The sequence below is a fragment of the Vidua chalybeata genome, chromosome 4 (assembly GCF_026979565.1).
Source record: "Vidua chalybeata isolate OUT-0048 chromosome 4, bVidCha1 merged haplotype, whole genome shotgun sequence".
Classification (NCBI taxonomy): Eukaryota; Metazoa; Chordata; class Aves; order Passeriformes; family Viduidae; genus Vidua; species Vidua chalybeata.
In genome coordinates, this window is record NC_071533.1 from 54,059,538 (window position 1) to 54,131,626 (window position 72,089).

Consider the following 72,089-nt stretch of genomic DNA (forward strand, 5'->3'; position numbering starts at 1 on the left):
CTTTCTTACGGAAAAACCTTCTGCTTTCTGTGTTCTTGTTTGAGCTCAAAGTACATTTTATGATCTGAAATAAAAAGTCTGCATTAAAAACATTGCAACATTTAAAATATTATACATTAGTTTACTGACCCCTATCATCAACAGTAAGATGTCTGCCATATTTCCAGTGATAGTGTTAAATCTGCGATATATTATTTGATATCTTATTATAAAAATATTATATATAATTCTATCTTATCGTACCTTTATATCTATAGAACTGACAGTGTTAGACCCCCAGCACCTAGAACCCTGCATCCCCTTCTGCATAGCAGGACAGCTTCAATAAAGATTCCATGCATGTTTCAGTTTCAAGATCTATTGTTTCAGTGATAGACTACCAGTGACTGCAGCTGTAATACACACCAAGCTGAATTAGGGCTAACGTTCTGAGAGGTAAAACTGGTACAATAACAAAAAAAGATTATTTTCTCTTTGCTGATACAACCTTCCATTCCTGGGGAGAGAGAGAAGGAAAAGGTTGCTTTCCTGATCAGGCATCCCAGAAGCAATATATTCTCTGTTACTAGAGGTTAAGATTAACTTGAAAATTAACAGCAGGAAGCTCCAAGCTTTCAGTCACAAAAGAGACATGGAATTATCCTCTGGGAATAAATCCTTCCTCACAGAAAAAAAAAAAAAAAAAAAAAAAAAAGCCATCCTGCATCTATCAATTGACTTAGAAAACTGATGAGCATTCCTTACTCCTGGTAGATACGACTTGAAGATACTGCACTTGGTTGTACATTCATTAATTAGCTTGAGTTACAGGGTCTAATGTGATCAGTGGTTTTCAGCTTATCGTTCCCAAAAAAGAACAGCTTCACCTACTAACTGGTCATGTCAGAGAGGCTGGGGAGGACGCTTAGGAGATAAAGTATTCTGCTTAGGTGACTTCAGACTCTCAGTTCTTGACATGGAATCCACTGCCATTTCACAAAATCAATCTTTCTCAACTAGTGGAGCAACACCAGAAAAATATTTAAAGCACAATTATATTGATGTTAGTGGACACCACCTACTCAGCTAACCAGTGTTGAAATATAGGTTATATGCGTCCCATTGCCACCATAGGATTTTTTAACTAAGCAGAATCCAGCTCACCCTGTCAGATGTGGACATGAAATAAGTTTTTATCCTGGGCAAACAAGAGCAAAACGGAAGGTCTGTGATAAGGAATAAGCAGACAGAAATTGAAGCCATGTGCACATGGTCTGCACTGATTTTTTTTTCCAAAGGCTCCAACACACATCATAATGCCTGAGGCACTACGGTGTGTGCAGGCCCACCAGAGGCAAAGTCAGGACACAGGTATAAATAAATGCTATGGCATCACTGCCAGAAAAAACAATTGGTTAGGTAATTTGGCTTACCAATTAGTGTAGGCAACCCACAGATGTACAGTTTATAATAAGTTATTTAAGCCGTCTGCATATAAAAATGACTTAATAGAAACACATGGAATCTGAATAATTTTTAAGCAGGTGAAGTAAGCTATTTTCCATGTTGCACAAACATAATAAGGTCATTTAAGAAACAATTATAAGGCACCACAGGGTGAATAAAATATAAAACTAGAATGACTGATGGCCAATATAACCTATCTTAGTTTCCATAATTGCCTATGTGTTCTACAAAGTTAAGTAAAGGGACGCATACAATTTAGTTGCTACTGTATGATTAGCTATTATCAAGGAAATAGGATGATTCCAGAGCAGGCACTTAGCTCAAGGAATGCAGAATTAAGCAATGCTTTCTTCATACTGCTGGTAGGGCATTTTTTAAATTGTATAACTTTTTTTATAGCTTGAGAAACGTTCTCGCTCACTGTTAAATGTCCATCAGCCTTCCAGAATTCATCACTGAGTACCAACAGTAGCTGTCAGTCAGACAATTGTCTACCAGATAATTCAACCTACCCTGCTATCTTCTCCAAGGGAGTGAAATAGCCACATAACAGGAGCTTAAATGGTGGTTTTATCCAGAAGACTGTTCTGTTTGTGAAGCAGCTGATTTTGAAAGGTTAGAAGTCCTTTACATGCTTTACATTCTCTCAACAAAACAATGTACTGATAAAAGTTAAAGCGGTCTCTCTAATTATAATCAAATAGCACATCATATATTGTATAGAACCTTCAAAGTCTGCTGACATATCTATAATTTTCTGGCTCTTAGGTACTTATGACTACATAGATTTGCTTCTTATAAAAAATAGATTATGCCTTATCAGCTGTTTGAAAAAAATCTTGATTTTACAGTCTATCAAAGCTTGACATTAGAAAGACAAAACATTTTTATATATCACTATGGACTGTAATATTGATCCTATTTTAAGTTAGTTAATATAACTTTTAATTAGGGCTTTTACTTAGAGAATTATAGCCATTTCTCTAGTCGGTTACATTTTTCAGATTTGATGCAATCAAACCACAAACCTTTGTGATGTAGAAAAGAACAGTGCACATAATGTAAATGGACTCCTAAATAGAAGTAGTATGACCTTGGGATTTAAATACATATACCTAAATAAAAATCATGACTCCATGCAAAAATCCAACAGCAAAGTTGGAATGTAGCTGTGTTTTGATACATTAAACCTGGATGATTTATTTTAAATTAATCAGAAATGTAGAACTCAGCAAGAGAATGCTTATTAAAATCCCCTTACATAGGTATTCCTCATTACCTTTGAAAAGATGCTATAGCAAACACTTCTCTAAGCTTAGCACCTTCCTGCAAAAAAAAAAACTGAACATATCTTTTCTGTTCTACTGGATGGACTGTGGTAAATAGCAATTCTAACCAAAGTCTTAATTTACTGTACAACTAACTGTACAGTCCTTCTCAGCGCTGCCTTATAATCACAGAATCAGAGAACACACTGAGTTGGAAGGGACCCATCAGGGTCATCAAGTCCAAATCCTGGCCCTGTGTAGCACACCCAAAGAGTCACATTGTGCGCCTGAGGGCGATGTCTGAACAATTAATACCATTGATTTTACAATATCCCTATAAGTAACTATATTTTTTTCCACTGAAGAAATGAGGCAATGGGAAATAAATCTTTTATCAGGAATCTCACTATAAATCAAAGGCAAGATATCCATGCAAAGTATCTGTGTCCTAGTCAAGCTAAAATTACTAATCCAAAATATTTGGCATAGTACAAGAAGAAAGTTGACAGCTCATGCTTTTCCACATTCTGGTTAAAGGCACTGTTGTGGTTAATTCTAGAATCCTATTAACCCAAAAGAAAAGGCTTTTTTCTGTCAGAAACTGCCTGCAGGCCCAGAAGCAATGTTCTTCTGTCTCTACTGATGGAAAATGAGATATTTTAGCCAGTTTGGAAGTTTGGGTCACGGTCCGAAGGCCAAGCAAGAAGGACTCATGAAGCAATCAATTTTATTTCTTGCAACATCAATCCTAAAAAATTCTTGAAAGGCAAATTAGAACCTAAATAGATAGTATTGATTTTGGGTGAACTTTCCTTGAGAATTTTGAAATCTAGTGGACACAGCTCTAGAAATCTCTTCTCAAATATGTTTATCCCCCAGTACAATCCAGACAATCAGTCTGCCAGTCTGAGAAGCATCTATGCCCCACAGCAACCTCAGGATAATTCATCTGCCACTACTTGAGCTTAGTTTCCACACCTGAAGTCATCTATTCTTCTAGAAAGGAAATTTGTCTCTTAATATTAAAACTTTCTTAAAAGACTTCAGATGAAATAAGAATGGAATTTTCCCTTTGTGTCCAATTTTACTATTTAAGTTTTTAATAATTTAAAGTTTTATTGTCCTGGATAAGTGAAATCATCTGCTGCCTCTGATCTAAACTGCTCTTTGGGGCAGGAATTGTCTAAGAATTATCTTCAAAATCAGACACTCAGCCTAAATGCAAAGCAAACTTGTAAACACAGCCTGCTCATGCCTTCCAAATCATGGAAGTATGCCAGGTAAGTCTGTATGCTGCTAGGCACACTGCTTGCACTCAAGTCTGCATTTCAGATTTGTGGATGGCAGTGAAGCAGGATGCAGAGCACATTGCATTCAAGAGCTCTTCAGGGGCAACTGGGTCTCATCCCACATAAAGCTAAGCCACTATGGAAATATAAAATGATTGAGAGGTGATAAAACATTTTTAGGTAAAAATTCTATTCAGTCCCACATCATATACTTGTGCTTCACACCAACTTTATAATGACGGCTGAGCTGTGCTGTTCAAGGGAAAGAATACTAAATATAATAATAAATCATAGTGCTTTAATAAATGGTATTAACTTAATGTTTAGTGGCTAAACATGTTGGTCAAAACTGTATCCCTCTTGTATTTTGTAGGACAGATGTAGATTAATACATTTTTAAACAAAATAATAGTTTTTGAGATTCTTTAAGTATATAAAGGACTTTGACTCTACTCTTGCAGTCCTTAAGCAGCAGGAAGAAAAAACTTCTGTTACATTAACTACTTACTGTGAACACACTCAACACAACATTTTCCTGCCTCTTAGGAAGTGTTTTCTAGCTCAGGAGTAAAAGTCCTTCAGAAATAAAATGTCTTTATTCACTACTGTTCTTGTAAAGCCTAGTACAGTCGCACTGAGACCTCTGGCTGTAACTACTGCAGACATAATGTAGATGAGAAACGTCTGCAAATTATTTCTGACTCTAAAGAATGCAGTCTGTGGTGTGCAAGAATCCAGCCTTTAATTACATAATCTTAAAAATTATTTCTTTACATGATGCAAAGTGTTCTGAGGGATCTTATCTCTTATTGAGCATTGACAGTGACAGCCTTGGAGTATTTCTCTCTTATTCAGCATACTGATGTTTAGGCAGTACAACTGTCTGGAAAATGTAAGATTATCTTTGAATAATAAGACACTGTTAAGAAGTAAAACTCAACGTATAGGACTAGGATTGTTCACTGAAGCAAACAAATCAAGTAATAATCTGAAGATCGGTAGTCTCAAGGTTCCACGCATATTCTGTGGTTTGTAAACCACCTCTCTATTTCTGACAGAAAAGCCACATGGTTCATCTTCAAGAAGTCTCTTTTCACTGCATCAGAGTTACCAATTCTAGCACCAGAATGAGAGGAGGAGGTAATTGATGACCTTACTTTCTGCCCTGGGACCTTGTCAGTCCAAAGACAAAAGAAAGATGAAATAAAATATATTTTGGAAAAAAAGAAAAATATATTCATAAAATCTGCATGGAACTAATTCTGAACAAGGAAGAACTCCCATTAAGGCCTCATAGTAGACAAGGCCATTTGAGTTCTGACAAAAAGCATACACCAGCATATTTATATAGCTCTCTCTAGGAAGAGAAGAGAAATTGTTACATTCAGTAACTAACTTCCAGTAATGCACAGGTGCCCATCATCACTCTATGATCACTAGTCTGTCTGACAATTAGCCAATACACTGATTTTTATCACTTGCACAATAGGGTCGTATTTTCTTTTCCTGCAGAAGCTCTCTTTAAATAGCACCTTTTAGAGACAGCTGAAGTTCATCAGTTGATGACAGGAACTAGACAGTGCCATCTGCCTTAGCAGCAGTACAGGTAATAGCAAAGAAAAGCTAATTGCCAAACATGAAATGTGCAGGAGTGGATTTTTTTTTAAGCTTCCCATCAGAATTGGATCTACATGGCACTATGTGATACTCTGAAGAAGCACTTTGAGTCAGCTCTCAAAGAGCTTTGCTACCAGTGTAAGTGTCCTGTGTTGAATATTATGTTATCGCAGTTTTGCTGCTTTTGGTATCAGAAACAGTTGGAGATCTTTGCCTAACAACCCACAGCACTTAAATGTGATCTGCATACCAGCGTAATAGCTGTACTTAAGGGGTATGTACATTTTTCCTCCTTTCCTGGGCTAACAAAGGTTATTTCCAGGATACTATTAAGGGAGAAGCATTACTGAAGTCACTAAGGGTGTTGCACATGCAGGTCTCATCTATCCCACATTGCATTGAAGGTGCTCAAATCAGAGCAGCAGAAAAAGTGGCTCTGCAAAGCAGTTGCATAGAGAAACTCAGTAGCAGACATTAGAGATGACTGCCGACTCTGGGGCCAAAAAGGCACCAACTCAGAGGTGGGCACATAGCAACAGGAAGATCTCATGAGGGAAGGAAGCTTCAGATGGCCTCACAGATATGGGGCAAAACACTCCCTCCACAGGGCAAGGCTGATAGCCCAGGACTGCATTTCCCCTTCTGAGGTCATTTTGAAAGTACATGGAAGGGAGAGGAAGAAACACACAGTAATATTGCTTCCGTTTTTCATTTAGTTTAAAAGGGATAAACATATCTGCAGTCAGGGACAATATCTCAAGTCTACCTCATCCCAGATGGATTGTCTCAGTTCTAGGCAACAGATTCAAGCTCTTCTCTCCCAGTGTTTCCTATAACAGAGATACCAATTTATTTTCACATAGTAGCTTGGGTTCAGCAGGCAAAGTTCCTTAGCATCAAGTAGTTTGCAGCAAAAATGCGAAGTACAGGGTTTGTTTTCCAACAGGGAAGTGATCCATGGACCTAGACCCACTCCCCAAGTGATCATCTACTCCATCACACAAGCCAGTATATCAAGAAGAGAGCAGCACTGTTTCAAAGGGGCTAAAAAACAAGCTCTTGGCACTCTGGGCAGCTGCTCTAAGAAGCAGTTGGAGCCTCTGGAGCTGCAGCCATCTTGCCAACCTTGCAGCTGTGGCCACCATGCCCCCGGAGAGTGCTCCAAATGCACAAATGTTCCTGCCCTTAGAAGAATTTTAGCTCTCAGTATGTAGCATCATGGAAAAATAGGAGCCTGGGTGTCTGCTGCAGGCCTGTGAATACTATCCAGGCAGCTGACTGCTTAACTCTAAGGAAGAAGACAGGTAAAAACAGAAACTTCCGTAAGAAGATTACCTCCAAGCGAAGGCAGGTTGTTGGAACTACTGCCTGTTTCTTAGAGGGTATCAGTACTATAGTAAAAATTTAGCATACACCTCTCTAAAATATCTTCTAATCAAGCTCCTGTAGGTATACATACTACCTACTATTCCAGTAGGTACTTATACTACTATTCTACAAGTGAAATTATGTCATATTTAGAAGATTATTTTGCTGGCATGTACACAAAATTTCTTGGACTCTTGCACTGATTAGAACATAATTTCTATATTGGGGATCATTAGAAAAATTAAAACAATGTCTCCTGTAAAATTAAACACCAGCTGTATGGGGAATCCATACAGCCCTATTCTCACTTTAGGATTTGTCAATAACACCCAGTCCTTTGGGCCAGTATCTGTGTAATCTAGATGTATTATCATTATTTCTGAAGTGTCTATGATAGTGGTATCAACACACTGAAGTTTGCCAAGAATCTGAACTCCCAAAGCAACGTCTTTCAATAACTATTCAAAAAATTACCTTTTCTACTATTTTCTAATCGCTAGCATACACTTATAAAGGTCACATTCTGAAAGTTTGCATGGAACAGACTGCACACACTTCATCTTATTACTGCCTGTCCAGACACATTCAAACTAATAAACAACTTGAGAATTTTTTAAGAACAATCATGTCTTGCTCTGCTTCTGAGTCACCAGGGATGAGAACATCCAGTTTTATGCCCACTAGTTTTAAGTTTAGCATAATGAAAATGTTCACTCCATCACAAAAATAAAAATCTGTCCTTTTCCACAATACAGCATGCCTGTCTTTTAATTGAACTTCTTAATCTCTTGAAAATTCTCCTTTTTTTTTTTTTTTTTCCAGACTATCTGCAGACTGTCTTTGACAGGATTACAGGAACCATGTCTAAATTATGCTTCTCTATGAAGCAGTCTTGGACTGCCACAGTCTCTCTGATCCAAATTCCCATGAGCCAGAATTGTTGGATTTGGCAAGTCTGCAGTTACACATGGCCTCCAGCTGTTCTATGATAGGTTAGGAAATAAACTGGCCTTCATCCAGCTCAAGGGATTCATGTCAAAAACTGTGTCATAAGAATTATATGTGTGCAATAGTAAATATTAACATTTTATTCCCATTTTTAACAGTCCACAGATAATTATTATATTACTAATAAAACAGGAAAAATGGTTTTCTTCTTGAAAAAGAAAAGGATATATTTAATTCAAGCTGAGAACTATATGAAGTTTTCAGTATTAAACACATCCTTCTAACAAGCATACATAAAAATTATAGCTATTCCACTGTTTAAGCAACGTATGCATAGTTGTCATACAGAAACAGTGGTTCAGAAAAGATTCAACATGCATTAACAAAGGTATAAGTACCTATATTTTTGTTCCTAATAGTAGTAGTAGATTAATAGCATCTCTCAATTTTGTTATAAGAAATTAAAATGAGTTCAGTTACACTTCAGTGACAGGATGTATGGTCAATCATAAAAAAAAAAAGAAAAAAAAAAAAAACAAAACCAAACAACTAAGCCTTTTAAACCCTTTAAAATTAAATAGAAGTTCATAACCAGCAGAGAAATAAAAATCCATCCATTATCCACCAATCCTTGCCACCAAAAGGCACTATAAATAACACCTAATAAAAGGCCAAGAACAGTGTCCTCTGTATTGGGTTTCTGAAGCACCAATTTAGTTAGATGCAGAAATCATCTGAACAGGACTCACAAGACTAAATGCAGACCAATCTGACACTTAAACAGTATGTATGGCACCAGTTCTTACGTGAAATTATAATGTAGAGTAATAATGAGTATCAGAGAGATGACTAATCAGACTAAACAGTCTAAAAAAGGCAAGTTAGCAATTGCACTAGCACTTTTTGCTAATTTTGCAAATCACTAAAAGAATCTAAGCAGGTTTTGCCATTATTTTGCTAGAATCATGACTGAAATTTCTTAGCTACTCAGTAGGCACCAAGAGAATGATATTCAATGAAAGAATTGCACTTCACAAACTTTTGACAAATAACAATGTTCTGAGGCTAGTATGTGCTTTCAGTATAACTGCCTACATTTCAGTAAGATTAAATTTTTATTAAAAGAATTTTTCCTTTTCTTCTCTTACTGTGAAAATTTGTATACTCTACTGCTGTGAAACAGTTATTTTTATCAGAAAAAAAAATAAAAAGGATTAAGAAAAAATGACCCAAATGATGATAATAATTTATATTTCCAATAACAAAAGATGCATTTTGAAAAGTATTTGTATCACAACTGTCTCTACACAGGCCAGCTGAGATTATGCTAAGCTTTATATTGGCAAATGGTGAGATATAAACCTGATCCTAAGAGTTTACAGAATAAGTGACAGGTATCAGGGACTACAGTAAGTCTGTAAGTGGCAGCTACTAAGTTTCTTCTAGAGATATTACTACTGCTGCTGACTTCATGTAGAGAGTATTACAGGGGAGTCACATTATATGATGCTGACTAGAACAGTCTTAAAATGGATTCCAAGATCCTCAGATAGATAGGATGAGATAGTTAATAGATATAGAGAATACAAAACAAAAGACACTAAATAGAGGAGGCACATTTACCCAGCTGGGAGATGTGGATATGCACCACGAGCCCTCTATTCTCACTCTCACATATTTGGCTACCCTGGGTACATCTGCCATTGCCCGCTGCCTGCAAGTCAGGGGAGCCAGGAGATCAGGAGGTTGCCCAGTGCCACATTACACACCCACAGCTCAGTTTCAACATAGCCTAAGGGACCTGCTCAACATCAGAAAAAAAATTAGGGATCATTATGGAGGAGAAACAAGGATTCCTAGCTCCTGGCCAAAAGACTGTACAGATTTATATTGTGAAAGCTGACTGAGAAAATGAATATGCAGTTTCGGAGCAACACAGAAGTATGTGGAAGAAAAGGATCCCCTACAACAATCAGTGTTACCAAATGCCCAAGCAGGCTCTGGCTGTACTTCCCAAGGAATCTTACACTATTCCCCACCTGCCCCAGTAGATTTACCTTCTCATCAATAATAAAGAATTTGCTTTCCCCAAAAGCCCAGGCAGACTAGAAGTAAAACATCTTTGTGTGTACTCAAAGATAAAGCAAGCACTTGTAGCTTTTGCTGATTAGCAATTACAAGATTAGCCCTGGGAGGAAAAATTCTCTAAGATTTATAACTGGAAAGCACTTTTATAGGCCTTTGTGGACCATCTGGTAGAATTTAACAGAAAACTCTGCTTACCTCATAGAATTCTTTGCTGGCATTTTCCATTATATCTAGGGCTTTTTCTGTCAGGAATCTCTCCATACATTTTGCTGACTCTAAGATTCTCTGGATGAAAGAATGAGCTCTGCACTCATTATAATGGACAACTTCTCTCCAGTCTTTCATTCTATCATTGTAAATGAAGTGACACTAAAAAAGGACATTTTGGGCTGTTTCCTGGCAGGACATTATGCAATTCTGTTCCTTCCTTAACCTATAGGGCAATATGCACCACACATCAAATATGCCCTATAAAAAAAGTAAATGCATGGTTCTGCCATTACTTGTGTCCATAAAATAGCAGGCTATTGTAAGATAGCCTGTATTTGCAGTACTTGAAACTCTGCTTTTTCCTCTCATTCAGTCTTTCCTTTCTTTTCCCTGCATGTGACCAGTTTCTCACAGGAGACCTAGTCTGGCACAGCAGCATCATGAAAAAGGCATCAGGATAGATTCTCCATGATGTAAAATTAGAGTGTTCCAGTCCAATCACATCCCCATCAAGGTCCTCAAATGAAACCTCCCACTGAGATGCAAGCGACTGGGTTTCCATCTGTGTGTCTCTTGCTGTCAGTGGCTATTGTTTAAGTAAACACTGGTTTGTATTACTCTCTCATTTTTTTTAATTTTATTCAATACATGTTGAGGCCTGGTTAAAAGGAAACAAAAATTGCTGTATTAAAAGACTAGTATTTTCAGCATCTTGTGATGTAAATTGCTAATTTAAAACCCAAAATATTGTTAAAGTGTCTTTATTTAATAGCAGACGATTGCAAGCTGTAATTTGCAAGCTGTAGTTGCAGATGGCAATGTTTTTCTCTCTTTTCAGCAGTACAGTAAAGTATTTACTGCAGTGATCTGCAGACAATGACATACCAACTGAAAAGAAATGCTCTGGGGTAATACAAACTATCAGGATTCCCATGAGGTCCAGCATGCAAGGTACCTGCAACTAAAGCATGAAATTTAAATACCAATTATAATACTAAAATCTCTTACATGTTCTCAAACAACAACTCTTTGCAAAAGACAATTTTATGATGTTCAATTGCCAAGTATGTTTCTAACACAAAACAACAACTCTTGTTTTCTTTCCTGATCTTTAATCCCTTTAGATTGAACACACTTATTTTCCAATTCAGACCTGGAGGCCCAAGTCTGAATTTGAAACTGACAGCGACCATCTGGACCACATGAGCAGAAAGGGTGATATGTGATCTGGCACATGTCTAGCATACTGTTCCACTTTTTGTACATCAGGACATGCCAAAATACCACAAATGTATTGAACGAAAGCTTTGCCTTTTATTTCATTTTGTTAAACAACTCACTACACTCACAGATGTTTATTTTTCAAGAGAAAAATTATTTAACATCATCTATTTAATAGCATTGTATGAAACATTTAAATACTGCATTCTGTAGTGCCATCTAGGGGATTTAAAACCTGGAATAAAGTGCTTATCATATAAAAAAAACAATAAACACTAAAAAATCAGCTATGACTGCCAAGGCAATTTCTAAAGTATATCTAGTGGCTTGGATTACTTTTTCCTGCAACAATAGGAATATTTGAATAAGGTCCATGTACAGTGTCACATCTGTAGAATCCATAAATAGGATAAGAGGTATTGCTTCATATTTCTCCTTTATGGACAAATAATTTACAAATGCAATCTTAAAAAAATATCTAAAATAAAATCAATGTCATTCTCTGAAATGGGATTTAGAAAAAAATTCTAGCTTTATTTCAGTTACCAGGAAATATATGGGATTTTTTTTTTTGCACTACAGATATCTATAAAAATATCAGACATGTTATTGTATAAAATTACAGGAAACTGAAATAAAACAAGAGAGCTACTGGCATTTTCTTCAGTCCTCATCTTCATTCAGATTATTATTTTTCTAAGGTTTTCTGAAAAAAATTGCATTACAAACAGCATTTCATAGTAATTTCCAATGCATCACTGAAGAAATTGTTAGCAATTATTAATTTTATATCCTATTCATAGCTAGAATGATCTATAGGCTCTTCAAACACATTTAGTTTTTTTCTTCTTACAGAGACCAACTATAACAAGTTCACACATTCTAGAAGTGATCACTTGAAAAGGAAATGCAGAGCAAAAATCAGACTATGTAAACCAGAGAACTACAAGCCTCCCTTCACTCAGACGACAGACATGGTCCATTAGTTCATGCCAACACATAAAAAAAAGATATCTCTAGATCATCAACAGTCATCAGCTGCCAAAACATCATTGAAATCTGTGAATAATTTACACAGGCAGAGAACCTACCTACACACTTACATGATCATGCATTTTTTCATGGTCCCTGTAACAGATCAGTTTCCAGACATCAGGATAAGAGACAGGAGCATGTACTTTACTTTTGAATTTCCAAACCTCACATTTTTACATTCTTCCTGGAAAACACGTACATTGAACGTTTGCAGTTATGTGCTGAAAACTATTTGCTCATAAAGGGTAAGATTTGAAAAGCACCTAATAAATGTCTTAAAAACACATATAACACAGCTTTTGACACAGCTTTTATTTGGAGCTATTTTAGGCAGTAGTCAGCCTTTGATCCTGAAAGAAGCTTCCATATTCAGCTGGCTGCCCCCAGTTCCCTGCTCCTCTCACTGCAAACTGCCACTTAGATGCATTATCCTTTACACCCTCCAGTCCCACACTCTACATCATAAAGTAATATATTCCTCCCTTCTCACCCACCCAGGCCACGTTCCTGTATCTTCTTCCCCACTTTTTTTATCACATTGCACCAACCCAGTGCTGCGCTCTGTGCCTGCCAAGGCCTCTACCCTGTGCTCCCACTTGGAAGGACAGAGCACAGCACTGGCTCAGGCATTTGAGAGTGAGTAGAGGAGCAGGCAGAAGACACAGCCTGTTAGCACATATATTTTGATCAGTAGTAATTGCAGTTCACTGGGCTCTTGCCCGGTGCAGACCAACAGGTATATCACAATTTAATAAAAGGAGAGGCAGAAACTCTGAATGTGTATTCCTATGGGAGGTCATGCAACTATCTCTAATTAGCCCACAACGGTTTAAAAGGGCTTTATAAGGGATGATGCAGTATCTGAAAATATGATTCTACTAAGTGATGTTAGATTTGCTGCCACCTTCTCCAGCAGCTCCAGCCCAGGTCCCTCTTGCCCAACTGCTGAAGCCCAGCCCAGTGCCTGGGGATCCCTGAGGGACCTGAGGGACATGGTTGCTGCTTTCCTGACTGCAGCTTCTACTAGTAACAAAGCTGCACGTGTCCCAGAGACACAGACATGGACACAGAGGACACTGACACAGCTGGTCACACAAGCTGCCTGCCACAGACAAGGTGCTGCCTGAAGGCAGCACCTACACACAGAACTCATAAAACACAAGCCAGGCAGCCAACTGCCCTCCTTGCCTTCAGTTGGTAGAGACAGGAGGTCACTAGTGCAGGCAGACACATGGCAATCTCTAGATCCACAACCATACACATATCCTCTGTTCCCTTGGGTATCCATGCAGCAACCAGGTCCCCTACTTGCTAGCTACTCCAGCTTGTTGCTCACTAGCAAGCACATGGGCTCACACATTCATCCCTCGTGCACTTCACATTTTCAAGTCTCCCTGGATGTACCAGCACAGACCTTCTGCGCACCTAATGCCGCAGCCCAGACTCAAGGTCCCCTCCTCACTGTCTGGACCACCTTGATGTTTGCTAACAAAACCCCTACCCCTCACACAAACCTGGTTGAAGAAGATCAAGCAGCAGCTGGCACCTGGCATACAGGCTGTGATCCCAGCCTGTTTGTGATCCTGTATGTGATCCCAGGCACTTCAGCCACCAGTGCAGAATCCCTCATGTCCTCTCTCACACCACTTCTTCCTTCTCCCAGTGGCTGGGAACACACAGTGTTCCTGTCCAAGTGGTGGAAGTTAAAGACCCACACTGTTCCAGCAGATGGCACAGAGGCCTCACTGGCTCCAGTAGCTGGCAGCACAGGCACCCTCACCCCTGGCCTGACTCCAGTAGCTAGCACAGAACCCACTGACACACATACAGCTTTCACCAGTGACTGGCACTTACTCCTTGCAACACACACAGACACAGAGTGAGCTAAGAAAAGATTTAATAAGACATAAGAAGATAGGACATACTACAGAGATCAGGCACAGTGCTTGGTCAGGCAATGTACAGACCTGGACCATTTTACAAGTGACCAATCTCCTTCTCCTGCAGGTTCCCCATGGGTTTGTACTTATCTGTTCATCCTTGGCAATCTCCTGATCCAGAGTTCCTCTGGTTTACAATTTTATCTGCTACAAAGTCCAGGTTGATCTTCCTGGAAGTGGCATCTGTGGTTCCTTGATAGCCCACAATTAGTGTGAGTGTTGTCACTGTCTCCATGTTTGCTTTATGAGGTCTGTGACTCGGTTTGGTTTCTGGCTTCCTCCTTTTTCCCTTGAATTCCCAACAGACAAGGTCACTGATCAGATCCCTACATTACCTCCCTGGAATAAAGATTCTGACACTTTCACAGGTCCCCATCAATTAGTGTGATTGATCAGCTTTGGTTCCCATCACTGCCTCACTCATCCTTTGTTCGTCAGCTTTGTGTCCTTCTGTGTTCTTGTTTATGGCTTCCTCCTTTTCCAATTATCCCTTGGCATTGGAAAGGTCCTTGACCAGAAACCCTTAAAGCATCACACCCTCTCCTAAACACAGCCTTGTACACACCCTTCCGTCCTGTGAAAAGGCATACCAGAGATTCTGCTTCACCAGGTTGGTTGATGCTGCTGACCCACTTGCTTTTTTCTTCCCACTTTCTTTGTGGGAGAAATTATTGTTTTCTTTATACCAGTGGTGACCACAAATGGAACAGTGCTAATGGAAAAAGTATCATCTTTTCTTTTTTTTTTTTTCAGTGAGCACAGAACTACAAAGAATGTAGCACAAAAACAGAAAAACAGTCAATATATTTGACATTTTCCAGGCTACAGGACTTAACTGGCTTGAAAAATTTGAATGAAATAAAGTTTGAAGCAGTGTTGATATAGAAAAGGATGCAAAATACAGGCTTTACAACAGCAATTATTTTTGAGGATAACAATCTGTTCACATAAAACACCATCTATATTTAAAATAAGAAGTCACAGGAGATCAGGGGAATTACAAAGCAATGAGACTTACTGTGGTTTCAGAGAAAGTAATTAAGAGCCTAATTAAGGACAAAACCATATAAAAACAAAAGTAAAGCTTGACGGGGGAAAAATCCGCAGAGCTTCCGCAAGAGGAAAGCACTTTTTCCAGCCCTGATATATTTCCTTGAGGCAATGAACACTCAAACAAGATTTTGTGGGCCAAACTCAGAGAGGAACTTGAAAAAGGCAACTAATCCATGGAAAGGACAAATTTTACTTCACAGTAGTATAAGGTAATGTACCCAAGCAATAAGCTGACAGCCTGGAAAATTAAATCTTACTTCACCATAACCAGATTGTGCGCCCAGTATCTGATAACCATAATAATAAAGTAGAAGCTTAAGGCAATTCTAATTGACTTGCTATACTTTGCAGGACAAAACCGAAATTTAAGGTATCTGCAGCAGTATGTAACTGCTAGAATATCCCTGTATGGACAGTTATGAATTATACATTGGTTTTATTATTGCTATATGGAAAATACAGGGGTAGAGGGCAGAAGAACAACTGGATGCATGCCTGAGTCACCAGTAAGGCTTTGTTTTCTTTCTTCAAAGTGTGCTAGGAGACAGACATGGTGACCTATCAAGGAGAGCTTTGAACTAGGGGCCCACATCCAGAGGCAAGCTAGAAAGCATTATATCCAGAGGAAGTCTGCCTGGGAAAGGGCTGCAAATGCACGATCCTGCTCCATGTGCTTCTATACTAATGCTCACAGCTTGGACAGGAAACAAAACACAGAGCCAAAGTTATCTTGGTAGAGATGCTATACAAGCACAAGAACAGTAACACAAGATGCAGCCAAAAATAACAGAAGCTGCAGCTTGGGAGGTCCAGGCTGGATTTCTACAGTACTCTTCACTGGGAGAGGAGTGCAGCACTCAGGAGTCAGTAGATTCACTGAGCTGCACATTGGACTAGAGGACTTCCAGGCATTCCCTCTAAGCAGTTCTTCTGGGATTCTCTGACATATTTAATGTGTTCCATCTGCTAATTTGGTCTATGGGACAGGACTAGTGCTCTTCTGAAGACAAAGACCCCAAAATCAAAAATGTGAATGTCAGCTTCTCAGCATCATTTTGCTCTACAAATCTGCTCCTACTGTGTTGCACTACTTACTAAAATAGACATAGCCAAAGAAGGCAATTTTAATACCTGTAGGAATTAAAGGCTACTGATAGAAACCCAGTATGATTTTCAAGAATTTCAATACCCATTTATATTTCCTCTAATACAAAGCTGAATGCTTCTGAAAAATCCCCTTTGGCATCTATCTGAATCTTCAGGCACCTTTTAAAATTTAGACCTAAATTTTCTAAGCTCCTTTGGAAAATCCCAGACTTTATCCTTTTAGGAATGAAAAGAATGAACTGCACAATTTGAAGTTAAGGAAAAGTAATAGCTCATGCACGTAGTATCAGCAAATTAACTACAAATATGTGCTTAACATTCTCAACAAAAAAGCGCTGCAAAAGATAGGACACATCAGAAAGCTTATAAAGCAAGATAACCATTATTTTCAATATAATTCTTCTAACCTGATTCTGAAGTCTTCATTTTAAATTATTTAATGGTTTTGATCAGGCCATAGTGTTTTTTTCATCATTCTTTTCGCTGACTAACATAAGAAATATAATTATCCGTCAATTTTATAAAGTTTGCATTTCATCACAGTTTTACTGTTATAGAATTAATCATGCAGGAAATTCAAGTGCAGAGACTAGAATGGATCAAATTAAATAAAATATAAAAGTAGGGAAGAAAACTCCAAAGGTATTTTTTTAAACAAAACAGCAAGCTAGCAAGACTACTTGTTAATAGGGTTTAACCCCAGCCTGCAACAAATTACCACATAGCCACTCACTTCAGTGCAACAGGGGAGAGAATCAGAAGACTAGAAGTGACAAAAATCCGTGGATTGAGACAGTTTACCTGCTCACGCAAGCAAAGGAAAACAAGGAATTAATTCACTCCTTCCCATGGGCAGGCAGGTGTTCAGCCATCTCCAGGAAATCAGGAAAACTTACCTCAGGTAATGGTGACTTGAGAAGACAAATGTCATCACTCCAAAGATTCCCCCTTCTTTTTTCTTCCTCTCAGCAGCATATGCTGTGCATGATGCCACTGGGTATAGAATAGCCCTTGGGTCAGTTTGGATCAGCTGTCCCAGTTGTGTCCCCTCCCAACTTCTTGTGTACTCTGAGTCACCCCACTGATGGGGTGGAGTGAGAAGCAGAAAAGGCCTTGACCCTGTGCAAACATGGCTCAGCAGTGGCTAAAGCAACATTCTGATATCAATAATGTTTTCAGCAGAAATCCCAAACATAGCCCCACACTAGCTACTATGAATAAAATTAACTCTACCCCAACTAAAATGAGCACACTCGTAAAAGCTATTGCTAGCTGTGAATGATTTCTTATTCCTACCAAACAGAACTAATAAATTTTTTTTCTACAATATTCATAAGGCTGTGAGCAAAACCACAATAACACTTTAGAGTTGTATTGCATCTTTTGTCAAGGATCTATGAAAATCTTCCCAACCACTCAACTGCACTAGCAGAGTAACTCCTCCATGAGGCATTTGTCAAACAGAACTGGGTAAACTGAGGCAAAAATAATTTTCATGGCAGGGGCTGAAATAGATAATAAGTATCCTGCTACCCACTGCTGTGCTTTTATTTCAAATAATTCTTTTGTTAACTCATTTAGAAGAAGTTAATCCCCACTTTATCTATTTATTTGAGCAGCACCCAGAGTCTGACAATATTCTTTGGGGAGAAAAAACATTGATTTTACATGACTTTGGATCATCTAGTCTCAGATTTTTCTAGGTCAAGAAGGACCATGACAGATTTGTGTAGCACACTACACTACTTCATAAACTAACAGCAGAAGCAGAGAGCTGACACGTGTAAGGAGCAAGAAGCATTTGTAATTATGCTGTCAGGGTACAAAAAAGCAAGTTCCCTGCTCAACTTATGCTATAGATAACCTTCCTCATGCAATATTCACAGCAGACTTCTATCACATTATTAGCAATCTCTTAGCATCAGAAATAATACTGGTGACACTTGTCATCTAATCCTTTCATTACAAGTTAGAGTAGGATCAGCAGTTGATCAGCACTAGGAAGAGCTGTATTTCTCTGAAGTTATCTCCATAGAAATGGCTGATTTAATCCTAACCCTCAGTTTATCTGTTCATAACTTTGTCCTTTGCAAAAAGAAGCTACTTGTAGAGAATGATACATGATAGTCTCTATTAATATTTTCATCTTTTGACACATTGCATATCCCCTCTGGAATGAAACAATTAGAAGCACAATAGCAAAATTGCTGCAGCAGCCAAAAATCTCTGAATGCTGAATTCGGAGTCCTGTATTGAGCAGCTAGCTGGGGACTTCTGAGTCTTGGCTTTTCCCCCCATGGAGCAAGTCAGCCACTTGGATAGGTGAAGCAGTGATTATTACAGCAGGTCAAGAGAGTACAGAAACCATCAGTGAATTAAAGATCTGGAAGCATGGAAAATGATATGTAGAACACCTATTTGCTGAGTTCAGCAGCACTTAAATTAAACATTGCTTATGTGACTTTTCTTTCACAGGAAGCATAGTATTTCAATGTGTCTCTCATTGCCTGGCAGTCCACATATTTAACTCTTTACACTACCCTGTGTGCCAGTTCTCTGCAGCATCCCATCTCTGTCTGGTCTTTAAAACACCCCCAGCTTCTCTGTTTCATGCTGCATCATCACAATACCCAGAACTGTCATCATTGAACTGGTGTGACACTGGGGACAACAGCCCTCAAACATGCCCTCTCACATCACAGTCACTGCTGACATGAAGGAGAAGAAGGAAGAGTGACCCTGTGGTTGGGACCAGCTGCTGGCCAGTTATACTGAACCTTACTAGAGCTAAGATCTTTGATATACAGCTGCATAGCAATGTCAAGTGACTGGTTATTTCAGAGGTGTTTAGCTTCCCTTTCAGGCCTCCCTAGATGTGGTAAATCCAGGATCCATGGCAGTTGTCATCTCTCACAGTTGTTCATTACCTCCATTTTGACAGGATCTGCTCACTTAGGAGTCATTACAAAGGGAAGAGGAAACAATAAACAAAATCGGCCAAATCATCCAAGAATCATACAGAAGGCAATAACACATTTCAGAGAATACCAGCCAGGCAAGGAAAAGAAAAACAAAAAAACTTCCCTTGTTCACTTTGTCAAGCTCTTTTCCCTTCCATCTATTTCCTACTAGTTCAATAGTTTCCTTTTGCTGTTGAATTTTGAACTCAGAAGCAGTAACTGCATTCCTGAAGTAATTTTCCTTTAATTCTCAGTTGTCATCTCCATTTCTTCTGTCTCACTTTTTGCCAAATATTTTTTTCCACTCCTTCCTCCTAATTTTAGTAATTTGTTTGATTCTTCAATATCCCTCTCAATATTGTGTCTCCTTTTCACCTTCAAAGAATCAAAAATCTATCTTACCTCCTTTGCTCTAAAAACTTAAGACACTAAAGAGAGTGTATAAAACCATAATTGTGTAGATATGCATGCAATCCTTCTATTTAATTTCCTTCCTAGTCAAATGAGATGCTGTGACTTCATTTCATGTGTTGGCTAAAAAAGCAAGCTCTTACTATAAAAAAAGAAGCAATGGCAAATAAAAAGGAGAAAATGGCACCAAAAAAATCTACTAAACATGCTGATTCTGTCCTTGATACTTGAAGTTAAGATATAGTGCCTCAAAATAATAAGATGAGTGATCATATTCCTACAGTCCAGTCATTTTTCTCAGTCAGGTGTCTGCAAGTTAATAAATCTGTTAGCTGACCCTAGCTATGGATTACCTAACTAATGCTCTGTTTATGAAGGATAAAACTCAGGAAGCATTTTGTAGCACTAAGAAGCCATTAATTCAGTCCTCTAGGAAGGCAAGAAAAGGAGATATTCTAAAATATAATGTATGCTCCATGCCAAGAGTTAGTGAGCCACTAATTGTACTTACAACAAGTTTAATAAAAGAAACTATAACTAACAGCTATCAAGATGCTTAAAAATTCACCAGGGAGTATTATCAAGCTGCTGAGCAAAATCAGCAGACAGGAGGACATACATGTGTTTCACAAATAGCTGAAAGGTCCCGTGAACCTCACAAAAATATCTGCACAGGTGTCAAGAGTGCACCGAGATATTCAATCAAGCTGTTTAGGACCAGTCACTTGCATGTTGGGGTTTTTTTGAATGTCCTAGTTATTTTTTAGATACTGATTAATTAGAATTATTTAATTGCACTGTATTGGCTTCATTTATAATATAGCTAAAACGGAGCAAACAGATAAAAACTAGATCCAGAAGGGCTGAGGTCATAGCTGGATGTTAAAGTGAGACTTGAATCCCCTCTCCCACACTAACAGGTTCTCATTCCCACATCTCTTTTCTTCTTCACTGGGCTATGGATCTGTAGAGCTATACTTGAAGCAGAAGGGGAAGGTTTAAATACACAGATTTTGGCCTGCCTGCAAGTGGGTCAGTGTCCCACTTGGGTTCATTAAGCAGCTGCAAAAACAGAAGTACCAACACAACCATGAGAGCTGTGTAATAATTTCCTAATGGTCATGGAACTGTCTTAGAGGAGAGGCAAAATGCATTTGTATCCCAAGCCTGGAGGGGGAATACTAGCTATTAGGTTGTAACCCAGATTCCTCCAACTGTGGTTTTGTAACTAGATACACCTTTTATTGGATCTATTAGGATATGGATTTACTTGGTGAGTCCTGTGTAAGTTTAGGTGGAAAAATGTTTGCTAAACCCTAAAGTACGTATCATAAACTCAAATACAATCTGGTCTTCGTACAAAAGTGCCCTCCATGTAACAAGAGAAGGCACGGAGCTGAAAGCAAAGGAGTCAACACAAGAACAGATGGGAATGTGAATGGTATCTTGAAATGTGAAGGAAAGAGAGAGTGACAAAAGGGTGGAAAGGAGAGTGGCACCTATCACCCGAATAATGCTTTTCATTTTTAGACACTGAGACTTTCCTTCAGAAGTCTTTCTCTGTGCTTTGCTATTCTGCTTTCACCTCTTACACTCTAATAAACCTGTTGTCTCTCCCTTTATTCCCACCACTACAAAACAGGGAAATCACTACAGGCATTGCCAAGTCGAAGACCAGCATGATCACCCCTTCAGAAAAATATTTAGAAAAATCAGAAAAATAGAGATGTTTCTTTTAGAAACTTGTTCTAGGAGTTTTACATTCAATTTTACCTGGAGTAAAATTATTATCTGATATGGAATGTGTTCTCTAGTCCTAAAATCAAATTGAAATATTCTTTATTATTGAGATTGAAGGAAATTGCACCATGTCTACTACCTGGAGGACATAATATTAATATTCCTACCCAGCCAAAATCTAGCAAAGAGAACCTAACAATCAAAGTCAGTAAATGTGGCTTTTTGGCAAATTCTTTTATCATGTTTCTAATAATTTTAATTACATTTTTTCTTTATCAATCAAGGAAATCCAATTTCATTCTATCTGCAGTGTGTAATTGGTCATCTATTTCACTTTTTTTTAAATTTGTTTCTCATGTTCTCTGGCTGATTCAATAAATAGTGAACAACAGATATTTTTCTTCATGCATAAATGCTCTTATTCTAGTCCAAATCTGAGAATCCCCAGGTGTTTTCACAATCAAAATCCATTAGCACTGAGTTAGATCAATATCTATGAAAGAGTAATAGGGACATGGTCAAGACAAACAGCTGATAGCAGGTCATTCAGTTAAAATCATGAATATACTGTTGGAGGCATTTCAGCGCTCCTGACAAGATGTATGTCAGGCCAGATCCAATAATCCAGAAACCAAACAAGATATGTACCCTGCACCATTGAAGTTGATGGTTGCATTAGCACGATAGTCTAAATTTTCCAAAATAACTCAAAGACACCAACATGAAGGCAAGAGTACTTTAGGATAAAGGCTTGACTAGATAGATTGCTAGACCAAATTTCAGTGATGATGTCAAGGACAGAAAAATAGTTTTCTTGTGAAGAAAATAATAATAAGCTCTTATGAGTATTTAGCTGCTGCCCTACAGCAAGTATTTTTGCTGGTCTACAGAAAGGCCAAAATAGAAACTCCTAACACTTTATTCATAAAGCCATAGTGACTGAGAAAGCATTTAACTGCTGGCCTCATGAGAATATTCAGCACAATGCACATCCTTTAAATTTAATATGCTGGGCACAAATAAACAAAACTTTTTTCTTTTTTTATTGCAGTATAAATGGCTTTTCAGAATGCACTTATTTCTCACATTCTGCAATATGCAATTATTTCTTCCCTGGAAACCCCTCACCTAAGTTACACAGCTTGCCCAATATTTTGTCATTGGCCATTTATTCTCATGTGAACTATCAGCCTTGTCCTTGGCTGTGTCAATCCAAGTACTCCTGGCAACAGCTTTACAAGCCAGAAAATCATTAGCAGAACTAAATTTGGCAACCTTATCTAACTGCATCACCTCAGCCAACCTTTCAGCACCCTCAGGTGAATCTAATATGGTCCAAGGTTTTGAATACATTCAGTTTCTCTAAGCTGTTCCTAACCTGTTGCTCCTCTATCCTGTTGTCCTCCCCACCCCCAGTTTTTCTGGTACTCAAAATTTTGCTTGTGAAGACAGAGGCCAAAAAAGACATGGAGTCATTCAGCCTTTTCTGAACCATCTGTTTCTCCTACACTCATTGATGGACCCACATTTTCCCTGAGCATCCCACTGATGCTAGAATATTCTCCCGTTACCCCTTATGTGCCTCAGTACTTTTATCTGCAGCTGTGCTTTGGTCTTTCTGATTTTGCTCCAAATGCTCAAGCAATTGTCTTTGTATTCCTCCTTTGTTGCCTAGTTTTCACTTCTTGTGTGTTCTTGTTTCCTTTTATCCAGAAGCACCCTGCCAGCCAAATGACTCTTCTGCCAAAATTTCTCATCTTCCTGTGCAAATGGAAGAGAGTTAATTTTTGAACTCTCAGTAAGTTTTCTTTGAAAAACAATTTTGCTTATGCACTGTCTTTCCTTCATGGCAGCTTCCAGTGGGAATTCTGCCTAACATTTTGAAACTTGGGCAAAGAAATTGCCAGAACAGATTGAAATCTAGTTCCTGAAGGTGAGTCCCAACTCTGCTCTGCATCTTTCCAGCTTTCCTTCAGACTCTGACCTCGGACACGTGTGAACAGCAGGTCCTATACACCATTATACTGTCTGACCCCTCCAGTATTTGCACTGGGAAGCAGCCAATATGCAGCTGTTGCATCCTGGGATTGGGTTTTAGGGGTTCTTATTTGTGTTAGCTAGCCGAGTCCTGTGTACCCTCACGCACCCCCCGTGTAGTTTCCCCCCCGTAGTTTCTGGCCCCAAGCTGCCTGCCGTTGGATTTTCCCCCTCTGCCGCTCCTGTAACCACCCCCCCATCCAGCCCCGGGAACCCCCGTGTCCGCTGCCCCATCCCCACGATCCCGCTCAGCCCGAGGCTCGGTGCCCGCCCCTGCGGGGTTCTCTGGTTGGTCGCTGTTGCTGGCGTCACCGCCACGGCAGCCGCCCCTATTGGACAGGAGGCCGTGGATCCTCTCGCCCCGCCCCTCCATAAAATCCTACCCCGCCGGCACCCAGGCGCCATTTTCTCCCATGCGAGTGCTGGCAGTGGTTGCGTCTTTCCATCGAACCACACCATGTGACCAATAAACCGTTCCTGCCAAGCACGGAGTAAATGGACAAATTCCTTACCTCTTTACCGGATCCCTAGAGCACGGTAACAGAGGCTGGCCAGTCCACGCGCCCGAGACACGGAGCCGTGTCCGGGAACCCGCGGCAGCAAACCCCGGCAGCACGTGGAAGCTACGCCACAGCCAGGCTCCCAAGAGCCGCGTGCAGCCGGGGAGAACGAAAGCTAACGCCGCATGCAGTGAGATAGTTTCTTGAATTGACTGCATATTTCTGCCCTTCCAGGATTTGTCTGGACTGTTAAAAATCCCACAAAAAAGGTAAGGATGTACAGGCATCAACCTCCTGTTAGTTGCTTTTGTCCATCCTCATCTCCTTTTGGTCAGGTGGCCTGTAGCACACCCCCAGCATGGTATCCCCAGTATCAATCATCAGACAAACACATATTTCCAGTTTCATGGGAGAGGACTCTACCATAGCTTTCCTCCTCTTCTCCAAATTTTCCTAGATAGGCTGTAAACACTCATGGAAGTGTCTTAAATTGTGAATAGTATTGCACCTGATCTTTGTGATTTTGAAATTTACAGGCTTATGGAAGTGCATGGACTCACAGACCTTTCTTGTTTACCAAGATCTGCATGCTAGAGTACAAGCACTTGAGGAAAGCCACATATTGCCATATTTAAAACTTCCCTTCTTATAAACAGCTTTGTTCCCAGTTATGCCAGTTCTCTCAGAAATACATAACAAAATAGAGTTTTTTAAGCCTTTTGGATACTTCTATATCTAGCCCCACATTTTTGTGCTTTGACTCCACACAGAAATATCTACAGCAATGCACTTCTGGTCTCATTTTTGTTTCCATTTCATCCTAAAATCATGTCAAGAACCAATGGAAACAAGGCAAAACACTAAGGGAACCACAACAGTGATTTAAAAGCAGTTACAAGGAAGGAAGTAGCAGTAAATAAGATCTCAGGCCATGTGAACATCAAACCGCACCACTATAGCACAGGTTGTTTTCTGTGCATTTCACCTTGAAGTTGTCTTTAAAATATACCCTAAAAAAAAGCAGCCACTCTGTTTCCACACCTGGAAAACGTATGGTTTGCCAATGAAGATGAGCATTTCCTCCTATAAAAAAGCAAAGGTGATGAAAAATCTTCCAAAACAAAACCTCAAACAATTATATATATATATGTGTGTGTGTGTGTGTGTGTATGTGTGTGTGTGTGTGCGCATGTATATGTAAATATATATGTTCCTTCATGATAAGCCATTTATTTCAAAACCTACTAAAAAGTTAAACCTAAGCCTATCCCTACATTCTGTCCCCTAAAATAAAATTTTAAAAAACTGGAAGAAATAATAATTTTAGGTTTTTTAATAAGAGAAAAAAGCATTAAAAAATAAAAAGCAACGGTATTTTTTTGTAGTCCTAATGAGGAAATTGAAACATGTGCAGATGATGCTACAGTTACTCTAGTTCAAAGAGGTATGTCTCAGCTTAATAAGGTCCATTTTATTTGCCAATGAAGAGACTCCTGCAGGATGTGAGAAAAAGAAATATCATCATTTGCTCTCCAGAAACTGCTAGCATCACTTTTGGTGCATATTAATACAGCTCAGTACTGTCAATGAGGTGATTATTTGCTCCCTAGAGAGCTCATCTCACAGCTAGTTTTTAGGATCCTTAGGAGTTTTTTGTTTCATGTGGTGCAATGTATAAATTATATTCTACAGCTTATTCCAGCAGCAGTGTCAGAGAAACCACCTCCAGTTCTGGTTTCAGTCACTAATTTACAAAGTTACAGAAACAAATGTGTAATTTTTCATTTTATGGGGTTAAATCAAACACTCTTTATTTCAACACCTGTGAAGTCGTTCTACCAGTGTCAGAGGTTCATTGCAGTTTGTACAGGTACTGTGACACTTAAGTACCAACTGTAAAGGTACAGTGATACAGACTTCAGTAGAGCCAGATTCCCTAAGTGCAAAGGGTTCTGGTGTGCTTGTGTAAAGTTTCTCTGCCTTGGTGCCAAATAGGAGCAATTAAAGCTAGCTGAGATGTGCCTAAACAAGCCTTGATCACATGTATTTTTTTAATGTTGGGATGATTAGAGTTACTGTATTGGATGGGGGCAATAGGGATGCATCTGCATTAGTGCTTTGAATTTAGGAGCTTTGAGAGTGTTAAGTGCTATACTCTGGCTCCAGTCACAGAGGAATCTTGGAGTATACAATCTGTATGTCTTTTGGATGACCCTGGGAGAAGTACTCTGGCAACTCAAGTCACACACTTCAAACATAAATGATAATTCAGTTCACTGAGCAAGACTAATGTTAACTTGAAGTAATCCCTCTGAAATTCTTGCTGCAAAGACACTAACTCTTAGAAGTGATCATAACATAGTCAAAACTCACTTTTCTTGAACATATGTCCTATTACAAATGTAACTGAGCTACAATGGACTTCACAGCTTCTTATGAAGAAATATAATTTCATCCCTTATCCTATTGTTTGAAGCCGCTACAAGACATAATATTTTTTTAATAGTTGGATGCAGTTTACAGCAATTGACACACTTAACATTTAATGAAAACACATCTCATATTTTTATATCTACCGCCCATTTAATGACAGCAAATTCTTTTTGTAATTATAACTTGCATAAAATAGTACACTCAGGCCAACTAAGCAACAGCAGTATTTCTTTCAGTGGATACATGCAGTGTAAATGCACTGTAACACCTATTGAAAACCAGCAACTTGTTCAAAGCTCTCTCTGGAGTGTATGTGAAAGATCATCCAGTCCTGAACTGAAAAATAAGTAGGAAGCACACCTTCTCATGCTAACAGCTCCTTTAAAAAGCAGCCATGCTTTAAAAGGCAGCCAAATGATCATGCAAAGACAAGTCACCCAAGATGTGAGTTCTAGACTCTCCTCTCCTTGGCAAAATAAAGGTCATATGACCCTAGAGCTCTCATAACCCATTGCCATTATAACAGTTATTTTGTCCTTTTAGAAAGAGAGCAAAAAGGATAGGTATTGGTTATGTAAGTAGCTCATTATGTGTCATATTGCACTCTAAATAAAAAAAAATCAGAATAGGATTTTTAATGTCAGCTACAAAGTTAGGTAGCTACACAGCATCTAAATCCTCTAAATTTTGCTTTCTGCATTTCACATTTCTTGTCTGTTAGTTTTGTCATTACATCAATTTCACAGATGTTCTTTCTTGCATGGCAAGAATGGTAGGGTGGCCAGCTATGTAACATGCATTTCAATAGAAGTCAGTTATTCCAGATTTAAACCTAAGTAAACTTGTTTTGTATTCTGAGGATTAAAAGAGAACTTAGCACAGATACTTTTCTGTCTTCTGCCTTATTAATATGAAATAGGCATTTGGAATATATTTCTTATAAGAGTTCCAAAGGATTTCCTTTGCATGATGACAAAGAAGTACCATGACCTAAGAAACTCTGTATAAATTTATGTGATTACCTATGCTTTCATGCCATTTTCAAAGACAGTATTTGTGGCCAAAGGTTGGGGTTTCAGTTGGTTACGGGTTTTTTCATTATTCAAATTACTAAAATGAGAAGGAAGTGCTTTACCTCAAGCTACTTTCCAGAGGTTTCCTTTTCATACCGAATATAAAATATTGCCTTCTTGTCACCAAAATACTTAAGAAGAAGCCTCTACTTTGTATTCCACAACTGTTCCTCTTAGAGGCATAAGACAATGCAGTAGTTATGGAAATTATCTCTGTGTCCCCACTAGTGCACATTTTAAAACAGTATTATCACCACAGCTTTGTGGCATACCAGTTTCTGCCAGTGTTTTTACATATTCCTGCAAACAGTCCCTTTTAATTTTCTGAACGCAGGCTCTGTAATCTCTGTCAGTAAAAGAAATAGTCAAAGTGCCTGGTGAATGGCACATACACAAATCTATATATATACGTCTGTATCTACACATATAGAGCCATTAAAACAAATCCCCTATATCTAATTCACAAAGTTAACTCTGCTAGGTCTCAAACAACAGAATTGATGTTTACGGTTGCTATAGACTGTAGCTAAGTATCTTCTTTATTTATCTTGTTATTTTTCTAGTCTCCCCCATCAGTGTGTGCCATTTTAGGAGTCATTAGATATAAAAAATTACTCCTGTTCATAATGGCACTTAAATGAGAAGGCGAGCTTGATTCCAGTACATGCGATATAAATTTAGAACTACTGCGTGTTTGTCTACATCAGCAAGCACAAAGAACATTAATCCCAGCTCATGAGCACACCGAAATCAACAACAAAGATTTCTAGCTATTTGTTGCATAACTCATCTCTCAAATACCTAAAAAAATCATCCTCCCTCTACCCCCAAAAGCCTTTTTAAAACTAACCCCTTAGAATAATTATCTTCCCATTATAGTATTTATCACTGAATACAATACTGATGTGTGAGAAGGAAATTAAAATGCTAGATTTCTTCCATAGAAAATGAAAATGGAGCATTTTATCTTTGCCACTTAAAATCCTTGGACATAAATGCTATACCCATTACCCTATTCCATGTTAGTCATAGAGAAATTGTGCTTAGATTTTTTATCATGCTCCTCACTTCAGTGCATTAAGTGACCTGATTAGCATCTGCTCTCTTGCCAGAGAAGGCAATGTACACATGCACTTCATTTAATACATTTCTTAAAGTACTTTCAATGTATAAATATAAGCATATTGCCATCTATTTATTTTAGGGAGGAAAGGACACAGAAATATATGTTCCACTTAGAGAAAACATGAATTAATCAATACAGTATGCACTTTGTATCATTTGACAGCAGAAAGCCAGCACAGCTGCACAGTTCTATCATGGCTGTCCAGCTGCATCCCAGCTCAGAGGTGATGGATCATATTGCAATCTGTACAGGAAAATATCCCATAGTTACAAGCTTAAGTTTCTGAACACATAAGCCTTACACTGTCATGGAGAGTTTTATTGTGTCAGAGCATGTTTATCCTGGAGGTTCAGGTGAGTGGGATGAACTATGCTTAAACTTCAGCATCCAGTAGCATTTCCTAGCTCCTGGTCCTGGCACACATTCTGGTCATATCCAGGCACACAAGAGCCCCAGATGCTTGCTCCCTATTTCACAATTTGGACAATCAAGAGAACAGAGCTACAGCAGACTTGGGAATATGTTCGTCTATGTGCAAGCCTAAAGTATCTTTTTGTCAATGTTTAATGGTAAGTCTAGATAGAGAGAAGAAAACAGAGAGTCATTTAAGAAAACATGCAGATATATAAAGAGCCCTGTAAGCTCACAGGCTTTCCAAAGCTTTCTGTTCAAGTTGTCATTGTCCATGTAAAACTCAGCAAAGCTGTGGCAACTGAGCAAAAAAATCTGTCAAGGTGAGATAGAGCCTCCTAGCTAAACAAAGACAGTATAGAGCAAAACTGGTGTTATGAGTGGCCTCAGTACTCACAAGCCAAATTTCTCCTTATTGCTATGAAAATTAACTTCTCACAAATTATGCAATATCCTATACTCCTCTTGCCTAGAAGAAATAGTCAACTACCTGCAGATGTAGCATGCAAATGCTTTGAAACACGGCTACTCCTCAGAGTTCTGTTGAAACAGTATAATTGGGTCTGATTAAAGACTCTGCCTAAATACTACACTAGTTATAAAGCTACATAATATATTACAGAGGGCTAAAAAATAAATCATGTGAAGGTAAAGCCATTTTCCCTCAACCAGCAAAGTTCCAGTGTTCCTGTGAAAACATGCTCATTGTTAAACAAAGTCAGCATATTTGGTTGTGCAGACTTTTTTGGTTTTGACTTCTTCTAGTTATCTCATTAGTGAACTGCTCTTTTAATCAATAGGTTACCAACTGGGAAGCTAAGGTTCTTGTTCACAGCTTTGCATGTTCCAATGTTCTCAGAAGCACTGATGAAATTGCATCCTGTTTTCCTTAAAACAGCATCTCTCTTTTTGGTTCATTTTACCCTGTGTACCAGAGAAATTGGAATATTCTTTATTTCATTAATAGTATTACTGAACCCAGAGTATTTTCTCTATATGCTGAAAAAGCTAAAACAGGTGTACTATGTTCTGCATTTGTTTTTCAAGAGATATGGTCTATCCCCAAAGCCTCCAAATTAAGTCTATGAACATGCAAAAAAGTTATTGGAAAAATTTCAGCAGAATTATCTGTGATACATATCTGAATACACAGCTTCTGAATTTTTGACAAGTCTTGATAAAAACAAAGTATGCCTGTATGTGTACTGTAGGGTAAATAAATGAAGACAGTGCACAAGTTTTAATGTATTCTAAGTTCACACACCAGCTTACCCAGCATTAATTTTTCCACATGCATACCTTCAACAAGAAGATGTTTAGTGTGACATTTTAATATGTTATGTATGAAAAAAACAAAATAAATTATGTGATGTATTTCTTAAGAAACAATTTACAGCTTTCCACACAGCTCAAACATGTTTTTCAGCAGCCAAGAGTTTTTCATTCACAATATTGCATGCTATAATATTAAACACCCTTTAAAATGTCTCATATACATTTATCCCACTACTTTGATGGGAATTGTTTCTAATGAATACCAGGGTCTAATCCTACTTTTTTTTTTTTTTTTTGCATATGCTTGTCAAGGTACTTTAACAACGAAAATAGGGAGCAAAGCAGAAATTCACTTTACTTTTTACTGAAATGGATGCTCAGTAGAAATTGGTTCTGCCTAAAACATTTTTTATAGTCAGTTAAAATATGTTGAATAACACTTTAAGCCCTTTAAGTACCAGCTCTCTCTAAGCAACCCAACTCATAGCCCCATACATGAGTCAGCTGTGCATTGGCTAAAATTCCTTAACATCAGGAACCCCTGTTTGAAGCAATTTTGCTCTCTAATGATGCAAGCTTAACACTCTATGCTTCTCAGCATTTTGCTTCATAAAAACTCTGCTTTATCAGAGCTAGATGCAACATATTTACTAAAACAGAAACATTTGAATCAAAATATTAGATCACACCAAGGTCCATCAAATCTTAATGATCTCTTAGAACATCCAATGCAATTGTTTCACAGGAAAGTGTAAAATCATTCCAGACTGAAAATGATCTACACCAATCTACACAAAGTTTCACCTTGGTCTCATATCATTAGACATAACTTTAAGCTCTGAAATGAGACACAGGATGGTTTACCAAGTTCTTATAATTAATTTTAATTACTTTGTATAGCATGATTAAAATTATAAACATGCATAAACATACTCTTTTTAGTTTTCCTAAATGTTTGGTCCTATCATTTTCTGTTGCACTATAGTTGTCCCATTTAACTACTTTATGCATGGGGGAAAAAATATCAGCTTTCAATTTGCCATCTATATTACATACATCCTTAAACTGTTTTCTGTACAGCACGTGGATCTCTGTCTCTGCAGGTCCAAGTCCTTGTGGAATAGGTTACCCTAATGCTGCTTAGGTTTTATGTGGAGATATTTATTGCGTAATTATGTAGGGAAGGCTACATCCTGTCTTACATTTCTATTATTCTAAATATAAGTAAATAAATGTTCTCATTAATGCCTCTTTTGTCTTGTATTATAAAAGAGGAAGAAAAGATTGTTCTTAATCTTATTACAGTATTCAGTATTCTGTAAATTTTATTGTGTCCCCACTTACTCATCTTCTTTCCAAGGAAAACCTTCCCAATTTTCTTTCATGAGAGGTGTTCCAAATTCCCTGTAATTGTAATTGTCCTTCTCTGAAGCCACTTACTACTATCTCTCTGAGATGTGGTAGAAAGCCCTGCACACAGTGCTACATAAGAATATATACTCCCACTATGGACTCACAAAAGTATTATAATAATCTCTTATTATTCTTCACCCAACTTTATATGTGTCCCAAAATCATGCTAACTTTCCTGACTGTAGCTGTGCACTGAACTGCCTATAATTACTTTTCTCCCTTTCTTCAAGCAATACTCTTGACTTAGAATTCGGTAAAGTACACCACTAGGTTTAATTTTAACTTCAGTATGTATTTATTAACACTGAGTTTCATTTGCTTTTTTGTTGCTCACTTAGCATCTCTAAGTTACTGAAATTTTCTACTGTCTTCTTTGGTCAAGCAAATTTTCTTCACCAGGGATTAAAGTGACATGTGGAACAACTAGATCTTCTTGAATCAGTCAGACTGGTCAATGGATGGACTTAGATGACAGCTTTTGAATAAATCAGATTTCAGTAAGCAAACAAGCAAAACAAAACAAAACAAAACAAACAAAAAAAATCAGCAGTTGCAAGGAAATGAACATAAATAGGAAATCCTTTTTGATTAAAAAGAATTGGCATTTGAAAATACAACAGAATCACTACACATAGTATTAAAAAGGACACGTACATTGTACTGAGCAAACAAGAGATAACCCTATTAGCTTTCAAAACTTGGTAGCATAATGGCAGCACGGAATATTATAAATGCATTATGGTGTCATCTTGTATTGTGGATAAGTGGGTTTTTTAATAGCTGAATCAGAGCAGCAATAAATTTGAGTCCAGCACTGAATAACATTTTTAGTCTTTTTTTTTCCTAAACAAACAAACAAAGATCTATTAGCCATCCACTTCTTTTCTTATTTGTGTTCTTATAATTCTAAGAACTATAGAATCATAATGCATCTTCTATGTGCTTTAGATAGAGAAAACCTTTCTGACTACATTGTCAGTGCTTCACCCCCTAGTAATGTGTAATCATAACTTTCAGAACAATTTCTATAAACTACCAGCTTTAATATAGACAAAGAGCTTAAGTCTCCCATTACAGTTTAAATTTGTATGAAAATAAGTTTATGGGAAAATATACTTTGGATAGAATGCAATTTTTGTATTAATCTTATCATATGACTCTGATCCACATAGGTTTAACTATGCCCTGAAATATTTTCAGAAAAAAAAACACACCCTCACAATATTGGTCCTACACATTTGACCTAAGACAACCTGGGTTTTTTCACTTACCCATATTGATAGACTCTTCATACATCATTTTCAGTGTAAACCCAGAGGCACCAATGACTAGGAAGAAGAAAAAGCATAAATGTCACAAATTACCACATCCCACCTCTGGATATGACTACAGTTCTTTATAATAAATTCACATCTTTTTTTTAGTCTGCTCCCCTGTGATGGCATTTGCTTAGCCTAAACATTCCAGTTAATTAAAATAGAATGCTTTGTTTGGGTTGCATTTTTTTATTGGGGGAGTTTAATCTCAAAATTTCATTTGGTGTAAAGCTAAATATCACATTTTTCTTATTTTGGGAGAGGGAATAAAATACGTTTGCTTTGTTGAATCATGTTGTTTGTTTATATATTTTCTGAAGCTATTTATCAAATGCATTAAGATAATAAATCAATATGTTTTGTGGGTTTAAAAGCCTTTCTCCTGAAATGTTTTGGCTTGATCTAATTATGGCATCATTTAGTTTTTTCTAGAATCACAATGCTCTGACTAATTTCATTTACTCTCAAACATAACTTCCCTTATTTTTCTCTCCACCATTCCCTCCTGTGATTTTATGACTTGCTTTTCATGCATGCAAGTGAAAATCACATTAAGCAGTTGGGACTACTCAGTCAAAAACTCCGGTATTTTGTTTACACATAGTTTGCAGAGGTTTAAATGTATTAAGAAACCTTGATACCTATCCCTTATCCCACTAAAAATAATCACTGATATGACTCAATCAGATCAGGATTGCATCCATGATTTCTGCACATCCCTAAAATACAGAAGCAAATCCAACCTGAATAAAATCAGTTTGGGAAAAGAGGAGGAAATGTTTGCATTATAAAATAATCCTTGCAGCATCTACTTGAAAATCTCTAAAATAAAACAAGTTACAACACTGATCTTAAAATCTCACCAAAAATATTCTCCATGTGAATTATGTCTTTGGCTAATTTTGTTTTGCTTTTTTGAGGTTTTACAATCTTATGTGTACTTGCTGTGTGTAAATCACACTCAGCACTTTTGCTAAGAAAAATCCAGAGAATTCCATAGAATGTAGTATTAATACAACAGAACTAGCATAGTTCCTAAAAATGAGAAAATAAAGGAAAAAAATCCAAAAGAAATCCACAGAAAGTGATATTGAGAAAGCAAACATTTGCTCCTGCTGAAAGATGAGCCTTTTTTAATTAAGTCTACTTCGTTCTTTCTCTTCTATTTTGAAATTCATTATTATATTACGTATCATATATTATCTAACTGCAAATACCTGTTGCGGTATTTTGCATATGAAAGGCTTTATTGTAATGCCTTACATTGTAAAAATCATACAGAAACAAAATATTAACATTCCAAGCTGAAAGTATTACACATTATGAACTGAACAAACCTGTTGTTTACACCCCAGCAACTTGCACACATGTCCCAGATAATGGCAACAGAATTATGCCAGGGATGACTTAGGGATTTAGGTCCAATGTACATCAATTTAGTGGCTTCAGTGAAACTGGCTACTTCCCAAGTTTCTAATTCACTTTGAGGGGGACAAAATTTTGCAATAATTTTTTGAAGTTGAAGGAAATGGGAATGGGACAAGGAATGCAAGGGACAGGGACCGAACTTACAGAGAAATGGGGAAGAAGATGTCTTTCTACTTAGGAGTCTGAGTTCTGTAAATAACTAGTCTCCCCTATCTCCCTGCATGATTAATTAGGACATCCTAATACTCATCTAATCTGTACACATTGAAAAACTCAAAACAAATGAAAAGCAGTTGTTCAAATGTCATTTTGCATACAGATGGAGGGATCATTCAGGAGCTCTGTGAAGGAAGGTCTGGCAGATCAATCAGTCTTGAACTCACAGTTTGCACTACTAGGTATTCCTGTGAAAGATAGAAGGGAAATCACTACTGATACTGGAGTAGGTTGGCACCCCTGTATGTGAAAACCTGTGATTTCTTCTTACTCAAAAAGCATGCTCACTTGAAGTGATTCCTGTATATTCATGCTGATATTTACTATGATGCTAAGAGATTCTAGGGCAGCAATGCTGCCAGCAAGACAGTGCAGCATTTTCAAGTTCCTTCCCTGAGTTTGAGATGAAGTATTTAGTCTTTCCAATAAGCATAAATGCAAAGGAAAAACTGCAGCCTGAATGATTTTCCTAGTCAGAGATGATTAAAACACAGTGTGAGCTCACAGACATTAGTACTGGGAGAACAAGTATTCATCTTTCTTTAAAAATACAAAACAATGGGCTGCAAGAGATGACTGTGGAATTAGGAAACAATAGCAGGAGCTTGGCCACAAGACATGAATTAAGTCCTATACCAAAAAGATGGAATGCTATTCCAAAAAGAAATCCTAAACTCTGTCACATACTAGGTCTCCATGCAACTTGTAAAAAGCCTTTTCCCAAGTAGCATATGCCCTTTGCTATTGCTTAGTAATAGCTCTCTAGTCTTTTAGTCTGAATGAATGGGTTTTTTTAATTTTACCGAGATCCTTCACACAGCTCTTGGCACAAAAGCATGAAGGCTTTCCTCACTCAAGTTCACTACAGATGCTTGTCCTCCTGTAATCCCTTCTACAGCAGAAATCACCCCATTTCTCTGCCCATGTTTTTTCTTCAACAGCCCCTGTACAGTTTGCTTAACCCTGCAACAGGTCCTTTAAAGATTCACAGATTTTAACAGCTAATTTTAAGTGAGATCTAATCTACCACAGGTTCCCAGAAGCCACAAACCGCAGAGAAAACATTCATTTGTGGCATCTGGGTAGGACCTTTGTTGATGGCTGAAGTATATTGCTATAGTTTTCTCTAAAAAATCAGCTGACACGTGCTTCAGAAGTTCTCTAGATACATACCTGCAGGTACACTCAGAGATACACCAGTTTCATTAAATGAATAAGTACTGTTTATTACTTCAGAATATTTTTCTTTTCTTTCTTCTCACTCTCTGTCCCTTTCATATTTAAGTACTTATCTTTGTTCTTTCTCTTCTTACCTCACCCCATTGTATTTTCATTTTTCTTTCCCTTTTCCCTTTTTCTAAGCCTCACCTATCTTGTCCTAATTTTGCTTGCCCTTGGTGATTTTGCAGTGTTACATTTCAGTATCTAGAATATAAGTGGAAGAAAAGATTGTAATTTTTTGATAAACAGATTGGTAAGAGATAAAAGAGTTAATGATTAGCTAGGAAAAAACAGATTAAGTGAACATCCCAATAAAAACATTATAATTTTCCGTTTATCTGTTCTGTGGTGAAAAATACTGCCTAGAATGTGTAAGGAATGTACTTCCTTTGTGTGTCTTTCAAAATTCATTTTGAATACATCAGGGTGCTCTGCCTTTTCAGTTACACATATTTCATTTAGTATCAGCTCCCCAATTTACTGAAAACTGGGTTAGGGAAGCTCTACACATAGATTCTGCTGCCAGCATATCATACAGCATTGCAAATGGTACAGCAATAAGCACTGGTACTATAGAAAACACAACTATGTTTCTACACATGAGGAATCCATCAACCAAAGATAGCTTCTACTTCTTACAGGACTGCAAACGATGTCCAGTGGGTTAACCTTGACTGGCTGCCAGATGCCCACCAAAGCACTCTCCATTCCTCTTCCTTGGCAAAACGAGGAGGTGAAATAAGATGGAAATGCTCTTGGCTTAATAAGGACAGGAAACTACTACATGCAAAACAAACTCTAGCTGGAGAAGATTGATTTAATTTACTGCCAATTAAAAATAGACTAGAATGGTGAGAAAAAGACCAAACTAAATATGCTTTCCTCTCACAACCCCTTCTTCCCTGGCTCAACTTCCTTCCCTCACTCCTCGCTCTTCAACTTTCTCCCTACTCTAAGTGGTACAGTAGGATAAGGAGTGAGGGTTGTGGTCAGTCCATAATAACATTCCATCTCTGCTTCTCCTTTGTCCCCACACTGTTCTCCAGTGGCAACATGGGGTCCTCCCCACAGGATACAGCTCTTCCCAACATGCCTCAGTGTGGCTCCTTCCTATGGACTGAAGCTGTTCATAAAGTGCTCCAACATGGGTTCTTTGCACACAGCACAGTCCTTCAGGAACAGACTGCTCCAGTGTGGGTTCTCTACAGTCCACAGTTCCTGCCAGCAAACCTGCTTCATGTGGGCTCCACCTAGGCTGCAGCTTCCTTTATGACATAACCACTTCCTCCAGCCTGGGATCCTCCATGGGCTGCAGTTTGCAGCATATCTGCTCCACCCGTGTGTTCCACAGGCTGCAGGGGCTCAACCTGCATCACCATGTTCTGCTCCTTGGGATGCAGGGGAATCTCTGCTCTGACACCTGTTAACACCTACTCCCCTTCCTACACTGACCTTGGTGTCTGCGGAGTTGTTTCAGCATTTTTTCTCATGTCTCAGTCCTCTTTTTCACAGCTGCTGTGCAGCATTTTTTACTCTTTCAAAAGTACATTTATACAGAGATACCACAAGTGTGACTGCTCTGATCAGCTTTGACCAGTGGTGGGTCCATTTCAGAGCAAGCTGAAACTGACTCTGAGCAACACAGCGACAGCCAGGGGCTGTTCTCACAGAAGGCACCTTTTAATAGCCCAAATCCTCATCCCCCTGTGTACCAAAATGTGCTTTGCCCTGTTTATAACCTAGACTCTTTCTAAAAGTCCCTTGGAATGTCAAATTGTTTCCTCAACTTTTGCATTTACGGATGTATTTAGAAATGAAAAAACAGTAGCAAACAAAACTTGGACATAATTTATCAAGACGAGGGAGCAAAATGAATTTTGCAGGATAAACAATGAGCTAAGTTTTTACTGTAACTAAAAAACAGGTAAATTAAATTGTTAAAAAGCTGACAAGTCCTGACAAGTATGAATCTTGCTAATATTATATCCCAGAAAACTGGGATATACAAGGTTGTAGGACTTCCCAATGGTAAAATGTTCTCATTAAATATTGAGAATATATCATCAATATAAAACTAGTAAGTAGGCATTTTTCTTCAAGTATTTTATGCACTAAAAATTATCCTTAATTTCAAAGCTATCTGGTTATGGGAACTGATCAAAAAGTGAATTAATGGAAATACAGATAAAAATACATTTGACGCCTATAAACAAGAAAACTGAGCGGAAATGTTCATCTAATTGTAATTCTCAGCTGTATCCCTGTCTCTGCTCAGAAAGTCATCCTCAGCAAACTAAGCTGGATGCCACACATTTTCACATGAATATATAACAGTATTGCTGTTAGCCAAACCCAGATTTTAATATTGGCTAAGAGTGAGAAGCTTGGAAGAAAAAATAACAAACCAATCCAAGTGAATGAAGCATACAGGGAAGTTTCCCATGGTGTGCAGAAGTTTTATACCTGCTTTGCTTTCACCTGGATTTACAGTGAAAAGACTTGAAGACAGCTTCCTTCTGTCTATAAACCATTTTTCTCTTCTTTTAATTTCCCTAGCACTCTAAACAAGAACAGTGTCTCACATTCAAATAATCACTCTGAGTCTAACCATCTCCAACACAGCACAAGGATGTGTTTTGCCATGGAAGTGGCAGCACAGGAAGCAGTTTTCAAAGGTGACAAAATGAAGTGGGTAACAAAAGAATAAAGTCACAGTTTACGACAAAGTCAGAACCCTGGTTACCTGACAAGGAAAAAAATGTAGCTCCTATGAAAATTCAATGACAAGGTATTGAGATAAATACCATAGGGGACAAAGCAAGGCAAATTACAGTGTGTGTAGTTCAAAGGTTTTAATTTATGAAGCTCACAAAGCAGGCAAGAAGAATACATTCCTTGTAGTTGTCATGATGGAAGTTGGTCCTGAGGCAGGATTAACATTGCAAACTGATACCAAATACACACATGAAATCATGAATATTTATGATAATGTATTTCATAAACACATAGAGCCAATAACTGCAATCCTAGATAACCTGGTACTGTTAAATCTAATCCTTACTCAGATGTTACAAAGAAACTGATGCAGCACTTCTATGTAAAATACCAAATGACATATTCAAATAAGCTGTAAGAGCTATTGTATCAGGTACAGAAAGTAAATTAAATAACTGTCACTCATTACAAAAGACTTGCTAATGTTTCAGCACCAGACTTCTGTGTCCTCTCAGGGAAAAACAGGAATACCTTGAAGGGTGGAAGAAAGCACTACTTCAGTCTAAAACTTTGAGCAACAAACAGAAAAAAAAAGTACCACACAGTCATGTTATCAAATAACCACTAAATAGGCAAATAAATCAATAAGAAACACTGGCTAAAAAGGATAAAATAAAGATAGAATATCTGAACAAAGTAAAGCTTTAGAGACTGTCAGGATTTGTGAAGGAAGCAGGTAAAAATGAAAAATTAGCTCTAAAGAAAGAGTTAAATTTAGAAAGGGAAAGGCAGTAATTAAGTAAGTAGGTAAGGCAGTAAGTAAGGAGGTAGGTGAAAACTCAAACCTTTAGAAGAACCATGCCCAGTTGCTTTCTGGAGAGGCTGACACATACTCTAGACTTTGGGAAATCTAAGTGAGAAGGAGAAATAAATAAACATGCAAAGTAGGCAGAGTTTTCCATGTCCCATTAGAACAAAACCAGCACCAAAACAACCAAGAACCCTGACTCTGCCAGGTGCTTCACTCCCTGCCCCAGCAGGGCAAGCCCAGCACAGAGGCAGCAGGAGAAAACAAAAACTGTTCATTAAGCATGGGGAACAGTCAACAGCAAGCACAGTGCTAAAATATTAACCACCTAGAACAGAGGAAATCGTCTATAATAACAACAACAAAAACATTTACTACAACATACAAGTGCATATAATCCCAGGATTTCAGTTTTAGATTCTTCAATTACTACAGTGCTACTACAGTACCTACTTTGTCTGTCAAAAGTCACAGCTCAGGGAAGCCCAAAAGGCCTACAATGCAAAACTATCTGTAGTTTTCCTAGGACAGCATGACATGTTGGGGAATCTCAGCTCTTCAAAGAAAAATGTTGTTTTCTACAGCTCCACCATATGTTTATTTTGTATTTTGTTCTGCATGAACACAACACAAAAACTATTTGCAGCAAAATTTCCCTGCCTCTTAAGTCATTAAACTTCTGAAGTGTTTCAACATATCAGGAAGGCATAAATCACCACTCCTCCAAATCACAGCATTTAAGCACATATAACATAAAGCAAGACATTTTGTTCAAATAATGGATGTATGTTAGATGACTTTATCTGCAATTGTTGACCAACTGCACTGAGCCCACAGAGTGAATTTCCACCAAAAACAAAACACATCACTTGCTTTCTGCTGCCATAGTGATTATTTTTTTTTTTTTATAGAATCTTAGGATGGTTTCCAAACAAACTTCCTAGAGTAACCAATACTTTGATTTTCTAAACCTCTTGGCTATATCTCACGGCAGGAAATTTTCTATAAGATGTCTCACACATTCAGTGTCTATCTTATATGTAGCCAAATGGATTCCACCTAAACAGTAAATGAACATGACAAAGTTATTTTGAATTAGTATATGCTACCAAAAAAAACTAAGCTAAAGTAACAAGCCAAAGTTTCAGTAAGTAACACGTAACATGCACACTAACATACCTTTGATTAAGTAACTTCAGTACATTTAGCTGCAGTTCTCAACAGAGTCAAACAAAACCTTGAGGTTTTCAGCAATTTAATCTATTCCAAAGACTGCATAAATGTAATGTGGCAGTTGCTATAGTAACCACATTTTTCCTTGGAACTCAGAGTAGATACAAGTGTAAGCAATTTCTCCATCTCACTGTCTAAGTTACTGCTGTGCTATGATTCTAAGCAGCAACTCTAACCCAGAAACTATCCCAATTGCTAGTTCTTTAAAATGCATTTAACATTTTCTAAAATATCTCTTTCTGATTGCTTAATTCTACCCTATACTGATCTGACATCACACCCTTTTAAAAATCCTCTAGATTCAGAAAAATGAAAAAATTGGAACAATTGGAAAAAGTGGTAAATAGATCAATTTATAATTTATTAATTATATTTAAATTATAATTTCCATATATAATATATAGAAATCTGTCAACACTTATTAAAATTTCTGCTTAGAACATTCTTTGAAGCATATCTCGGTGGCAATGAATCCAAACACACTGGAATTTTTGTTTAAAAAGCCATTACTTATTGAAGCATTTTTCTTTTGTGCCACATTTCACTTCATTCCCTCACAATCAAAACACTCCAGACTTGAAGCCATGTTGGTAATTTACACCTCTGTAAATGCATTAGCAGATTCTGCTGGTTTGATTCTTGGCTTTCTGGTGTAAAATGTGGAAGTATCATTCTACTTGCATTTAGTTGCCAAAGACTAAATCTGCTAAATATGCTACAGGTGAAAACATACAGTAGAACAGGAATGTTTTCCTTAGTCAACACATCACCATATTAATGAGCAAAAATGTAGGGGACCGTGCACTAAAAACTGTATTGTAATAAAATATTAAGTTAAAAAGAACAATCTGAATACACGGGGATTTCAGGGGTACTGAGCATCTGCAGCTCCAAGTGAAAAGAATGGGAATTGACATCAGTGGAATTATACCAGCTTCCAGCACCTGTGAATTTGGCCTCAAGGTGACCTAATACGCTTTTTCCATCTTTCATTTCTGTTTGATAGCTACAGCACAACCAAAATATTTTCTCCTCTTTACAAATAAGCTATGTAGAGCAGAACATTCAATGCGTTGAGGCAATTTCCTATGCAAGAATTTTCTAAAAAAATATAATTTTCTTGATTGTCAACTATTCAAATTCTATTTAAAATTCCCATAAAATCCTCCCAAGCAAACAAGATCATTCAAAACTCAGATGGTGAACAATCATTTCAGAGTCCACTGCTTGTACTTCATCTGTGGGTGAGTTAATACAGATTTTCAACTACAATTTTTAGTCCCCGTATTTCCAATTATAAATTAATCATTTCTCTTCTGCAAAGGGTCTTTTAAGTTTTTCAGATGTACTAGCTTGGAACACTAGACTTGTAGTAGAAGGTAAAAGTAGGTAAAAAGTGGGCAAAATCTGAGTACCATGCTCTACCAGGACTCAATGCAATTGTTTGATGCTGCTTGGGAGAGTTAGTAACAAATTCTCAATGTCTCAAGGAGTTTCACAGGTTTCATATGGAAAAGCTGATCATGACTTCAAAGATAGTAAATGGACATTTTATGTCAGCTGTGACTACTTGCTACTAAGCACTGCCTCTAACACAAGCAATGCCTTCCTTTATATAATAATAATATGCTTGATAATGTCATGAGCTATCATGGAGTGGGAAAAATTATCTTGTTCTTCACATTCTCAGATTATTCTTATCCCTGGCAGATCTCTTACAGAAAATAAGTGGACATTTTACTACTGCTGTTTAAACAAAACCAGTCCCTAGAAAATAATTCAAGAAGAAAAAACAAAAATGTAATTATTGCCTTTATAAGTCTCTCATTTTCAATTTTACCCATAGCAAAAATGGTGGTGTTCACAATGTTGAAAATAATGATCTATTTCACAGATTTATGGCAAGGAATAATTAATGTTTATACAGAATCTCAGAAGTAACAAGAAATGTTGGTAGGATACATGACTAAATACAGAGCCAAAACAAAGCCTCTGCAAGTTTTCCTACTTTTGGAAAATGAGGGTGTACATACTGACCAAGCACAGTGTGACAAAGCACTGTTAGTCCACAATGAATGATGGATAAGACAGATGTCTTTTTCTACTATGAAGATTGGCTGCGCATCCTTCCTAGCTACCAGTCTGAATTAAATTTCATTTTGTAATCTATTCATATAGAAAAGGGTACAGTGAAAAAGGTAGTTATTTCTTATGTTTCTCAACTATGGCAAAACTATCATCTTTTTTCTATTTGAGTTACTAGATAACAGCTTCTAACTGCACCAGACCTTTTGACAATTTCCTTAAAGTAAATTTGCTATCTCTTATCTAATCCAAATAGCAATAATTGTTCACTATACCTGTCCTATCATACTTAAAGTATGAGGCCACTATTGTCAAACAGCATTTTGACTTCCATGTAGAGAGAACTGTTTCTTGGCATATAATTTCCATTACTCACAGTTAAAGCTCAGACTCCATTTTGCTAGTCAGTCTCTCATTTAGGGCTTTTTCCCCGTTCTTCCTTTAGCTTCCTTCTCCTCCACTCAGTATACATGTATCTATCAAGGATTAAGAACCACCATAATGGTAAAAAATCATTGTTTTGTTTCTTGCAAAGAACTCGGAGATACTGACAGGTGAGTTAAACTTGAGTTGTCAGAACATTTGTTTTCGGCTTGAACCCTGGTCAGTTTTTTCCTTTACTTGAAATAGTATTTCTGTAACTCAGGCCATTGTGGTAAATCCTAAGGAAATCACCAAACAAGAACAACCAACATCCTAACACAGCTTAAGTGCTTGTAAATGGATTTCTTCTGTGTCCTAAATTAAATTGAAGTGTAAAGATTTATAGCATTACCCTGTGACAACAGTCAGTAAATTAGATGTTCCATTACCCATTAAGCACTAAAGATTTTATTTATATTGCTTTGGTTTTTAGAATTGTATGATGACCTCAAACAGTAAATAAGTATTATGTCACTATAATGGATTCCACATGTAAATTGCAACTCTGTCTTTAATACAGCTTTACCCAGTGTGCCCAGTTTTAGTCAAATAAATATTCTCACTAAAGCAAATAGGTTGTTCTTCCTACTAAACTTGAAGATGGATTAAAAATTCAGATACCTTGAATGTGAATCTCTTTGTCACATTATGCTAATATTTTCTGAAGTCTTCAGGGCCCACTGTTAAAGTTTTTTAAGCTCCCACATGAAACCAAGGGGATTGTATGATGCAACATTAGGGAATTTAGGGCTTTATTACATTTCAAAATTTACCCAAACATATAGATCAGATTCGCAGGGCTTTGGTAGAAAGATTTTTGGTTCTGTCTTTTTTTAGAATTTATAGAAACACCAGGTCAATTTCCAAATATTTAAAAGCAACCATGACAGATATGTAGAGCTCCAACTTGGAAATCAAGAAGTTGTCAAATGGATAATTTTTTTAGCAGAAAGAAAAAGAAGAAGAACAAAGGAAAAGGAAGGCAGGACTGATAACTATATACATAATAACCACATTGGCATTGACACTACTCTGCACTGAGAGGATAATTTCATCAAGCTATTTGTTGTGCTTTCAGTCTCCTACTGCATTTTTCTTAGTTTGCAAGCATAGGCAATGTAGAATTAGTAAAAATGGATCTGTTTCAGAGTCCAGTGCAAGTCAAAGATTAAATGCCATTACATTTTCTCCCTCCTTCATCAGAATGAATTCAATGTGCTAGTAACTCAACACAGAATCTGCTGGACTCTACTGTACATGTTACAGGGAAGTCACAAAGTGTTACCACCAACCTGGGAGTGTAACACTCAATGTCCTTAACTTAACTTTTTTAACCTTTTCAGCTTTTTATGAACAGAGAGTACTGGTTTTATGGAGGGTTTTTTGAGGTTTCTTCTCTTTCTAAATAGTAGTGTGAGCATTGAAGGATTTAAATTTCTGTTTTGCTTTAGAAAACCAAGTCTATTACACGATCATCTCCAAGTAAATAAAACAAGAGGACTATAGGTACGATGATGCTTTTACAGAAGTTCTACTTTAGTTAGAGTGATATCATTAGGCAGTTTGAATGCATATGTATTAACTGCCTCACAACTTGATTCTGTGAGGTCGAGCTGATTTGTAGGGGATCCCCATATACACAGAACAAGCACAATCAAATCATTTTGCTTTGTTAGAGGGCTACAGTGGTTTCAGTCACCACCATGCACAATACCATTTAGAATTATCTATGTGCTATTTCCTGATCATTAAGACTCCAAAATTACATATAAGGTCTTTACACCACAAATTCAATATCAGCGTTTAAGCCAATTTACAGGCACTGCAAAGATAATTTTGAATAGCAAGTCTTATTCTGATGTAAATACATCTGTTTCAAAATATCTCATGGCATTTACTTCAATACACTTTGTCCCAGCGTGACCTGTTAGATGATATCAGAATCTATGCTTAACATAAAAGTAGAAGGTTTTGATTTAATTTTTCTGCCTTTTTCCCCCCAGTACTTCCACAGAATGATAATCAGCATCAACAGTAGAGATTTTTTTAAAAATCTATGATTTTTCAAACTGACATAAAATTTACTTTGAGATTGCTGTTTACAGACTACATTGGCCTAAACCCTATCATTGTGATAGCTTGTTAAATCTCCCTGGCTCATGTTTTTTGACTTTTCATTACCATTGATTTTCTGGTTTCTTATACCAATGTCACATTTTGGTTTTCATTCAGGAGGATTCTGATTTCGCTCCATCACCTGCTAACAGCTAAAACAATGTTTTACTGGTTGAAATAAAATTAAAAGATAAAAAGGCAACAAGAAGGTAAAGGAAAGGGAATTGACTGCTGGTCTCCCTTAATTCCTCTATGAGGCCTTTCTGTTTTGGATGTGTGAGAACATCGCCAAGTTACCTACCATCCTTCTAGCAAGACGTGAGCACTCCCACTCAACCAAATTCTGCATGAATACACATTAGTGCTACTTTGATTTCTGAGGACAATGGCCTGATAAAATCATATAATTGTAGTTGCATGATTTAGGTGATGTTATGCAAAAACAAGGCATCATGCAGCAGTTGAGGGAAAAGCAATTACAAATCTAAATGCACCATCACACAATAACAGTGCAGAGCAAGGTTTACTTAATTAGTGAAATACTCAGTGGCATTAGAAAACATCACATTGTTTAGTTACCTAACTGCCAAGGTTGTGACTACCAAATATTTTTGCTGTGTATTTCTGGGAATAGTGAAAGAAGACTCCCTGACACAGCCTGATACTAACACTAACACTACTGATATACTAGTCAACAATCCCAAATTTCCTTCTGTATGTGAGAGAAATACTAGCAAAAGTTCTACCATTACACCTAGATAACTTTTGCTGATAAATATTTAAACTTCATCATAAGATTTCATATGCATACCAATGAAAACTACTACACAAGGGTGCTGCAAATGAATTGGCAATATGAACAAAGAAAGATTTCAAAGAGAAATTCATACCTGGTTGTGGTTTTCAAACCTGCCAAAATGCAGAAGGCAAGAGGCAGATACAGAGGATTAAATCCAAGTCCATTTTGAAGAATTATTTTATCATGAAACTGCAGGGAAAAGAAAAAGAGAGAAAAAAATAGTAACAAGGATCAATCAGGATAAAGAATACAGGAATATTTCTCTTTCAACTTTAATCCTACAAACTGCATACAAACATACAAAGCTTTGGAGTCAGACATAAGATTAAATTTCTCATATAATTGCAATCCAGGCTATGATTTTCTTTTCTCTCAGGTATTCATCCCCTAATTAGGCCTAGGAAGATGACTAAAGATGTTTGTATTTCTATTACTACTGACTACATGTTGTTAACCACAGATATTGTCAGATCCATCCAACAAAAAATGTGTAACTCACTGAAATTCTGACCTACACTTTTTTTTGTTTTGTAAATTATGTGGTGTAAGTTAGTGTTTTGGAAAATTTCCATGTTTATTCACTTTATAAAAGATAAATTTAGATGTAATGCACAAATTCTCATTGATGGGCAATTAGTCTTAAAGGTATTTTCCTATGCTTCAAATCAGCATAGGTAAAAACAATCTGCATGTGCCTCTTAGAAATTGTTAAAATATACGAAAGCCATGAGAAAATACTGTGATTGAAATATATTTTAAACTTAACTTTTTCACTGTTTCTTTTCCAATGTGTTTCCTTGGGGAAATGCAATGTTTCTTTGTGGAGAAATGTGCAATAATGTAGCTCTAACACTAACTGGGATTTAACTCTTTGAAACAAAAAAATTCTCTTTGGCATTCCAATTTCATAATTGTGGCTGTCAAATCTAACTGCTGAGCTGCTATCTCAGACAGGAGCAGCACAGAGATGAAGAAATAAAGCAATTTTCCAATCAAAAATTCAGATTCTATTTCATTTAACACCATCTCTCCATGTACTTAACATTACCAGTTGACATCATGAGCAGCAGGGATTCAGACATATCTGTATCCTGTGTTAAAATTCTGGACATTCTGGACAAACAGATCAAAACACTCAGAAATCAAATTATATGCAAACAGACTTTTAAAATTCTAAATAAAAAAATAATCAGCCATTAGGATAGGGTTCTGAAGCATCTCATAATGCTTAGAATGGGACAGAATACTTATAGAATATATAATACATTGGATTTCTTATTAAATAATTGAAGTTAGAATATACTTCTCTGTATTAACTTGGAATGTTAGTTGCAAATGCTATAAATACACTGATTTCTTTATTTTTGTATGTTCACAAAAAATAGTCACATTATTCCAATGGATTCCATGCACAACCACACACAACAGCAGCCAGTCACTGCTGAGGGCACTGCATGTCTCTTCCAAGGTGCACATCTGTAGAACTCAGTTCAGGGCATTGCAAAAATACCTGGCCAGCACAGAGAGAGAACACAATACTGCTGTGTTTATAACTGCACTGAATCTTACATTGTGTGCTGAGAAGCGCCCATTGACCTTGATATGCCACACCAGCACAGAAACATTGCTTTCACAGTCCTTGATGGGATGCTCAAGTCCAACTGCAGCTTCTCTCTCAAGCCCAACTGCAGCTCTGTGCTATGCCATACAAACACAGTCAGGAAGGAAACTTCACAAATCGATGGCATTCTTCATTTTGGACAGTTTTTTTCATTACACTGCGTGGCCAAACTTCATCTCCTTTGGCAGAGGTTAATCTTCTATATCACTCTACTTTCTACTAAAATCAAATGATATTACAAGATATCTTGAATATTTCTCTTGATGGCATGTTGAGGAGCTTTGGCAATCATCACCTTTCTTTAATAACTTCCTTAAATTTCAAAATTATGCCTATTTGACTGATGTAGAGTAAATAGGACTCTCTTCATGTGTAAGGTAATCCCCCAAGTATTATAGCACTTCTCAAACACTTAATTATCACTTTAAAACCCTCTTAAAGAGTCAGGTGAATTCTGAAGTGTTCTGTTTGCAGAAAATGATTCATTTTGACTATTTTCTGAATTATTTAAACAGTCCTTAACCTACACAACTGCGGTATCTCACTTTTAAAAATGTAGTTTATCTCATAAAACTTTTCATCACAATTTCAAAAAGCACACCTATGCAGTGCCCTTCAGTGCATGTTTACCAGTCTGTTTAGTTTCCTTCAAAAGTTCTTTAACTGTTGCCCAGCTACAACACGTGTGACCAAGGAGGTGTCAAATTTTTCTCTTCCCCTTAATTTCTATGAGAATGTGCAGCAGAGTAGAGGATAGTTTGTGTTAATTTCCCGACTTATGACAAATAATAAATTTGAACTCACATTCATTAACACTTTTGATCATTCCAAATAGTACCTGTTTGTTGGTACTGTTCAAGTGTGAACATACATCCACAGAGCTGCTCACCTTCATGACACAACTTCACAAGAGCCAGGGCTTATTGCCACTGCTCATCCAACTACTTATTCTTTTCTTAGAAAACTGTGTCACACAAATGCTTATGTTGAATATTCTTTACTAGAACTAATAAACTATGATAGTCATAATATTGTAAGCAGAAGTATGAACGTAGAACTGTTCCATACTATTTATTGCTACATATTTTGTGAGTAAACATAAAGATAAATGGACTCATTTTCCAAATTGAATGCATCTGATGAAAGATCTATGGTGAAATGTCAATACAGACAAACTGCAGCTTGACAAGCAACATATTCACTTCATTTTCTTCCTTTGTGGCTTCTAGGCATTATATGAATACAACATCACCAGTTAAGAGAGCAAAACCCACTAATGACAGACTGTGACAACATAAGTCAGTAAAACATTTCAGCATCTGTTCTTTTTCTGTATGGCTGCTAAGGGTGATGTGTTAGGCTCTATCTCTCCCTTGCCCAGCAAAGTGAGCCAACAGGATGACTTCAGTGTAGGACAAAGGGAACTTACTTTGGATGCCATCTCCTCTGACATCTGAATAACAAGTCACAAAGTCCCAGCTGAACAATTGCATTGGTTTTCTGTTTGATTTGGAATCTGTCAATCTTCTTACCAGCAACTGTTAGGTATATGGGACAAACAAAAGAAATTCTGATTTAGCAGTAACAGCTGGAGACAGCACAGGTACTCCCAGCCCCAGCCCCAGCTAGGTATTCCCTCTTGGATTCCCAGTTGCTATTCCTACACCCAGAGAGCTCCTGACTCTTGGCAGGTACTGACACACTACAGAGAATTCTGTGTGATTTCCATTCTCCAGATCTGAAAGTTGAAAGAAAAATCTGAACTCTGCAGAGTTTTCACTGATCTGATGAAAGCCATTGTCAGATTAAGCTGACCTGGGCTTTAGAGTCTCACAGAAAGAGTATAAAGGTGTAGCAAACAGAGTCCCTTTGAAAGGGATGCTGCCAATAGGAAAAGCATGTCAGGCAGAGGATGCACTGTCAATGGATAATTTCAGCTGGCTGAGGCTGTCCCAAGGAACAGTGTAAACATTTCAGTACAGCAATAAGTCAGGGAGTAAGACTGTTGTACTGATTCTAATGGCCTACAGACAAAATGGTGTTCTAGCTGATTTACAGTACTTAGAGAAGAAAGCTTTCATTTCTGAATGTCTTTAAGGTTTTCAAAACAGTTTTTGATCTCAAGAGAATCATGAAGAAAGGAAAGTTGCTTCCCTAGTCTGACAAGAGATTGGAGTGCAAAAAAAAATATTTTAAGTTGAAGAGTGAGCTCCATAATTTACAGGGAAAAAATCAATTTTAACTATATTTAGTTTCTGTTTACAAGAAGAAATATTTGCTTTGCTTTACTAAATTATATTTGTGCAAGCCAAACATCATTACATGGCTTTGAATAACTCAGAAAACTATTTCCATAGCACTGAATGAATTAAGGAAATAATATCATCAGGACATTAAATACTTTTTTTCCTCTATTGATATAGCTTTTTTATTCTGTCCTTGCTGAACTTTTTGGTCATTCTTTATTCAGGTCATGTCAAATAAGAGAACAGAATAGACTGGTGAGTAGAAGCACTCTAACAAGCAAGAGAAGATGCTCCATCACTTTGCGATTAAATATTCAAACACACTGCCCACTGGTATCAACTTAGTCATGACTGATTTAAATGATACACTAAAAAATGTGCTTTAATCTTCCATATAATAAGTTTCAAAAAATTAAAACTGAAATCACAGTTTAAAGAAAAAGCTACCAGACATTTCAGTCATCTTTAACTTGACTGCATGTTTTCTGCTGTTAAAGTGGCTAATTTCATTAAAGAACTGAATACAGCTGCAAGTGTAATGCAGATTATGATCTAGAGTGAATAATCTGTGAGCTATTGAATGTCTTGCTGGATATTGACGTCAGTACATTAAACAAACATTAAACAAACTAATGTTCTTCCCAATTATTTTTGGCCTGTGAAGAAACTTAGAATGGTTTGGGTTGGAAAGGATCCTGAAAGTCATGTAGTTCCAGCTGCCCTGCCATAAGCAGGGACACCTTCCACTAGACCAGGTTGCTCAAGGCCTCATCCACCCTGGCCCCAGGGACAGGGCATCCACAGCTTGTCTGGGCAACCTGTTCCAGTGCTTCACCACTCTCACAGTGAAGTTTATTTTTTTATTTTCTAATCTAAACCTGCCTTCTTTCAGTCTAAATCCACCACCCCTTGTCCTGTCACTACATCCCCTTCTAAAAAGTTCCTCTCCAGCTTTCTTATAGGCCCCCTTTAGGTAGTAGGAGGCTGTCAACACCTTGCCAACAAAACTGAAAAGAATATATATCCTTAACCTGTTCTCTACCACTTCAAGAATTTTTTAAAGTTCAAGTGAGAATATTTAGAATTAATAATAATGATTCAAAATACTATACCTGACTTAGAATACTTTCTGCCACTTAATTATATTTCTGCAATATATACTTAGCGCTCAGAATTACTTCTTTAGCACAGGTTTAATCAATGACAATAGAAAAATATGAGCTTAAAGAATTACAGCACATAGACAAAATAACTACATATGGAACTGATTTTTCAAACAGCCCTTTTTCTCTATGAAATATTTCCATTTTAATGAGAATTTTTGATTCCTGTTTAATAATCCATTCTTCTTCTCCCCAACTATAGTGAAAGCAGAGAGAAGTTAACTGTGAAATTCACTATGATCTTGGGAGAAAATTGATAGACCTTGCTTGACAATTTATCAATGAGTATGTTAATTTCTCCCACCTAATTTCTTTTTTGTTATTTAGGTGGATGATCTGAGTAATTTTTTAAAGTGTTTATTTATGCTGGGGACAACACAGGCAAAGAATTAGAATTTACCTGCCTGCATTACACCACTTGTATGTATGGATTCTTCCTTTCTTGATGAAAATTAGGATTCATCTTCAAGAATCAGTCAAATGAAAAAAAAAATCACTAACATTTACTCAAGCACGGAACTGTCAGACAGAAATTTGCAAGTTATGAGTTAATCCCATGACTTTCATGTGCTCATTGATTTATTAAAATTTCATAATAAGGACAAAAAATCTTCTTAGTATAAGACACACAAAGCTCAACACTATCTTCCTTAGAAAGTAAGTCACAATCATTTATTTTGTACTTAGTAGTATATGATTTTCCAAATATGAAAGAGGAATGACATCACAACTAGGAAAAGCCATTTCACAAATCAATAAACCAAGGGCATTAAAACTAAGGGAATCCTACAGATTTACAGAGCTTTTCACTGCTGCCTTTGCCAGCTAGTCTCGGGTAGCATTGACAGAAAGCTGTTTACCCAGAGCAATCACACCTATGAACGTGGATTCAGCTGGCAGTCTCTTTCAATTTCTTTCTAGTACTTAGAAATACTGCTATATAGTTGGTATGCATGCTAGAAATGGATGCAAGCAGAGAAATCAAGGGCTGAATAGGTGGAGTTTCACCTGATTCCTGAAGATGATATCCACATATCCAAGTTAAAACAGGCTGAGTAAAAAGGTTGGTCTTCTGATTTCTTCAAGCAGCCCTGCACATATTAACACTTTTTCAGGTTTAAATTACAAAACCTGTTTCTATAATCTTCTATAATCAGAAAGTTTTTGCATCCATCCAATTATAAGAGATTTTTTTTTAAAAAATTACATCCCAGATCATTACAGTCACAGTCATATTACTATCTAAAAGATTAAAACATTGTCAAAAAGTATATGAAGTTATTTGCCTTGGCAATATCAAATCTGTGAGGTGAAAGGGACTCCATTTTCCAAATCTTAGACATTGAGTTTACTTAAAGCATGACTAGGAAAATACAGCTGTAAACCTCATATAACTTTGTAGATTTCACTTATATTTTCTTTCTGGAGGATAATTACAGGTACACATCTTGTGAAAGGCATAAAGATAACAAATTCTCCAAGTGTGCCTTTCTGAAAAATCCATTGCAGATTTGACACAAGGGGTTTACTTTCTTATTTCATCTGAATGTCTGTTTTCTTTGTGTATTAAATGCTCAACTATACTTAAAACTGTGTTTTCAATTATGTGATTATGCATTTGTGTAGCCCCATTGAGCTTCATAGGATTACTCAAGCAGAGAAAAATTTGCAGAATTACCACTCCGGTTTGTCGATAAGAGTTTTTTCAGTTATAAAACCAGACTTTGTTTCACAGTTAGTTCATTCATTGACGAATATGTAGTTGCAAGTATTTAAGTTTTTTAATTACAGTACATTATACAATAGAAAAGATAATATTTCCCTAGAAACAGTGTTTATCTCTATTCTTTAATTTTACAAGGATAGAAATGTCACTGTCTCTACTACAAGAATGGCCCTTCTGAATTGGTTTCCATGAAAGTAATCATTGAACATTACTCTGAATCATAAATTGAAGTAAATCAAGTAAAGCCCCAAAGTTTCTCTGAACATAACACAGAAACACATAATGATTTTGCAATTTCTGAAGATACAAAAACAATTTCACTTTCAGGAAATGCATTTTCCTTCTCATGGAAAAAACATACATTTTCATTGAAAAAAAAAGGCATCTTCTGTGATCAGTTTTATTTTTCTTTTTTAATTTGTGCCATTATTCAAACACAGTTTCCCACAGAAGTCAGTCCAAAAATGACCTGACAAATTACTATATAATTAATAGCATTTTCTAATTTACAGATGTAACACAAATACACACAACAAAGAAAAAGTGGCTATACCATAAATATTAATAATAAAAATAAGCTAAAACAAAAGGCAAATGCTATAATACATTCATTCTCTCAAACTAATTTTGGAAACTAGGTAAATCATTAAATACATAATTATGTCCCAATAATGTTTCAAGCTGAAGTCATATCCTACATTTTGTTTATGCAACTAGGGTAATTTGATCTTGATAGAGAAGCATGAGAATTTCTTTGAACTAAGTTCTGTCCCAAGACATAAGCAAGAATGTTTTTGGTCCCCCTGCTTTCTTTTTGATCTGCTACTTGCAGGTTTATATATCGATGTTCCAGCATGAACTCCAACAAAATTGACCATCCTGGTATTGATAAATCTGCTCCAAATAGTTCATTAAGCTTGAAATCACACTTAAACCCATAAAGGAAGTATATATTAAAAGTGGGAAGTACTTGCCTTTAACTTGAAACACTGGACTAAACTCAGAAGATTTGTGTTCATTCCTGGCTCTGACAGACATCTTTTGAGTAACTTAATCTTTCTGAGACTGAGGTCCCCAAGTGTAATACATCAATTTATAATTCTTATCTGGAAGGTAAAGTTCCTTAACTTCAGGTTTGCTCCTTATTTTCTGTATGTACAAAAATTTTAGACCAAATTCTTGTCTGGTCTTTCCAGATACTACCATAAGAAAAAAATATTTTTGTTCTCAGAAACAACACATAAAAATCTTGTTTTATTTACCTTTCACATGACTTGGCATCTTAGGCACTGGATAAAATGTTTTCTTCTCTGAAGTTAATGGTTAAGTTACTCTTGCCTTCAACAGAATGCATAATTTCACTGATCATGTTTGCAAAAGATCAGTTAACTGGATTTTTCATGTTTTCCTCTTCTTGTCTTAATCTGCCTGCAGTAGCTGTAGCACTGCTATTTCTGCATCAAGAGAGTTTGGACTTGCTCCTACTTGCACTGAGCCAAGTCTCTGAAGTGGCCCAGTGGGAACAGAACAAATCCATTGTCAAATTCAAGCTAGGAAACTAATGATGAATCGTTATTAAGAGCTACATGCAGACACACCAGCAGGAAAAAAACAACTCAATTTTTAGACTAATTTAAAGAATAGTCGCTATCAAGGCTACCCTAATGACTGACAATTCACTTCATCAGTTAAAATTAAAGTCAGAATCATTATACCTGAGCATGATCATTAAGTGATCGTCAGACTAAGACAATGCCTTCTTATCTGGATATGCCTCTAAAGTGATTAGGGCCTCATTGGACTGTATAATCCAGATTTTACGTCCCTGTACTGGCACTCAGCCAAACATTTTATTTTCAGGAAACCAGCCTGGCAATCGAGCACTCAGTTTACAATTTTCAGGTGTCAATCCATTCATATGAAGTACACAGAGAACACGCCAACCATACAACAGCCTTTACTTAACATTTCTGAAGACCAATGTGCTCTAACCACCTTTGTAGAGGCTTTTAATGGGAAAACTGCACAAAACACCATTGTCAATTGTCTTAGGATGCGGGATGTGCCTGAGGGTGTGTATTCTATTGCCATCTGTTGAAGGTGGGGCAGTTATCTTCTGTTAATTGAGCCACCTGTTAAAACCAAGTGGGGCAGTTTTCTTTATCTCTTCCACAACCAATCCTCCCTCTGGGGAGACATCTTCTCTTAATGGACCATTGAGTCTCACTGCATGACTGATGCAATTACATCATTCCACTGGGAGATGCTCTGCCCAGGGGGAGGAACCAAATATTCCTAGCTGGATATGAGATTTGGAACACCAGAAAGCCTTTTCCCACTGGATTCCCAGAGGAGCAGCTTTCTTCTCCACTGGATTCCCAGAGGAAAACCAGGCCCATCTACCCCACCACTGAATCTGCAGAGGAGAACTACACCCTTCTACAGGATCACTGCTTCAACAGAACCACACCTGTCACTGCAGGAGGACTGCAGCCACCATTTAATGGGACTGCTGCCAACACCCTGACCAACAAACAGGGTGTCAGGTCGTATTCTGACTCTGTCAGTGTTGTTTAGTATTACTGCATTTTCTTATTTTTATTTTTTCCTAATAAAGAACTGTTATTCCTACTCCCATATTTTGCCTAAGAGCCTCTTAATTTCAAAATTATAATAATTCAGAGAGAGAGGGTTTACATTTTTCACTTCAAGGGGAGCTCCTGCCTTCCTTAGCAGACACCTGTCTTTTCAAACCAAGACATCAATGCCCAGGCTATCAGAATCTCATAACAACATTTCAAAGAAAATATTTTCCATAAAAGATAAATTAAGTCAATGTTTACTTCACAATTGTGTCTTGAATTGTAGTGTTTCATGACAGGTGTTAACTTCATGTTATCCCTATGACTGACTTTCAAATTAGAAGCTGTAATTCTTTCACTCATCTGTAATTAAACAAGTAGTTTATGGGACTTGTTAGTGAATGCTGCTCTCAACACCATCCACTGTATAGAAGACTAATTATTTTTAACCCAGCATGAATGTTAACGGTATCTCTATGAGTCTTACATGTGTTGGTGAAAGGTTAAAGGTTGATCTCAATGCATGGAGAAATTAAATCCATTTCAGACAGTTGCCAGTGTCTGACATTAAAATAAAACACAACATTGAGAGAACTTGGACTGTCCCCTAATTCTCCTTACTCACACCAGTACACTGTGGTGGAATATATCAGAATATATTTGCTGAAGAGCATGAAACTTCAAGTCTACAGGAAAAGCACCAGTACAGATAATTTTTCACAGTTTCCAACTGATTGGAATCCCCATTAGCAAAGGTCAGGCTTAATTTGCCACAGCTGCATTCAGAAAGCCTGTGGTCCATCATAGTTCAGGGAAGACAAAAAAAAAAGCCCTGCTTAACTCACTCGGTAGGAAATCATTCCATTAGATGCATACAAAATATGTACTCAAGGGCATGAGGTTTTATTGCATAGCTACTAAATGTTAAGAGCATGTAATAAATGTTGTACCTAGGTCATTAAAAGAAGAAGATATTTCAAAAGTAAGACAGGTATTTTTGAGCTTATGTGGCAGAGGAAAGTCTAGCAAAACTCAACAATAGGTATTACTACTGCAGCTGTCATATCAGGATTTCAATTTTTTTAATTTCCATTTCAAGTATTTCAGAGCTATTTTTTAATCCCTGTTACAAAATTAGCTTTAAAAATTACTCAAGTTAGCATTTTGTCTAGAAGTCACAATTGGAAGTTTAAAATAATGCTGCCTATTCTTTGCACAATTGAAAAGCTGTGCCAATATTATCTTTGTTGCAGCAGCAGATGCTTGCAAATGCCTTTAGAACTGATTTGGGTCTCTCTGTCATGTGCTAATGGAATCAGGCAGAGGCTTTAATAGTGTGTGTTCAGTGTATACAGTTCCTGGGTGATCCTACCGGAGCAGATAAATTCCTAGCAGCTGAGTGTGCAATTACAGCATCATCATATCTTCATGGATTTTTTTTCCCCCAAGCATCTTGCCCTGGCATCCCTATTGCCAGGAAGTTCCACAGGCTGCAACTCTCACTGCTGCAAAACCTCTGATAAATGTGGGCATGAGAAGCCCAGGGTGTGGGCACAAGGACCTCTGACCTCTGTTACAGCAGCAGAATGAAGAGAAGGTTCTCAGTGCTGCTGTGGGGAATAACACACTGCACTTAGAGGGACTTTCAGCATAAAGCAATCTAAGCAGTGCTTATTTTTTATATGTATTGCCACTAATTAATTGACATTGGTCCACTTATTCCTTGCAAGTGGGAAACAACAAGGTAGACAAAATGACACTGAAAAGGAACTGAGGTTTTAAATATGTAGTAATTTGCAGAGCATAAGTATGTCTATCTAGGATTTGACAGAAATTGTTTCACATTCTATCAAGTATATGTGTTTTATTCACAGACAGTCCTTTAAAAAATGTACCCATCTAAAAATAACATTTCTAAAGAATAAAATCTATTGTCCAAAGAAAGTTAAGACAAGAAAAATTCTTCTCACTCCCGACTGGCAGAATGAGAGCAAAGTGAAAACTGGGACAGTGGAATAAATCATATAGTCATTATTTTAAATAAATGCTGATCTGGTTAAAGAAGCTATTGAAGGTAAATTAGGAGTGGGACTGGATGTCTCCTGTCTGTGTGGTCATCCCATTAGCACCTGAAGAATTTTCATTCAGAAAATGTTCTTGAACAGATTCTTAATGTCATGGGAATAACAACAAAGAATAAATGGTATTGTGTCAGAGCAACATTCCTTCAAAACATAGTAGTTGGCTGTCCACCATATTTAAAGCACCATGCTCCACTACATGGAAAATGCTTCTCCTAAAAGAGCACAGCATTTTTCAAATATATATTTTCAGCTGAACCAACTGCAAAGCAATCACAGTATGGCAGCTGAAGTGTAAAAGTACCAGCAGTTTTCTGGAAAAGTGATGACTCCACATGACAGCCCCCCAGACTACACTGCAAAATTTATGACCTTGTACAAGAGTTTAATGAAAACTCTTTTTCTTATAATTTAAAAATTGAGATTTAACACATTTTACCTAGATACAGTAGATACAAATAGGATACATTCCTCAGAAACAAAATAAGACTGTGGACAAGATTATGAAAAGTGCTGAGATGGATTATGAAGGGAAAACTTCACACATAAGCAGTCAGCTACCTCAGGTAAATCCACGGAAGTTAGATGTCCAGTCTGCCTTAGTGATCTTGAAAACTTAGTGATCTAAGTATCTAAATGTCTTTGGAAACATCCCTCTGTGCCTAACATTATTAGGAATCACTGGACTTGAAAGACTAAAGAGACTCAGCCTGATCTGATTCATACGATTCAACAGTACAGCTGTCCAATGGAAGATCCCTCCACCATCAAGTAGAAGGCCGACACTTATCATAAAATCTCCCATAAAGGATAAAGCACTCTCTGGAAATACCTTTCTCAGACTTGGTATAAATTGGCCTCTGGAAGACAACTAGAGGGAGTTTAAATGGCTAGACACATAATTCATACCTGCAGTCTAGGAACAGAACAAAGAATGCTCTGTACTGATGATTTCAGAAAGTCTCTTTTTTCAGCTTCTGCTCTGCCCCAAACACTAATTAGGTCCATGTTTTAACCTGTACAATTGTGATGACTGTCACAATAGAAAAACATCCCTCAAAATAGAGGTATATTCCAGGCACCAACTTTTTCTACATCCTCAGGCATGAGTCCCCAATAAAATGCAACAGACTCACTGAATCACTGAGCAAATGTACCAGGTCATGTGAAGGAACAAAGATGTGACCATGCTGCAATCTGCATGTTTATTTTGAGATGCCTTTGAACACGCAGGCAGTAAAGTGGTCTCACCTACTCTTACTTGAGTAAGAGTAATTCTCTTACTCAAGAATTACACACTCAGCAAAGCTAGCCAGTGCACTGCTATAGGAGAGCACAAGATCTGAATTACTTAAATTTCACAATACATTCATGAAATAAAAATAAAAACGGGGCCTCCTTGCTCAACAAAGGGGAAAATTTCAGAGTTCACTGAGTGAAAAGAGTTACACAGGGAATTCTCTGAAATACTGATGGATGGGAAGAACATGAAATTTTGAGGTATGATGAGCTAGGGACAGGAGGGATATAAGCAGGATGAAATGAAGGGAATTTGTGAATTGGCTTTGAGGAAATGGCAGAGATAATAAGGACACAACAGAAATAAGAAGCACCATTTTTTTTACAATGCTCCCTGTGCTGGGAAGTCGGGGGACAATTCATTCTGAACATACATAATATACAAAAGATGAAGAGAAAGAACAGCATTCTCATTCTTGCCACATTTTCCATAAAATTATATTTGTTCAGTAGCTGCCTATTAATGGAGACATCTTTTGCAGCCATTTGCTTTCTTTGCATTAACTTTGGTTCTGCTTCTAATCTTGAAAATGTGAGCAACCTGCACGCAGAATAGTCAGTGCCCTCAAGTAGCCAGTTATTTTGTTACCAATTATCATTACAATATCTGTATTGCATTTTGCTGAAAAAATTATTTTATGTGGTATGAGCTATATTTATAGTTTCAAGATAAACACTGGAATTTTAAAAATTTTAAGAAAAATCCATTGACATTTGTTTCCAGTCATATTCAACCACTTTTAAACTGCTTAGTGTCCATTAATTCAAGGGATATCTGAACAGAATTATATTATTCATCACTTACCTTTCAGATTTATTGAGACAGACCAGAAATAATGGAAGGAAAAGATTTTTAATGCAAGTTTCTTGAGCATGTGGATTAGGACTTTTCACGTTCACAAAAAAACCCAGGAAAACTTTTGATCTGAGAGACTGCTAATGCTAATGATCAGAAAGAATGTCATGGAGGATTTGTTTATATTTTTAAAACTGTACATAAAAATTATTTATAAAGGAAACAAAATGCAAGCAAGAAATGAAAGACATTCTTTGATAAATTAAAAATGTTTGCTTTCTCCTATAATGTGAGAAAGCTAGATGTAAAAGAAGTATATTGTGTGTATGTTCAAAGGCTTAACAGCATGAGGTATAGAAGTATTTCAAGTGGTAACAGCTCAGAAAAATAGTATAGGTCTTGAAATTAAATCATCCTCATAAATAAATCATCAAATAAAGATAAAATGACAAATTGGTATTAGTCTAATACAAATTTAGCTGAAGTATTAATATCCTTTTTTTTCCACCCTCAGGAGGAAACTTGCTATAAAACTACTCAGATAAATGTCTTCAAGTGTAAGTATTTACAGTCAATTCTTTATTACTCTTGGTCACTCATAAAAATTTTAGTGATGTCAAGCCATTGTTAAGATGTCAAACAACAGAGCAAACATTTTGATGTATCTTTGAAATCTGCCCTACTATTTCTGAAAGTACAGGTTCCAGAGTTCTCTTACATATTAGGCACTGCATCGATGTCTTTGGGAAAAGCTCCCCCTACTCCTTGATATGGACCCACACTCTTAGTGGCAGCTGTACATTTCCTTCATGTCTGAAGGATCATGTGTCACCTTACCATTTTATGTTAAAGTCTTGTCAGCTTAACACACATGAAGGAAAAGATGCTCCCTTTGTACAACCAACTGAACCCAAGATTTAACAGGAACTTTCCTATGAAAGACAGATGAACCTAAGAATATAGGGCATAATATTCAGAGCAATATCTCATCCTAAAAAAAGTCATAAGAATAAGGAAAATCACAGCTGCCTAGTTCTTATCAGAAGATAATCCTCCACACAGTGCACTGCTGGAAGAAAATTTCACATAATTTGTCTTCTTAGCATACTTTATAGCAGCTATTTTTCTTCACATTCATAAAACTCCTGTGACCCTTTCTGCTCCCTCTGTCAGGCTTCTAATTGTTTGTACTGAAACTATCCTAATTAAATGCTGAGATTTTTAGGGTGTGAACCTTGTCTAATTGTTTGGTTTATAACACTGTGAGTGTACAGTACTTACATTAATATTAAACTGCATCTTGTCCTGTATTTTATGATGCTTGTTACAAAGAAACAGACATCTTGTTTTCAGCCTCCTTTCTAAATTAAACAAGGCTTATATGATCAAGGCTATGTATATCTCCATGTATATTTGTACTATCAAAATTTCAGATTACTCTGCCCAAATCAACTATATTTACATTCCCCCCAAAATGGGAATGAGCTCAGCAATAATAAATACCTACCATGCCTCATGAAAATAAGTGTGTTGAAGGTGCTACTTCCCCGAGAATAAAACCTGCAGTACATACCCAGTGCTTTTGAGATACTATAAAACAGATAGGCACACTATTTACTGCTCAAATCTGAGGGAAGAACATCAATCAACACTCACATCTTTCATTTGCCAGAACCAAATGTGTTTCACACAGCTGTGGAAAAACAGATTCACCAGTTTTGATGCTCACAGAGCCACTTAAGAGCCCATAAGCAGATCTAGTGGTCCATGCCAAAGGTCTACTTTGTCCAGCTACCCATAGCAGGCTGTGGCTAACAGCAGGAATGCATTGAAAAGCAGAGCAGTGGAAATGCACAGTGCTGTTTCCTGGGAGTACTGCTTCCAGTGATGTACAAACCATGGACATCCTTGGCATTATGTCTGTGTGCTTAATAGTTCTGCCCCCCTGCAAGCATTTGTTCAATTGATTTTGGCATTTCTGTAGCCATCTGGCATCCCAAACTTCCCATGGCATTAGAGTCCAACATGTCACCTACATGCTACACAAAGAAATGTTGACTTTTGCTTGCCTTGTACTGCCACCTTTTAGTTTTACATGATACTCCCTGGAGTTTGTTTTTTTTTTAAGAAAACAGCTCTTCCTTGGTTACCCACAGTTTACAACATGCTATTCTAATGACCTTGGTCATATTCTCTCTCAATTTCTTCTTTCCCAACTGTTTAGAACAAAGATTTTAAATTAATTAAAAATATATTGGAGCTTCAATGACTTCGTGTTCTTTGGATCATTTTCAAAAGAGGTATACGGTACACAGTACACTATGCATATAATTGATTACTCTCTGTGCCAAAACCCAACCACTACCTCTTGAGGTATTTTTAATATTCTACAATATATTTCTGTTAAAAAAGAAAAAAGGAGATATTTCTGAATTTTACCTATTGAATTGATGTCAATTCAAGTCTTAAATTTGAAAAGAATGGTACAAACATTGCAATAAAACTATTTTTACCCAATTAAAATAGGCTTTTGATATTTACTACTTGATGAACAGAAAGGAAAAAGAAGGAGCAAACACCTTCTACCTTTTCATCAGGGCATAAGGTGTAAAGGAAAAGTAAATTGTATGATAAACAGAACAATGGGAATGGGTGGCTGAGTACTGTTTCCAGGCTAAGTTCCAAGTCACTTCTATAATCAAGTTTCAATCCAAGTAAATGTTTGGCTCATTTCCTTTGTATCTGACAACCTAAAGTATAAGTAATTCAAGGGCTTTTTTTTTTTTTTTCATTTTCACTTTGATGAAAGCATTCTTACTTTTCATGCAGTTCTCAGATCAGATCAATTGTTTTATTTTTCTAAAATGCCAAAAACGGCATAGCTAGGAGGAAACTTATGCAGGAAAAAATGAGCTGTTGCTTCTCTGCTTATTGCACAATGTTACTTGCTTTGTTCATGTGCTCTATTAGTTCTAGTGGATGCCATGCTGTCTAAAGCTTTATTTCAGAAAGGAAAAACTGCAGTAATTATGGCCAAAAATGTCAGGCTGTACTGCACAACTATTCTTTGTACCACAAGTCAAGAAGTATGGCATTATTTTGTAACACACCTCTTAAACCAATGTGTTTTGCAGTTTGTCTTACATCAAAAAATACTTCTTAATGCAATGCAAGAAAGCATTTAAAAGACAGTATCTGAAGCTGTGAGTCACTCAGTTTGGAAATAGATTACAGTATTCCTTCAGAGTAGCAGTAACTGAAAATCTTCTTCAGAGTGCTAAGGCCAAACACATAATACTCTAAAGGCATGGTGCTTGCTATGCCCTTTACTGGCAGATTGATTTTCATGTTCTCACTAAGCTAGCATTTAGCAACATTACACTGCTGGTTGGATAGCAATGACAACCCAATTAGAAAACACAGTCAATGAACAGGTCAGGCAGCCATAGTCCAGATATCATCAGCAAAACTAGTTGTAAAACTTTCTGTTGACCCTTTCCTTATCACAAGTGACCCACCAGAAAAAGTCAAAATTTTATGAAAAAGCAAAACAGAAAATAAATTATAACTCATCCAAATAAGCAAATAGCTTAAGAAAACTTTTAGAGGAATTGTCAGCATAGGAAAGAAAATAAATTGGTAATAGGGTGAGATTTCTGATTTCCCCATAAATAAATGCACTGTACTGCTTGTGGGCTTCAGGGAAATGGTTTTGGGTGCCCTGTGCTAATCAGACATATATTCTGATAGCTTAGAACCACCAAAAATAGAAAATGGTATGGCTGTATTATTTAGCCAACTTAGCTTTCCATGTAAACACAGATCATTTTGAATTTTGGTTTGATCTCACTTGAAATAGATTAGATAGATAGATAGATAGATAGATAGATAGATAGATAGATAGATACGTAATTACAATATACAAATAATTCCATATGGATTTGAGGTTATGAAGCCTGAAAACAGGCAGTAGAGATTTCTCAACATATGACTCATACAAAGCAGATTAATGTATGGATCGAGAAGGAAACTACATACATTTTTGTGCTTTTAAAGAGGGACAGTTAGGGATTTTTTGAACAAACTGAGAGTTCAACTCTGAAAGCACAGTATTTGCCCTAGGGCTCTGAAATATAGTGTTCATCAGGTATGAAGCACAGGTCTTTAGAGACAAAGTTACCACCCCTTCCAAAAAAAACAAGGCCCCATTGGACTTTCAAAATGGCCAAGATCTTTCCTGAAGTCTACTGATCTTTTCTAAATTCAAAATAATTCTCTCTGTAATAGACTAATGGTGTTTTTATTGTCATAAAAATAGCTTTTCAACATTGCTGTTATTATCTTCATTAAAAACACCTTAGCTATGCTATTTTCAAAGTTCTTCTGTTCAGAAATGCCTCTCCTTACATGTTCCATTACTGATGTTTCTTCTAGAACTATTGAATCTCACCTTTTAGTTTAATCTTGAACCAAACTAGACTTAGTGTTCTACATAAGCAAGAACAGCTCTCAACTTTTATTCTGTCATATGTCCTGTTTCCAACTCCCACGGTTGACTAGTTATGTCTTTGCTATGTGGCAGCCTTTATAAGAGATGGACTTACTTAATCTACTTACTTACTCTAACATCCATGCTGGTTTAATGGTTTTATATAAATAGCATATTGAAACAATACCAGTTACTGGTCATTAAGCTCCTTTCAAAATTGTGTCAGTGAGTTTTTTTTGCCTAAGAAGGAATGTCAGGATGCCATTATAAAATCTAGGAGCAGCATTAACTAAAACAGCAAAATTCATTGAAGCTATGTACATGATGCTGTTTTCTGAACAGCAGTGTAGGCACATCTGAAATCTGCTTGCTCACACTACAGAAACTACTTATTAGCGTCTGTATATAACACATCATCACCACAGGGAAAGCTAGTTTAAAATCATAAATGTCAAGACATAATTAACTTAAAGGTCAGGTTTAATTACAGTTGTTGAAACTGAAATACACTAATTACCATTACTATGTCAGAAAATTTCTTAAAATGATTTGAAATGTTTTGTTGGTGCCCGTACTTTTCTGTAATTGACGTCTTTTGTCTCATGATTGAGAGGTTTCAATGAGCATTTTTTTACTAAGTTCGAAGCAGAAAGAGAACAAACCAGAAAACTAATGAACAAAGCACCACCACAAATCTCAACAAAACCTGCTCTCTGCATTACAATATTATTAATTACTTTCTTGTAATTGGCACTTCAGATAATCGTTTAGATAATGAAATTATTTGGAGAGTCTGGTACATGGATGAAACAGATTTAACTGTGTGGCTCTGAAGTTTAATGACAAAACTAATCAATAAGTGAAACAGACTGGTGAGAAAATAACTCAATAACTGAAAATTTTCTCTACCTGTAGGCTTTTCCAAGCATTCTACCGGGAATAGTTATTGACTCACATAAGTATTTTAGTTCTCTCTTTCCCCCAAGGTACAGAAAGTTTGAATGCTGTGATTTCATTTTCTCTTCTGTTATCTAGTGTTTATTCTTCCCTTCCCACCACAGCCAGGAGTTCCAACTTACCTCTTCCTATACTTTTAGCAGTGTGATAGACATTTTTTTCCCTGAAGAAGCCATTCCATAGAATGCTAGAAAGCTAGCTAGAATATAGCAGAGCAAAGGTTAAGCTATATAAAGTTCATTTCCCCACAACAGCATAGATTTTAGCTGGGTATGGCCCCCATGCAAAAATTCAGAACTCTAAAAGTAAATGCAGCAGATGACTCCAGTGAGAAATATTACTAACTGATGAAGACAGGCCATCAAATGCATTGATGAAAGAGACACACTCATTTATTTTCATTCATTCTGCACCTGAGGTACTGGGTTGTAACAGCTGCCCCTATACTGTGGTGATGATGCCTTCCAAAGTGCACTAATCACCTGAAATCAGCAAGAAATATTTCTATTTCGGGAGGAAATATTTCTACTTGGTAAGTGGGCAGCTCCCACACCCCTTTCCCCCTCCTTTTCCACAAGCCCCAGTACTTGGTGCTTCACAAAAAAAAAAACCTACAGAAAAGAGCACAAAAGTCTGAACATAAGGAATATATATATCAACTGAAACAATGAAGGACAGTCTCAAGTACACAAGTACAGCAGGAAAGTGGCAGCTCAGAAACCAGCAAAAGAACAGCCTGGACTGTGCTACTGCCTTGCATCTCAATAAGCGGGAAAGGATGGCATTTAATTAAAGAGTACCTGCCTCCCAGGTACTGATGACATTGAAATCAGTGTGGACAGAAGGCATTAAAGCTGGTATAACCTGAAAATTCTCTTATTTAAGATTTACAGCTAACTGTTAGAGAAAAGTGAAAATTTATTAAAGGCTTCCATCTGGCAGAATGTATCATTAGTATTCAAACTGATAGCAGCAGTGATTTAAATTTAATAATCTGAGTGAAGATATGCATCAAAAAAAATTCTTTTAAAATATGTCTAATAGCAATAACTGACTTCTTTATTATAGTCTGCCTGTGAAAAATGCCAGATATCAAAGAACAAGACATCAAATGTTAATTTCAGTGTGTTCTTCTAGTTGAAACTCACATTAAAATAATATACTTGCTGCAAATCAAGTAGCACAGACTGTACCTGCTTGTACCTTCCTTAAGATTTGAAGCATCAAGGCCCAGAAAAAGCAGGATTAGACCATACAGAGGGGAGCAGGGAGGTTGTAGGAGTGGAAGTGGGGGCTGCAGGGGTGGCCTCAGTGATTCCAGCCACTCCAGTGATTCCAGGGCACAGCTGAGCTCTGCTGACATGGGTGTGGGACCTCCAGGAAAAAGTATCTAAGGGCAAAACGCTGTCGAGGAGAGAGAAGCAAGTTAAACTCAAGTGTAAGAAATAGCTCTATGAACACCAACGTCAAAAAGGAGGAGAGGGAGGGGCTGCTCCCAATGCTGGATCAGAGGTTCTCCTGCAGCTCATGGAAGAGACCACAGCAGAGCAGTTGTGAGCAGATGTCCACACTGCAGACCAGGAGAACCCACCCAAGAGCGGCTGGATGGTCCCTAAAGGAACAGCAGCCTCTGGACAGCTCATGCTGGAGCAGCTTCTCCTGGCAGGAGCAGCAGCCCATGGGAAGGCCCCACACTGGAGCAAGGGGAAAGAGGGAGGAGGAAGGAAAGCAGAGAAGTGCTTTGGACTGCTGCACCCAGCCTCCAGCAAAGCTCAGTGAGTGGGGCATGAGGACAAGTGAGGAGGAAAGGAGTGAAGCTTAGCCTGGGAAAAAGGGGTGGAGGCTTGTGAGGAAGGTGGTTTAGTGGTTGTTTCTCACTATCCAACTCTATTTTAACTTGCAAAAGTGATAGCAATTTTTTCTGCAGGCAAGACTCTCTGCCTCTGATAGCAGTCGGTAACTGATTTCCCTTCCTGATCTCAACCCATAAGCTTTTTCATCCTATTTTCTTCCCATGTCCTATTTACAAGAGTGAGAGTACAAGAAGTGAGAGTGGCTGGGTGAATGCATGGCAGCTAGCCAAGATCAACCTAATCTTGTATTTTTATGGGCAACATGTCCTCTGAAGCTGTACTTGGGTATCCTATGTGAGAATCACGGTGAGGAAAGTGCATGCAAAACAGAGAGATAATCTGTAACCTAATTTTTTTAAATATTATTACCATGCCAAGTTACATTTTGTACTTGTTTTAATTAATTGCATGAAGTTACTGTTCTGCTTTCAATTTTTACAGCTGAGGTTTCATTTTAGGTAACATTCACCTTTCATTCTCAATATTAAAGAAACTTTTTATACATCATTCTTTCATGCCCATTCTCAGCCCTCACTTAATAACATGGGATTCAGGAATAGCTCATCTAAAGCTAAGGTGACAACACAGGGTACCTGCAGAACAGTCTTTCTGTTAATATATACTGGGAATGCCAAAAAACACTCCAAAAGTCACAGACAGAATCACTGATATACCATCTAGCAGATGAACAAAGGAACAGATAATTTATTCAAGGAAAAAACAGACATGAAAATTAAGGCATAGTCCAAGTACCACAAATTGAAAAGGCTGGAGAAAAAATGTTGTGTTCATTATAAGAGCTAGCATGAAGTAACTACCTAGTGTGCAATTTACATCAGCGTTGCACAAAAAATACCTACAAATTACTTACCCTTTTAATGATTTTTTTCTTAATTGCAGAGTAATGGGCAGTTCAAATTTACAGGTTGGTAATTTGTCACTGATTTGCTTTTTAAAAGTTGAACAAGAAAACAACATTGAAATGCTTGAAATATGTTGTTGGCAAGAAGCCAGGCTAGGGTGTTTAAATGGGGCCAGGTGCTTTAAATGTCCCAGGGCTTTCTTTTGCAGGTAGGAAGGCACTGGTTCTGCATTGGCAGTGTCACAATAGGTGATCGATATCAAGACTCTCACTCCTTTGCCTCTTCTGGCTCAGCAGGGGTGAGCACAGCCAGAGTCTGAAGGAGAAAGGATTTCACAGTAGTCAGGCAGCTGTACAAAGTAATGTGGGCACATCTCATATGGCCTGGGGGTGGGGGGTGAATGTGGCAGAGTCCCTGCTCCTCCCTCAGAGAGCTGTATCAAAAAACAGAAAAAAAAAACCAAAACAAAACAACAAACCCACTACTGTCGGTTTTTTTTTTCCTATGCCTATTTTTCCCCAGCAATGAATGTGGATTCACATGAACTAACTACTCCAATGGTAGGCATACCAGAAAAACAAGTTTGGATTTTCAATTAAAAACCCTGAAAATATACACTGATTTCATTTTTTAAATTTCAGTTTTAAAAAGCTGTTTTGATTTTGTTCCATAATATTTTCTTCCAATTGATGCATTCTTGATAAACAGGAAAAAGTCTTTTTTGCTTAGCTGTGTGTCAGATTTAGAGGAGGAAAAAAAAGCTAGCAATTCAGATTCTTCACTGACATTTATTCTACAATAAAATACTATACCACAGCTCTGAAGGTGCTCATACTATTCCATGTATACATCTCAGCTGACAAATCACAAAGTTTCCACACAGTCTTTGAACTCAAAAACTCATAATTTTATACAAACTAGACATTTTATACAAACTAGACAAACAAGCTGAGGCATTGTTAGGGAGATAATATGTGATGTTACACTAGGAAGAGTGAGTGCTTAAAGAACATGAATACATGGGGAATCGGTCATTCTACCTAATAATATGAAATTGCTAAAGTTACTGAAAATGTTCCTGGCAATAGCAGATCTCAGCTTCACACAATTCAGAGCTTCTCAGCCAGACCCCACACCAAGGCATGAGAAGGTTCTACTTTCTGGCCAAGGAAGATGTACCCTAATTGAGTCTGGATCAATTATGGTCTAGAAATACTGGACTATATTTGAATTAGTAAGTTAATTTGTAAAAAAAAAAAAAAAAAAGTCACTGGATCACTGGAAAAATTTTCTTATCTCTCATAAACTTAAATACCCCATAATTATGCAAAAATATAGAAATAAAACTAAAGTGCTCTGACTAAATTCCACTTTGTAGAGCTATAATTAGTTCACATTCAACTAAGTTCAGCTTCAAGTTCACATTCAACTATGTTCCATACACAACTATATGTCTTTCTTCAGTAAAATTCATTAAAACTAAAAAATCATGAGGGTGGAAATATAGTGTTCATAACAAGCAAGCCTTGGAGTTCAGCCCTACTAACTGCTGTGGCTTTTTCACAAATCTTCAGCCTTTCATAAAGTCTTATTGCATAATTTTAATTTTTTTTAAATCCCCAACGCTTATAGAATCAATAAGAATCTCATCTTTTCCTGAAAAAAATATATTGTTCATGGCTAACCAGCACAGCTGTAAAGGCAAATCCTCCTTTAACACCCCAGAAATTACAAGATAAATTACTAGAATCAAGCATGTATTATGTTAAAATTAAGATTAATCTAGATTTTCATGCCATATATGTGGTTACTAACTATGTGACATCAGGGATACTGAAGTGGGGAATTTTTCTTTTGTAAGGTCAGGAATGTAGAAATGCTCACTTTCTTTAAAACCATAAAAAGAAGAAGTCATATAAAGAAAAACATTTCATAGAACTGGGGCAGGTGGAGATACCCAGTTTTATAGCACCACCAAATGAATAGTACTGAGATGCCTTATATGAGTGCATGCTTCTGCTCATGCACATTCAAATTGGATAAATCCTCTTCTGGACAAAATGTGACTGGACACAATCTGCTTACCCTTGACACTAGCTGACATCTGATGCAGTAATGTAAATATAAGCAAGATACATGTCACCTGAAGTTCAATGAAGATGATAAAACTGTCTATCATTACTATTATTAAAATCCCAACTCTAAGGAATCTCTCTGCACTGGAAAAGTTTGTAATTTATGAAAGACTGTAGACAAATCAACCCAAAAAACAACCTTCTCTGAATTATTGGTTGCAACACAAATTTCAAGATAATGTATATAGGAACACAGAGCCAGATTCATCAGAGCTTTATTGACTCATTAATGTAGCTCTGAATAAATGAGATTTTTTGTGTAGATTTAGTTCAAATGATAATTGCTAGGATCAACAGTGTGATATGTATTTAAACCTGGGACTATTGCCACTGAATAAATGAAGAAATGATTACTAGTTAATCTTTGTAGGACAGTGTGTTCCTAGTTGGACCAAAAATTATCAGCAATAATTTCAGCAATGACTGGAAAAAACTCCATCATTTACAGTCATTGGAGGATTTTACCATTTTGCTGAGCCAGAAATAGAGTAAAACTTTTGAAAGATTTTCTGAGTATGCCACAGCTAAAAACAACAGCAGGTAACGTAGAAGGACAGACTGCCCAAGTGCTTTTAAATGTTCCTGTGTTGTAGACAACAAAGTCATTGTTTTTCGAATTATGTGTGTTTTATAGATTATTTCTATTTGTTTTATTGTCAGTCCCTAGAGGAATTATCTGGAGGTTCTGAGGAATTGGTTTCTTTGGGCTAGAAACAATAGTCATAATCTAAGAGAATTTTTGTAACTCTCTACCCTGGAATATTTTTTAAAACACACATTAACTAGATTGTAAAAATTTTGCAGCTATATCATTTAATCTTAATTTTAGATGTCACTCCATTGTACACAGCTACAATTTAAGAATAAAACTTCAAGATAACAAAAGTAATCTGATTAAATAAGGATTTTCTGAAGAGTTTTTGCTACAGCTTGAGAATTAAAATAAAATTGGAATAAAACAGCAGAGCACTTGCATACCAGGTCTGAATGGTGGAAGTTATTGGGTCCGGACTAGATTTTCTGCTGTGAGGCAGAGATATCTCCTCTGATTCAGGCTAAAGATGTGAGAGCAGTACCTGCTCCTCTCTCTCTGATGGAATTCACTTTCTGTTGCTGGCCTGACTTCACTCTTAACAAAGAATATATTGCTCATGAACTCTGCCCAGATCCCACATGACTTCCTGTCTACTAAGCTACAGGAAGTCTTTCTTTCTTTCCCCTTTTTTCCCATAGCAAATAATGCTGTAAAATATAAAGATTTTAATTTGGACTGAGTTCACAGTGAGAAAACATTTATTACCCAGACTCAAGAAAATTACAATAAACAAATTATAAAATCTAAAATACTTAATGAAATTTAATAAAAATATCAATTATCTATATTAAAACAACCTCCAGTGGAATATTTATCTTTAGGCAGTCACTACTTACATTCCACTGAGATGAACAAAGAGGTTCAGCCATTCTTAACAAAAGTTATGTTTGGAATTGTAAACCTCATGTTTTTACAGATGTAAAATGACCAAAAAAAATTTATTAAATCAGTTGCTGACCTGCAGAACACTGACTGCACATGTCCATAGGAACTGGGGGTTTGATCATAACAGTAAGGGACTTTATAACACTGATTTTCCCTTTCAGAATAGCTACTTTGGGTGGCAGTAATTTTTAGTTAAACTTAGAATGTTCAAACAACTGAAAATTATGAACACTTTTACATTTCAAATAAATGATAAATATTTGAACTCTAAAATAAATAGAAATATACAGAGAAGACAAAGTAGAAAAGAATCGATTTTACTGTTATTAAGAAAAAAAAAAGACCATTTAGACCATTCTCTCATGATAATCAGGCAGAAATTATGTGAAATAGGAAGAGAGATAAAGAACCAACCCTGAGCATTGAAATAAATAGCCATAAATAAGTAAACGTTTCTTATTCTAAATACA

General features: G+C 37.0%; 2 long non-coding RNA genes across 3 annotated transcripts; both read right to left on the reverse strand.

The window, feature by feature from the left end:
• Window positions 1–16,997: 16,997 nt before the first annotated feature.
• LOC128787608 (uncharacterized) lies at window positions 16,998–17,565 on the reverse strand. Its single transcript, XR_008430751.1, has 3 exons — window positions 17,487–17,565; window positions 17,324–17,391; window positions 16,998–17,077 (listed from the first exon to the last, which is right to left on the reverse strand). It is a non-coding gene; the product is annotated as an uncharacterized LOC128787608 (long non-coding RNA).
• A 14,675-nt stretch (window positions 17,566–32,240) lies between these two features.
• LOC128787076 (uncharacterized) lies at window positions 32,241–37,374 on the reverse strand. 2 transcript variants are annotated; one of them, XR_008430561.1, is made up of 6 exons: window positions 37,227–37,374; window positions 36,790–36,904; window positions 36,298–36,354; window positions 35,031–35,117; window positions 33,241–33,297; window positions 32,241–32,444 (listed from the first exon to the last, which is right to left on the reverse strand). It is a non-coding gene; the product is annotated as an uncharacterized LOC128787076 (long non-coding RNA). The 2 variants fall into 2 exon arrangements; XR_008430562.1 differs by lacking the exon at window positions 36,298–36,354.
• Window positions 37,375–72,089: the final 34,715 nt, after the last annotated feature.